The sequence below is a fragment of the Saccoglossus kowalevskii genome, chromosome 18 (assembly GCF_978046115.1).
Source record: "Saccoglossus kowalevskii chromosome 18, keSacKowa6.1, whole genome shotgun sequence".
NCBI classification, from domain to species: domain Eukaryota; kingdom Metazoa; phylum Hemichordata; class Enteropneusta; family Harrimaniidae; genus Saccoglossus; species Saccoglossus kowalevskii.
This window is the reverse complement of record NC_140658.1, coordinates 31,923,181-31,975,625: the sequence shown is the minus strand read 5'-3', so window position 1 is coordinate 31,975,625 and position 52,445 is coordinate 31,923,181. Positions and strand designations below refer to the sequence as shown.

The window sequence follows — 52,445 nt, the reverse complement described above, 5'->3', positions numbered from 1 at the left end:
ATTACTGTCATCGTGTATGACATCACCATTTACTAAATTACTGTCATCGTGTATGACATCACCATTTACTAAATTACTGTCATCGTGTATGACATCACCATTTACTAAATTACTGTCATCGTGTATGACATCACCATTTACTAAATTACTGTCATCGTGTATGACATCACCATTTACTAAATTACTGTCATCGTGTATGACATCACCATTTACTAAATTACTGTCATCATGTATGACATCACCATTTACTAAATTACTGTCATCGTGTATGACATCACCATTTACTAAATTACTGTCATCGTGTATGACATCACCATTTACTAAATTACTGTCATCGTGTATAAAATCGCCATTTACTAAATTACTGTCATCATGTATGACATCACCTTTTACTAAATTACTGTCATCGTGTATGACATCACCATTTACTAAATTACTGTCATCGTGTATGACATCACCATTTACTAAATTACTGTCATCGCGTATGACATCACCATTTACTAAATTACTGTCATTGTATATTACATCACCATTCACTAAATTACGGTTATCGTGTATGACATCACCATTTACTAAATTACTGTCATCGTGTATGACATCACCATTTACTAAATTACTGTCATCATGTATGACATCACCATTTACTAAATTACTGTCATCGTGTATGACATCACCATTTACTAAATTACTATCATCATGTATGACATCACCATTTACTAAATTACTGTCATCGTGTATGACATCACCATTTACTAAATTACTGTCATCGTGTATGACATCACCATTTACTAAATTACTGTCATCGTGTATGACATCACCATTTACTAAATTACTGTCATCGTGTATGACATCACCATTTACTAAATTACTGTCATCGTGTATGACATCACCATTTACTAAATTACTGTCATCGTGTATGACATCACCATTTACTAAATTACTGTCATCCTGTATGACATCACCATTTACTAAATTACTGTCATCGTGTATGACATCACCATTTATTAAATTACTGTCATCGTGTATAAAATCGCCATTTACTAAATTACTGTCATCGTGTATGTCATCACCATTTACTGAATTATTGTCATCGTGTATGACATCACCATTTACTAAATTACTGGTATCGTGTATGACATCACCATTTACTAAATTACTGTCATCATGTATGACATCACCATTTACTAAATTACTGTCATCGTGTATGACATCACCATTTACTAAATTACTGTCATCGTGTATGACATCACCATTTACTAAATTACTGTCATCATGTATGACATCACCATTTACTAAATTACTGTCATCGTGTATGACATCACCATTTACTAAATTACTGTCATCGTGTATGACATCACCATTTACTAAATTACTGTCATTGTGTATAAAATCGCCATTTACTAAATTACTGTCATCATGTATGACATCACCATTTACTAAATTACTGTCATCGTGTATGACATCACCATTTACTAAATTACTGTCATCGTGTATGACATCACCATTTACTAAATTACTGTCATCGCGTATGACATCACCATTTACTAAATTACTGTCATTTTATATTACATCACCATTCACTAAATTACGGTTATCGTGTATGACATCACCATTTACTAAATTACTGTCATCGTGTATGACATCACCATTTACTAAATTACTGTCATCATGTATGACATCACCATTTACTAAATTACTGTCATCGTGTATGACATCACCATTTACTAAATTACTGTCATCGTGTATGACATCACCATTTACTAAATTACTGTCATTGTGTATAAAATCGCCATTTACTAAATTACTGTCATCATGTATGACATCACCATTTACTAAATTACTGTCATCGTGTATGACATCACCATTTACTAAATTACTGTCATCGTGTATGACATCACCATTTACTAAATTACTGTCATCGCGTATGACATCACCATTTACTAAATTACTGTCATTTTATATTACATCACCATTCACTAAATTACGGTTATCGTGTATGACATCACCATTTACTAAATTACTGTCATCGTGTATGACATCACCATTTACTAAATTACTGTCATCATGCATGACATCACCATTTACTAAATTACTGTCATCGTGTATGACATCACCATTTACTAAATTACTGTCATCATGTATGACATCACCATTTACTAAATTACTGTCATCGTGTATGACATCACCATTTACTAAATTACTGTCATCGTGTATGACATCACCATTTACTAAATAACTGTCATCGTGTATGACATCACCATTTACTAAATTACTGTCATCATGTATGACATCACCATTTACTAAATTATTGTCATCGTGTATGACATCACCATTTACTAAATTACTGTCATCGTGTATGACATCACCATTTACTAAATTACTGTCATCGTGTATGTCATCACCATTTACTGAATTATTGTCATCGTGTATGACATCACCATTTACTAAATTACTGGTATCGTGTATTACATCACCATTTACTAAATTACTGTCATCATGTATGACATCACCATTTACTAAATTACTGTCATCGTGTATGACATCACCATTTACTAAATTACTGTCATCGTGTATGACATCACCATTTACTAAATTACTGTCATCATGTATGACATCACCATTTACTAAATTACTGTCATCGTGTATGACATCACCATTTACTAAATTACTGTCATCGTGTATGACATCACCATTTACTAAATTACTGTCATTGTGTATAAAATCGCCATTTACTAAATTACTGTCATCATGTATGACATCACCATTTACTAAATTACTGTCATCGTGTATGACATCACCATTTACTAAATTACTGTCATCGTGTATGACATCACCATTTACTAAATTACTGTCATCGCGTATGACATCACCATTTACTAAATTACTGTCATTTTATATTACATCACCATTCACTAAATTACGGTTATCGTGTATGACATCACCATTTACTAAATTACTGTCATCGTGTATGACATCACCATTTACTAAATTACTGTCATCATGCATGACATCACCATTTACTAAATTACTGTCATCGTGTATGACATCACCATTTACTAAATTACTGTCATCATGTATGACATCACCATTTACTAAATTACTGTCATCGTGTATGACATCACCATTTACTAAATTACTGTCATCGTGTATGACATCACCATTTACTAAATAACTGTCATCGTGTATGACATCACCATTTACTAAATTACTGTCATCATGTATGACATCACCATTTACTAAATTATTGTCATCGTGTATGACATCACCATTTACTAAATTACTGTCATCGTGTATGACATCACCATTTACTAAATTATTGTCATCGTGTATGACATCACCATTTACTAAATTATTGTCATCGTGTATGACATCACCATTTACTAAATTACTGTCATCGTGTATGACATCACCATTTACTAAATTATTGTCATCGTGTATGACATCACCATTTACTAAATTATTGTCATCGTGTATGACATCACCATTTACTAAATTATTGTCATCGTGTATGACATCACCATTTACTAAATTACTGGCATCGGGCATGACATCACCATTTACTAAATTACTGGCATCGGGCATGACATCACCATTTACTAAATTACTGTCATTATGTATGACATCATCATTTACTAAATTACGGTCATCATGTATGACATCACTATTTACTAAATAACTGACATTGTGTATGACATCACCATTTACTAAATTACTGTCATTGTGTATGACATCATCATTTACTAAATTACTGTCATCGTGTATGAAATCACCATTTACTAAATCACTGTCATCGTGTATGAAATCACCATTTACTAAATAACTGTCATTGTGTATGAAATCATCATTTACTAAATTACGGTTATTGTGTATGACATCACCATTTACTAAATTACTGTCATTGTGTATGACATCACCATTTACTAAATTACTGTCATCGTGTATGACATCATCATTTACTAAATTACGGTTATCGTGTATAAAATCACCATTTACTAAATAACTGTCATTGTGTATTACATCACCATTTACTAAATTACTGTCATCGTGTATGACATTATCATTTACTAAATTACTGTCCTTGTGTATGACATCACTATTTACTAAATTACTGTTATTGTGTATGACATCACCATTTACTAAATTACTGTCATTGTGTATGACATCATCATTTACTAAATTACTGTCATCGTGTATGACATCATCATTTACTAAATTACGGTTATCGTGTATGAAATCACCATTTACTAAATAACTGTCATTGTGTATTACATCACCATTTACTAAATTACTGTCATCGTGTATGACATTATCATTTACTAAATTACTGTCATTGTGTATGACATCACTATTTACTAAATTACTGTTATTGTGTATGACATCACCATTTACTAAATCACTGTCATCGTGTATGTCATCACCATTTACTAAATAACTGTCATCGTGTATGACATCACCATTTACTAAATTACTGTCATCGTGTATGACGTCACCATTTACTAAATTACTGTCATCGTGTATGACATCACCATTTACTAAATTACAGTCATTGTGTATGACATCACTATTTACTAAATTACTGTCATCGTGTATGACATCACCATTTACTAAATTACTGTCATCGTGTATGAAATCACCATTTACTAAATTACTGTCATCGTGTATGACATCACAATTTACTAAATTACTGTCATTGTGTATGACATCACCATTTACTAAATTACTGTCATCGTGTATGACATCACCATTTACTAAATTACTATCATCGTGTGTGACATCACCATTTACTAAATTACTGTCATCGTGTATGACATCACCATTTACTAAATCACTGTCATCGTGTATGACATCACCATTTACTAAATAACTGTCATTGTATATGACATCACCATTTACTAAATCACTGTCATCGTGTATGACATCACCATTTACTAAATTACTGTCATCGTGTATGACATCACCATTTACTAAATCACTGTCATCGTGTATGACATCACCATTTACTAAATCACTGTCATCGTGTATGACATCACCATTTACTAAATTACTGTCATCGTGCATGAAATCACCATTTAATAATTTACTGTCATTGTGTATGACATCACCATTTACTAAATTACTGTCATTGGGTATGACATCACCATTTACTAAATTACTGTCATTGTATATTACATCACCATTTACTAAATTACTGTCATCGTGTATGACATCACCATTTACTAAATTACTGTCATCATGTATGACATCACCATTTACTAAATTACTGTCATCGTGTATGACATCACCATTTACTAAATTACTGTCATCGTGTATGACATCACCATTTACTAAATTACTGTCATCGTGTATGACATCACCATTTACTAAATTACTGTCATTGTGTATGACATCACCATTTACTAAATTACTGTCATCGTGTATGACATCACCATTTACTAAATTACTGTCATCGTGTATGACATCACCATTTACTAAATTACTGTCATCGTGTATGACATCACCATTTACTAAATTACTGTCATTGTGTATGACATCACCATTTACTAAATAACTGTCATTGTGTATGAAATCATCATTTACTAAATTACGGTTATTGTGTATGACATCACCATTTACTAAATTACTGTCATTGTGTATGACATCACCATTTACTAAATTACTGTCATCGTGTATGACATCATCATTTACTAAATTACGGTTATCGTGTATAAAATCACCATTTACTAAATAACTGTCATTGTGTATTACATCACCATTTACTAAATTACTGTCATCGTGTATGACATTATCATTTACTAAATTACTGTCCTTGTGTATGACATCACTATTTACTAAATTACTGTTATTGTGTATGACATCACCATTTACTAAATTACTGTCATTGTGTATGACATCATCATTTACTAAATTACTGTCATCGTGTATGACATCATCATTTACTAAATTACGGTTATCGTGTATGAAATCACCATTTACTAAATAACTGTCATTGTGTATTACATCACCATTTACTAAATTACTGTCATCGTGTATGACATTATCATTTACTAAATTACTGTCATTGTGTATGACATCACTATTTACTAAATTACTGTTATTGTGTATGACATCACCATTTACTAAATCACTGTCATCGTGTATGTCATCACCATTTACTAAATAACTGTCATCGTGTATGACATCACCATTTACTAAATTACTGTCATCGTGTATGACGTCACCATTTACTAAATTACTGTCATCGTGTATGACATCACCATTTACTAAATTACAGTCATTGTGTATGACATCACTATTTACTAAATTACTGTCATCGTGTATGACATCACCATTTACTAAATTACTGTCATCGTGTATGAAATCACCATTTACTAAATTACTGTCATCGTGTATGACATCACAATTTACTAAATTACTGTCATTGTGTATGACATCACCATTTACTAAATTACTGTCATCGTGTATGACATCACCATTTACTAAATTACTATCATCGTGTGTGACATCACCATTTACTAAATTACTGTCATCGTGTATGACATCACCATTTACTAAATCACTGTCATCGTGTATGACATCACCATTTACTAAATAACTGTCATTGTATATGACATCACCATTTACTAAATCACTGTCATCGTGTATGACATCACCATTTACTAAATTACTGTCATCGTGTATGACATCACCATTTACTAAATCACTGTCATCGTGTATGACATCACCATTTACTAAATCACTGTCATCGTGTATGACATCACCATTTACTAAATTACTGTCATCGTGCATGAAATCACCATTTAATAATTTACTGTCATTGTGTATGACATCACCATTTACTAAATTACTGTCATTGGGTATGACATCACCATTTACTAAATTACTGTCATTGTATATTACATCACCATTTACTAAATTACTGTCATCGTGTATGACATCACCATTTACTAAATTACTGTCATCATGTATGACATCACCATTTACTAAATTACTGTCATCGTGTATGACATCACCATTTACTAAATTACTGTCATCGTGTATGACATCACCATTTACTAAATTACTGTCATCGTGTATAAAATCGCCATTTACTAAATTACTGTCATCATGTATGACATCACCTTTTACTAAATTACTGTCATCGTGTATGACATCACCATTTACTAAATTACTGTCATCGTGTATGACATCACCATTTACTAAATTACTGTCATCGCGTATGACATCACCATTTACTAAATTACTGTCATTGTATATTACATCACCATTCACTAAATTACGGTTATCGTGTATGACATCACCATTTACTAAATTACTGTCATCGTGTATGACATCACCATTTACTAAATTACTGTCATCATGTATGACATCACCATTTACTAAATTACTGTCATCGTGTATGACATCACCATTTACTAAATTACTATCATCATGTATGACATCACCATTTACTAAATTACTGTCATCGTGTATGACATCACCATTTACTAAATTACTGTCATCGTGTATGACATCACCATTTACTAAATTACTGTCATCGTGTATGACATCACCATTTACTAAATTACTGTCATCGTGTATGACATCACCATTTACTAAATTACTGTCATCGTGTATAAAATCGCCATTTACTAAATTACTGTCATCGTGTATGACATCACCATTTACTAAATTACTGTCATCGTGTATAAAATCGCCATTTAGTAAATTACTGTCATCGTGTATGACATCACCATTTACTAAATTACTGTCATCGTGTATAAAATCGCCATTTACTAAATTACTGTCATCGTGTATGACATCACCATTTACTTAATTACTGTCATCGTGTATGACATCACCATTTACTAAATTACTGTCATCGTGTATGACATCACCATTTACTAAATTACTGTCATCGTGTATGACATCACCATTTACTAAATTACTGTCATCGCGTATGACATCACCATTTACTAAATTACTGTCATTGTATATTACATCACCATTCACTAAATTACGGTTATCGTGTATGACATCACCATTTACTAAATTACTGTCATCGTGTATGACATCACCATTTACTAAATTACTGTCATCATGTATGACATCACCATTTACTAAATTACTGTCATCGTGTATGACATCACCATTTACTAAATTACTGTCATCATGTATGACATCACCATTTACTAAATTACTGTCATCGTGTATAAAATCGCCATTTACTAAATTACTGTCATCATGTATGACATCACCATTTACTAAATTACTGTCATCGTGTATGACATCACCATTTACTAAATTACTATCATCGTGTATGACATCACCATTTACTAAATTACTGTTATCGCGTATGACATCACCATTTACTAAATTACTGTCATTGTATATTACATCACCATTCACTAAATTACGGTTATCGTGTATGACATCACCATTTACTAAATTACTATCATCGTGTATGACATCACCGTTTACTAAATTACTGTCATCGTGTATAAAATCGCCATTTACTAAATTACTGTCATCGTGTATGACATCACCATTTACTAAATCACTGTCATTGTGTATGACATCATCATTTACTAAATTACTGTCATTGTGTATGACATCACCATTTACTAAATTACTGTCATCGTGTATGACATCACCATTTACTAAATCACTGTCATTGTGTATGACATCATCATTTACTAAATTACTGTCATTGTATATGGCATCACCATTTACTAAATTACTGTCATCGTGTATGACATCACCATTTACTAAATTACTGTCATTGTATATGGCATCACCATTTACTAAATTACTGTCATCGTGTATGACATCACCATTTACTAAATTACTGTCATTGTATATGGCATCACCATTTACTAAATTACTGTCATCGTGTATGACATCATCATTTACTAAATTACTGTCATTGTATATGGCATCACCATTTACTAAATTACTGTCATCGTGTATGACATCACCATTTACTAAATTACTGTCATTGTATATGGCATCACCATTTATTAAATTACTGTCATCGTGTATGACATCATCATTTACTAAATTACTGTCATTGTATATGGCATCACCATATACTAAATTACTGTCATCGTGTATGACATCACCATTTACTAAATTACTGTCATTGTATATGGCATCACCATTTACTAAATTACTGTCATCGTGTATGACATCATCATTTACTAAATTACTGTCATTGTATATGGCATCACCATTTACTAAATTACTGTCATCGTGTATGACATCACCATTTACTAAATTACTGTCATTGTGTATGACATCACCATTTACTAAATTACTGTCATCGTGTATGACATCACCATTTACAAAATTACTGTCACCATTTACTAAATTACTGTCATTGTATATGGCATCACTATTTATTAAATTACTCATTCGTATTGGTTACACAGAGCTTTATTAGTATAGGGCAATACATTGGTCATACATTTTATTTGCGCAATATTGAATGTAGAAAAGTCAAATCAGCTTACACATATCCACTGCTTGTTTGAATAGAATTATAATGATCAAATAATAATGTAGTCACTACATAGATCATAATGATTGTATAATTCGAAGAAGACACTACATAGATCATAATGATTGTATAATTCGAAGAAGACACTACATAGATCATAATGATTGTATAATTCGAAGAAGACACTACATAGATCATAATGATTGTATAATTCGAAGAAGACACTACATAGATCATAATGATTGTATAATTCGAAGAAGACATATCAATATATCCGGTAATATTGATTACGATGTAAATATATAGATTAATAATGCAACATGTTTGCAAATTTATATTGTGAAATCAATATATTTCTACTCAATACAATAGGTAAAAATGTAGTTTTAAAAATTTACAGACTGTAGGAATAATGCAGAATTTACGTAATTCTGGACAAGTAGTTTAAAATGCATTCTTCCTGATAACCCGCTTAAGAAAATAACAAGCAGCCTATCGGATATCATTAGAAAATGAATTATATGTATAGTATCAATACGATTTGACTTGCTGCTTTCAACAAGCAGTCGGAAATATAACTTTTTACCAAAAATTACGAAAATATTCACCAAAATTGAAGATATCATCACGAAGTGAACAAATCAGAGAGAGGTCCACAGGTAGTACCTATATATGTAATATCAAAGCAATCGGACTTGCGGTTTTTAACAAGAAGTCAAAAATATCACTTTTTACCAATAATTACAAAAATATTCACCAAAATTAGAGAATTGAAGATATCATCATGAAGTGAACAAATCTGAGAGAATTCCACATGTAGTACCTATATATGTAATATCAAAGCAAACAGGACTTGTAGTTTTTAACAAGAAATCAAAAATAAAACTGTTTATCAAAAATATTCACCAAAATTAAAGAATTGAAGATATCATCATGAAATAAACGAACAAATCTAAAAGAGGTCTACAATCGGACGGACAATCACTAATATGGTAAGCTCTGCTCGACAAAGTCGACAGCGGAGCTAAAAAGGGGTTCTTCCCTTGAGAATACGGTGTGTTAGAGTTGTCACTAAAAAGGACAGATACACTTCTGTGTAGGAATTAGTTTGGGCTTTTGAGATTCTCACTAGCCTTGAAAGCTTCACGGTTGAATGTGCGATATGTGTAAATCGACATAGATAACGATCAAGATATTAATCATTAAAGCGAAATCACAGAAAACACAAGAGAAATACAATGAAATTACAATAACACGTCACCAATACTATGCAATGTAATCTCCTCATTTTATTACACACATATTGATTTGTACAGCACACCTACAAGTTCTGTAGTCTGACTATAACAAAGACAAATATATCTTACTGTAAAGACGTGTAAATAGTATGATCCATGGGAGTTATTTGCAAATTTGTGTATGCATCACTGGCGTTCACGTCTTCAATAGTGTTCATAATCTCATTTCGATCAGGGGACCCGGTCAATATACGGTCTGGTTCCCTGGATATGTAGATGCTGTTTTCAACAATACCTTCTTGACATTGATCAGTTGTCGTTCCAGATTCATATATTCTGTTTTCAACGAACCCTTCAATTGTGTTTTCCGCAGACAGTTCTTGGGCTTGTCTTTCATTATCTGGGTCAGTCTCCGATGTGGCTCCACAAACTACCCCTTCCAAACCATGCCTGCTCTGAGATGGAATGTTGGCGATTCCTTTTACTGGCAATTCAGCACTCGTGTTGGATGTTTCATAAGCAACGTTATCAACAAACCCTTCCCCGGCATCTACGTTCGTCTTCTCTCTTTTAATATTCTCATGGTGTATAATATTCTTTCTAGAGCTGTATACTTCGTTGTGTGCATTTTCTGTGTTAGTTATATTGTCAGAGATGGTGGAATAACATACTTCTTCAGTGGAATGGTTAGTTTTTCCCCTGTCAACATCATCTGCACCAAACGTCAAGTTGCCAAGAGGAATATTCGGTTCTCTATTTTGTTGGACTTTCTTCCTAAATCGGGAAAAGTAACTGTAATTCTTGTTTGATTTGATGTACATAATTATTTATGTGGATTCTCCTAGTCGTTTAACTAATTCATAAACTCATACATGTGTTATATTACAAATATTAAAACTAATTAATTAATGAAAATGCATAATATCACTTACCGTCGCTTGTATAATATCACAAATGTAGCAACGAGTGCAATCACAACAACCAGACCACCTACAACCCCACCAGATATGCCGCCTATAATACAAAGACGAACTGCGATTATATAAAAGTATTATATTATATTATATTATATTATATACGCGTTGTATACGTCGCTATGAGTCCCATATCGAACAGGACGCGATAAGACTGTCACGCTATAAACAATCCCTAATAATCATTTCAGACATTATATTTGGTAACACGAATACACTGACACGTTAATTAACATGCACATAGATGAACAAGAAAATTTGAACTCTCTACAGTGTATTCACCTTGTCACTGTAAGTAGGCGTGCTCCCTGTTACATCACAAAATACAGCTTAAAATCGCGTGTAGTAAACGCGTACATACAGTGATTAATGACATGCGCCATTCGAACCTCTGATGCCCAAACATTTCTGGACACAAAACCTAGTAGTTGGTTAAACCTCCTCAGTTACGATTACCCCTGAGATATTACATCATTCACAGCAATATTTGTAAATTATGATATAGTAGTGGAACCCAAACTCTAACCCGAACATATTCAAAGTAAATAACCAACCTGCAGATTGAGAGCCAACGTTTCTCGGTTGACTACTGTGCACGTTCATATCTTGAGAGCTGCTCTGCATTGTTGTATATACAGTATTGTACATATTTCTTGGTAAAGCTGAATTATGTGCATTTGTCTTGGTACTCATGCGTCCTACTGTAGTATACGTAGTTGGTAGTTGAGTAATTTGTGGAGTGGTATTTGCTTCAACTGGTAAGCCTATTTCAGAAAAAAAATACGACATACATTATTTTATATATGTGATAATACAATTGACACAATACACCTTCACCCAAGCAGTTAGTTATTTCCCAGTAAACGGGAGGCAGTCAATCCTTAATTGAACTGATGATATCACAACTGTCAATAAAATTATTATTGTAATTCTTATGTTGTGAATAAAGCATTTGTGTTGAGGGAACGTCGACGTAGAGATAGCAGGTTCGACCCAAAGGAGTGCATTAGTTCATTACAGATAGCCCTTTATTCACCCAAACAGTCAGCTGAGGTCATGCTGCGCTGTACACTTCCCCTTTTTCCCTTACAAACTTTACAATAAAACTCTAATGCGTGGCAGCCAATCGCTGCAGCCGTTGGCAAGATCACGTGATTAACAAGACATTGCAAAGTTGCTACTACTGAATACAATTAATAAACAATCTATTTATAAAATTCTTGTAATATATCTTTATAATGTCTACTTTAAACATGCAAGCTGTTGGTCCTAAATTATACTGCAACGTCGTTGTATATTTATATTTAAATCACGCATTTTCTAAAGTTTCTTTTGTTTCTTATTTCCACGGGTATCATACTTTTTTTCTAATTGTTATTTAATAAAGTTAAAAATAACAGGCAAAAAAATATAATTACAGGCTTGCACAATAAAATATTTTACAAATAAAACAATTATCAAATATTAAAAATCACAAAACTATTAAAATTGATAAAAATATCAATTGTTGACATTGTATTAAAAAGGTAAAATTCACGTAGAAGTGTGAACATTTACTCGACATCTTGGGACATAAAAAAGCGAGCACAACCTCGTAAAACGAGATGCAACATTTAAAAGGATTTCCGATAAAATGTAAGAGCAATCGCAATAAAAATGAAGAAAATTGTGTAGAAAATTCAAGTCAAGAAATGTTTGACGTATTTCTCAAGGGGGTACGTTGAAATGGTTGCAGAGTGACACATATCATCTTTTGCAGAATATATTTATTGATCTTGTACATACAAATTTGATAAATTTCTTTAGAACTTGTATACGGTATTATGTTAAATAAGACTGGTATATATGACAAATCTTCCGAGTGTGATATTAAACATATAGACATTAGCTTAGCTGTAATCATAGCTAACAGTTGTACTTACGTTGCTAAAATTGTGCAAGCAGTTTTAATGATATCGATTATAGTTATTACCACAGAGAAATCGCTGTTAGTGAACATTTATCACTAAGATCTACCTACGTTGACACATAATAATAATAACATCGGAAATGCGACTACTAAGTTATTTTATAAACCTCTGAGAAGCAGTGAGAATAATTTACACCACCATTGGAACTTCTTGTTGTCATCATCGGAGAAGGCAACGTGTAGTTGTATTCACCGGATACCGTGCAAAGCTCACGCGTGCGTTCCTACTATTATCGGGACTCGCAGGTGTAGCTATCGTGTACATACGCGCAAAGACTGCAGTCTTGTTTTATTTTACAATGTCATGCATCTACTGATCTAGGCATTACAAAAGTCGTGCTTTAGAACTTCTTTCTGTGTCGGGAAAAAGGTTTTATATGAAAATCCTTTCAGGATCGCCATGATTTAATAAAGAACCCATAGCGAAGCCATGAATCCATGATTTAATAAAGAACCCATAGCGAAGCCATGAATCCATGATTTAATAAAGAACCCATAGCGAAGCCATGAATCCATGATTTAACCCATAGCGAAGCCATGAATCCATGATTTAACCCATAGCGAAGCCATGAATCCATGATTTAACCCATAGCGAAGCCATGAACCCATGATTTAACCCATAGCGAAGCCATGAATCCATGATTTAACCCATAGCGAAGCCATGAATCCATGATTTAACCCATAGCGAAGCCATGAATTCATGATTTAACCCATAGCGAAGCCATGAATCCATGATTTAACCCATAGCGAAGCCATGAATCCATGATTTAACCCATAGCGAAGCCATGAATCCATGATTTAACCCATAGCGAAGCCATGAACCCATGATTTAACCCATAGCGAAGCCATGAATCCATGATTTAACCCATAGCGAAGCCATGAACCCATGATTTAACCCATAGCGAAGCCATGAATCCATGATTTAACCCATAGCGAAGCCATGAATCCATGATTTAACCCATAGCGAAGCCATGAATTCATGATTTAACCCATAGAGAACCGTTTGAAAATGGCTTACGGTATATGGTAGTTCTCTATGCGTTCTTTATTAAAACATCGTGCTTTTTACGCTGTTCGCAGTATTTGTTGTAAGTTGTACAAGTTATTATACTGTGCAAGCCGTTCAGTTACACTCACAGTGGTGTAACGACAAAAGGTTGGAACAGAGTCTACACTCTCTGTTGTAAACATACTCTGATAAAAGTATAGGTAAAATGGGTAAATATGATAATTAATTTGCTGATTGATGTATAAGTTATCGGAGATAAAAACGTAGTTTGCTTACTTTCAAAATATACTACAAATCCACGTCCGTGATCACTGGAACTAGAGGTAAATTCGATAGTTAACACATTATATAATGTAGTTCCCACGTGGTATGATAACACCTTGTTATTTAAATCATTGTTAATCGTGAATGTTATTGTTTCATATCCATTTATATCATCAATATTCTAAAACGTGAGTCTGTCATCTATTGTAGTATCTCCTCTTTCAAGATACAGCATTTTCAGTGTTATTTCAATTACGGTGTTAGAGGGCGCCATCACTGTCCATTCACAGTCAGCATCAGCCGGATAATTACCAGGAAAACGGGAAGAGAATATCCAGCCTTTCATCGTAGAAATGTGTCCACCACATTTACCAAAATTAGCTAATGAATTAAGAAGAGAGATTGCTATCACTATATAGACAGTCTACCATGTAATGAAATTTTCTAGATACGGAGATACGTGTACCGCCAATTATGATGCTCTTTGACCACATCCGTTTTGTTATCTGAATTTTAGTGGGATTTTGAAGATGACATAATCGTAAGTCAGTGGTAATGAATATCTTCATGTGCAAATTGTGTATGCTCCTTTTGTATAAAACGTATAAATTAGCATTGCGTAAAAGATAACCCATGATTTGTCGTGTCCAAATTTCATGAATATTTTGGAAATATTTGAATTAAATTAGAATATAAACACAACCGTACATATTAATTACACAGAATCTGTGAATAAACTGCAGTCACGTGATGAGATACATTAACACGAAGTCCTGTGTGTTTGATGTAAATTATATAAATACATTTCAATGAAAAGATACTACAAAACAAATGTTTGTTGTTCTATCAAAACCACTTACTTGTATAAATAGAACTCGCATGTCTTCCACCACATACTTGATCTTGTCTGCCTTTACATGTCATTCTACAATCATTGTTAGGGCGTATAGTGTAGTCATCAGACGGTGGATTGTTACCACAACGACATTCTTTTGTATTCCTAATTGATGCGTAATTGTAATCTTTACAGTAATGTACACAGTATTCTATCGTCATTGCATTATTTCGTAAAACCATTGCACTATTGTATAGTGGGTCATCAAGGTAGTCATGGTAACATCCAAGATATCCAGGATCTAAATTAGAGTACATGTTTAGTCAGAAATTGTGAATAGTTGTCTTAAATAAGGCCTTCAGGTGGAAATAGAGTTAATTCATTTGTGATTCACATATTTTTTAAGTCACTAAGGCGTTACTAATTACTAAAAGCTGGTGGCCAATTTTCGTACTATGCTGTTTTGAATATTCCGAATATTTAAAAAAATGCCAGTCACACAAATGGCCTGTAAATTGCACTTGACTTCCGTAACACTGTAGCCTAGCTGAGCGTGTTTTGGGAGACTTCTCTGTAGGTATTTCCCCCCAAATATCTTTACAGTTAATGCTATTGGTTATAGAAGTGTACAGTAATATTAGGCTTGACCGGGCAACAAAATGTCGAATAACGCCAATTTTAGGGTCAATATATTTTAGATTTGGTCAATATGGGACCTACAATTAATAATGTGATATATAGTCACTACTAGGTACTTTTTTAAAACGAACTGTACTGGAGAACCATAAACATTAAAGCTATCACGTGACCGTGCTGCTCGATATTGACTGTACGTGTATTTGCATTGTGTCACTTGTATAATTTCTGGATTTTTTGGCTCATAATGTTTGGATCAGTTGTATTATGTTTCATAAATTTGAAGAGGTTTAAGTCATCAACAAAAAGACAGAAATCAGAAGCATTCGTTGAGTTAACAATGTCATTGAAGTGACAAGAGTTATACTTGATTTTGTGGAACGTCTCGTGATATATTATGAATGTCATGAGTGGACATACTCAAATCTATTTTGACAAATTACATGCGATTAGCGTGTGGTGTGTAAACCACTGTAGTGGAAATTCTCTGAATCTGTAATTTGTCGATTAGGGTGTGCTGATCAAATGTGTCGAATGATTTCAATAGATCAATAAATAAATAATACAACTGGTATTCATATTGTCAGCTACATATTTTATATGTTAGTACGCTGCATTGTTGACTTCTATATCAAAATCATTGTGTGTGAATGAATTCTATAAAATTGCAATGTCAAATATCACAGTAGTGGATGTAGTAGGATTATGTTACACAATCAATTTAAGCGTAGGCTTGAGCTCAATACTTAGCCATCTCAAAATTATCGATGTTGCTACTATTATACGTCACTTAGGGACGACGTCAAAAGATCGATGTCGGATAAAAAACTTATTTGCTTTAGTTTGGGGGTGGGGGGTTTTGACCTCAACAAGTTTCCATTCTACAAAAACGATTTTATTTTTTAATGAAGTCAAACAAATCTTGGAGTATTTGTAGTTCGTTTTTTTTTTCTATCCAATCATGGACAAAAATAACAGAAAATGAAAAAAAAAACATAAAAGACGGGAAAATGGTTTGGTGTGTAAATATGTGCGTCAAATGAGGTCTTTTTACACCCACCCGACAACCAACTGTTATGCCGTACTACTGTCCGATTATCAATTTGTATTTAATGGTGAATGTAGTCTGACGCCATGATCAATATTTATCAATTAAGTTTCAATGGGGGTGGGGGTGGGAATTAAGTTTTTTATCCTACATTGAACTTTTGATGTTTTCCCTTAGGCGTATTACGTCCAAGTTCACAGTTAATGACTGCTGACTCATTTCAATAGAAATATAACAATTAAAACAATATATTTGTAAAATTAATTTTCAACTCACAATGACAGCGGACACCGACATCCTCATTGTGGAAGCATGGATGTGATAGTGGATAATCTTCGTTATAATTATGTGGGCCAAGTATGTAATCACAGTGGAATATGCTCTTATCTTCATCTTCACAGTTTACGTAAGCAAACCAAATATACCCACTTCCAGCCCCGAATGGACCTGGTGTAATACCACCAGATTCACTGAACATGGCCCCTGGAAACCCTGTGAGAAGTTATTTCTAGATAATGTTTCACGAAAAGTAAATAAATTCAGATAAAATATATTCCACTGTCTTGCTGCTACGAGCTTGTAATGTACGCGTATGTTTCCATTAACGTTTTATTATTTCAAGTTATTGTAACTCGGCTTGTACAGATCGCTTTATTCAGTGGACATAAAGATAATATTGCGATCCTAAGTTGAACTTTACACAACTATATCAACAAAGTAAATCGTAATTTGTGAAATTGTTCAATACATCAACGATAATAATTACCTAACTCTTTGCAGACAACCTCCGCCTCTCCGATACCCCAGCCATCATCACAAACTGTTCCCCATTCACCATTAAAGTAAACCTCCACACGACCTTCAAATGGCGTATCACCGCCAGCGAGTCGAACACCAATCTCTACAAATATTCACCATGGCAAATGTCAGTGTTTGTTCGATAGTCTTTTTTATAAGATGATAAAACTGTGTTTGGTCGCCCACATAATAACATTTGTCTGAGTAAATAAGGAAGTATACATGCACGCATGCGCACTGAGTTGTTGGTAAGTACGATAAACGTAAATGTGTGTTGTGCAAAAATTCATTATAATTTCATAAATAACAAACCATAAATTGTATGCTGCTGAAAATCATAACCATTAGGGTATAGCAAAAACATGAAATACCGAAATTAAATCATATCGACAAAGTGTAATACTCAAAACCAATTGTACACGAACAAATCACTGTAACTTAAACAAGGACACTGGCGAATAGAAATTCTGAAAAGTGTGATTTGTAAATAAGTGATAAATTGAGAAATTAGAAGTAATGCTATATCTAATCGACATTCAATCAATATAGTCATATAGTCTCCATATCACACAAGTGAGTTTCATGTAGTCTAATTATTAGTTGTCTGAGTTTCAACACATCTGTTATTATTCTTGTTGTTCTGTCTCGAACTGATATTGTTTATGACAACGTCTACGTACAATTTACTCCATGTCTTGTAATCCCGTGAAACACTCATATAGAAATACAGAGAAGTATTACTTATAACACGTGGTGCAATTCAGATCGACACACAAGCAATTCTATTCGTAATATCTCACGTAACTTCAGTGTTTTTTGTATGTGTTTTTTGTGGTTAAGCCCCTAGAGATGAAATACGTTCATTTAATACATTACTTGACGGTTTCATATCATGTAACAAGGTAGGAAATGACCGTTGTGAAGACGTGTAACTTAAATAGTAATCAATTTGTCGATACTTTGATCTCGCTTACCATGTCGTAACCAGATTATGTAATGTTATATATAGTTACTAATATTATAGAGCAAACTTTGGTCGATTCACGAGAGCAGTAGTACCAGATTAAAACACAACTACGTGACAGTCTATATTCGACACGACGTACTGTGACGACTACACATTATAGTAATATTATAATAAACTCACCGTTACAGATCACAGCAGCGTCTCTGTTATGGGTGCACGTAAACTCATAATCGCTAGAGATATCCGCGTTATATTCACTTTCAGTATGCGATAGATCTGTGTAACTGTACTCATCATAGCCGAAAATTTCATGTGAACAATTAAATATACTAAGCTCCATTCCACCGCAGTCAACATTGGTGAACCATATTATTCCGTCGCCACTCTCGAATCGTTCGTCTCCGCCTCGAATAGCAATACTTGTTCTAGAAAAACCTGGCGTAGATTAAGAAAGGGTCGACCGGATCATGACTCTCACAGATTTTGATCAATAACTCATTTGCTTTGGTTTGTGGGTTTTGTTGAGCAAATGAACGTGTTACTATCACTTGAAATGGTACATCGAAAACTATGTTCGAGGTGATTGTCGTCACCAATATTCAAATCCATATCTCGTTTCAAAAATATAGTATTCTACACAAGTTATATTCAAGACCATAATATTGGTGAAGCCAGAGCCGAAGGCAAGCAGCAAATTGTCGTATTGCCCTCACGAACACGTGTTATTATATAAATATGTAATTTGTTGACACTAAATTCGTAGTTTCAAATACATTGTTTTTGCTCAATATCAAAAAGCATATCCTTGATTTGTTTGAAATTAAAAATATTTCTATTTTAGCAAACACGGGTAGGACAACTCTAATCTTATCACAAATGTAAATGCAAAATATGTTTAATTATCCCTCTCGTTAGCAGCGGGGGCATCTCTTATCTGATTGTTACAACCGTTAAATAAAAACATTCACATCCACACATGACATTAATTCCGGCTTTAATTTGGATTTATGGACATTTAAATAAACTTTATAGTATAACATAATAATATATGTAATAATTTGTTTACAGATATGAACAATACACCTCGTGTGGGATTCGGGAAGACTATATCGATGGTACTTTATTGTGAGATAAACTGATATAGTAACTAGTAGCAACATATGTACACTAGCATTTATACCCATGGAACGAACGTGGGAGAAAGCACAATTGTATAAAGGAGAAATCATGGTATGGCAACATAGTAGTTCTGGAACAAGAGTGGCAACATAAATGCTCCGTGTTGGTTAAAATAATCACGTCTGTAATAGGTAAAAATAATCACGTCTGTAATAGGTTAAAATAATCACGTCTGTAATAGGTTAAAATAATCACGTCTGTAATAGGTTAAAATAATCACGTCTGTAATAGGTTAAAATAATCACGTCTGTAATAGGTTAAAATAATCACGTCTGTAATAGGTTAAAATAATCACGTCTGTAATAGGTTAAAATAATCACGTCTGTAATAGGTTAAAATAATCACGTCTGTAATAGGTTAAAATAATCACGTCTGTAATAGGTTAAAATAATCACGTCTGTAATAGGTAAAAATAATCACGTCTGTAATAGGTTAAAATAATCACGTCTGTAATAGGTTAAAATAATCACGTCTGTAATAGGTTAAAATAATCACGTCTGTAATAGGTTAAAATAATCACGTCTGTAATAGGTTAAAATAATCACGTCTGTAATAGGTTAAAATAATCACGTCTGTAATAGGTTAAAATAATCACGTCTGTAATAGGTTAAAATAATCACGTCTGTAATAGGTTAAAATAATCACGTCTGTAATAGGTTAAAATAATCACGTCTGTAATAGGTTAAAATAATCACGTCTGTAATAGGTTAAAATAATCACGTCTGTAATAGGTTAAAATAATCACGTCTGTAATAGGTAAAAATAATCACGTCTGTAATAGGTTAAAATAATCACGTCTGTAATAGGTTAAAATAATCACGTCTGTAATAGGTTAAAATAATCACGTCTGTAATAGGTTAAAATAATCACGTCTGTAATAGGTTAAAATAATCACGTCTGTAATAGGTTAAAATAATCACGTCTGTAATAGGTTAAAATAATCACGTCTGTAATAGGTTAAAATAATCACGTCTGTAATAGGTTAAAATAATCACGTCTGTAATAGGTAAAAATAATCACGTCTGTAATAAGTTAAAATAATCACGTCTGTAATAGGTTAAAATAATCACGTCTGTAATAGGTTAAAATAATCACGTCTGTAATAGGTTAAAATAATCACGTCTGTAATAGGTAAAAATAATCACGTCTGTAATAGGTTAAAATAATCACGTCTGTAATAAGTTAAAATAATCACGTCTGTAATAGGTAAAAATAATCACGTCTGTAATAGGTTAAAATAATCACGTCTGTAATAGGTAAAAATAATCACGTCTGTAATAGGTTAAAATAATCACGTCTGTAATAAGTTAAAATAATCACGTCTGTAATAGGTTAAAATAATCACGTCTGTAATAAGTTAAAATAATCACGTCTGTAATAGGTTAAAATAATCACGTCTGTAATAGGTTAAAATAATCACGTCTGTAATAGGTAAAAATAATCACGTCTGTAATAGGTTAAAATAATCACGTCTGTAATAGGTAAAAATAATCACGTCTGTAATAGATTAAAATAATCACGTCTGTAATAGGTAAAAATAATCACGTCTGTAATAGGTTAAAATAATCACGTCTGTAATAGGTTAAAATAATCACGTCTGTAATAGGTAAAAATAATCACGTCTGTAATAGGTAAAAATAATCACGTCTGTAATAAGTTAAAATAATCACGTCTGTAATAGGTTAAAATAATCACGTCTGTAATAGGTTAAAATAATCACGTCTGTAATAGGTTAAAATAATCACGTCTGTAATAGGTTAAAATAATCACGTCTGTAATAGGTTAAAATAATCACGTCTGTAATAGGTTAAAATAATCACGTCTGTAATAGGTTAAAATAATCACGTCTGTAATAGGTTAAAATAATCACGTCTGTAATAGGTAAAAATAATCACGTCTGTAATAAGTTAAAATAATCACGTCTGTAATAGGTTAAAATAATCACGTCTGTAATAGGTTAAAATAATCACGTCTGTAATAGGTTAAAATAATCACGTCTGTAATAGGTTAAAATACTCACGTCTGTAATAGGTTAAAATAATCACGTCTGTAATAGGTTAAAATAATCACGTCTGTAATAGGTTAAAATAATCACGTCTGTAATAGGTTAAAATAATCACGTCTGTAATAGGTTAAAATAATCACGTCTGTAATAGGTTAAAATAATCACGTCTGTAATAGGTTAAAATACTCACGTCTGTAATAGGTTAAAATAATCACGTCTGTAATAGGTTAAAATAATCACGTCTGTAATAGGTTAAAATAATCACGTCTGTAATAGGTTAAAATAATCACGTCTGTAATAGGTTAAAATAATCACGTCTGTAATAGGTAAAAATAATCACGTCTGTAATAGGTTAAAATAATCACGTCTGTAATAAGTTAAAATAATCACGTCTGTAATAGGTTAAAATAATCACGTCTGTAATAAGTTAAAATAATCACGTCTGTAATAGGTTAAAATAATCACGTCTGTAATAGGTTAAAATAATCACGTCTGTAATAGGTTAAAATAATCACGTCTGTAATAGGTAAAAATAATCACGTCTGTAATAGGTTAAAATAATCACGTCTGTAATAAGTTAAAATAATCACGTCTGTAATAGGTTAAAATAATCACGTCTGTAATAGGTTAAAATAATCACGTCTGTAATAGGTTAAAATAATCACGTCTGTAATAGGTTAAAATAATCACGTCTGTAATAGGTTAAAATAATCACGTCTGTAATAGGTTAAAATAATCACGTCTGTAATAGGTTAAAATAATCACGTCTGTAATAGGTTAAAATAATCACGTCTGTAATAGGTTAAAATAATCACGTCTGTAATAGGTAAAAAATAATCACGTCTGTAATAGGTTAAAATAATCACGTCTGTAATAGGTTAAAATAATCACGTCTGTAATAGGTTAAAATAATCACGTCTGTAATAGGTAAAAATAATCACGTCTGTAATAAGTTAAAATAATCACGTCTGTAATAGGTTAAAATAATCACGTCTGTAATAGGTTAAAATAATCACGTCTGTAATAGGTTAAAATAATCACGTCTGTAATAGGTTAAAATAATCACGTCTGTAATAGGTAAAAATAATCACGTCTGTAATAGGTTAAAATAATCACGTCTGTAATAGGTTAAAATAATCACGTCTGTAATAGGTTAAAATAATCACGTCTGTAATAGGTTAAAATAATCACGTCTGTAATAGGTTAAAATAATCACGTCTGTAATAGGTTAAAATAATCACGTCTGTAATTAATAAGTTAAAATAATCACGTCTGTAATAGGTTAAAATACTCACGTCTGTAATAGGTTAAAATAATCACGTCTGTAATAGGTTAAAATAATCACGTCTGTAATAGGTTAAAATAATCACGTCTGTAATAGGTAAAAAATAATCACGTCTGTAATAGGTTAAAATAATCACGTCTGTAATATGTTAAAATAATCACGTCTGTAATAGGTTAAAATAATCACGTCTGTAATAGGTTAAAATAATCACGTCTGTAATAGGTTAAAATAATCACGTCTGTAATAGGTTAAAATAATCACGTCTGTAATAGGTTAAAATAATCACGTCTGTAATAGGTTAAAATAATCACGTCTGTAATAGGTAAAAATAATCACGTCTGTAATAGGTTAAAATAATCACGTCTGTAATAGGTTAAAATAATCACGTCTGTAATAGGTTAAAATAATCACGTCTGTAATAGGTTAAAATAATCACGTCTGTAATAGGTTAAAATAATCACGTCTGTAATAGGTTAAAATAATCACGTCTGTAATTAATAAGTTAAAATAATCACGTCTGTAATAGGTTAAAATACTCACGTCTGTAATAGGTTAAAATAATCACGTCTGTAATAGGTTAAAATAATCACGTCTGTAATAGGTAAAAAATAATCACGTCTGTAATAGGTAAAAATAATCACGTCTGTAATAGGTTAAAATAATCACGTCTGTAATAGGTTAAAATAATCACGTCTGTAATAAGTTAAAATAATCACGTCTGTAATAGGTTAAAATAATCACGTCTGTAATAGGTTAAAATAATCACGTCTGTAATAGATTAAAATAATCACGTCTGTAATAGGTTAAAATAATCACGTCTGTAATAGGTAAAAATAATCACGTCTGTAATAAGTTAAAATAATCACGTCTGTAATAGGTAAAAATAATCACGTCTGTAATAGGTTAAAATAATCACGTCTGTAATAGGTTAAAAATAATCACGTCTGTAATAGGTTAAAATGATCACGTCTGTAATAGGTAAAAATAATCACGTCTGTAATAGGTTAAAATAATCACGTCTGTAATAGGTTAAAATAATCACGTCTGCAATAGGTTAAAATAATCACGTCTGTAATAGGTTAAAATTATCACGTCTGTAATAGGTTAAAATTATCACGTCTGTAATAGGTTAAAATAATCACGTCTGTAATAGGTTAAAATAATCACGTCTGTAATAGGTTAAAATAATCACGTCTGTAATAGGTTAAAATAATCACGTCTGTAATAGGTTAAAATAATCACGTCTGTAATAGGTTAAAATAATCACGTCTGTAATAGGTTAAAATAATCACGTCTGTAATAGGTAAAAATAATCACGTCTGTAATAGGTTAAAATAATCACGTCTGTAATAGGTTAAAATAATCACGTCTGTAATAGGTTAAAATAATCACGTCTGTAATAGGTTAAAATAATCACGTCTGTAATAGGTTAAAATAATCACGTCTGTAATAGGTAAAAAATAATCACGTCTGTAATAGGTTAAAATAATCACGTCTGTAATATGTTAAAATAATCACGTCTGTAATAGGTTAAAATAATCACGTCTGTAATAGGTTAAAATAATCACGTCTGTAATAGGTTAAAATAATCACGTCTGTAATAGGTTAAAATAATCACGTCTGTAATAGGTTAAAATAATCACGTCTGTAATAGGTTAAAATAATCACGTCTGTAATAGGTAAAAATAATCACGTCTGTAATAGGTTAAAATAATCACGTCTGTAATAGGTTAAAATAATCACGTCTGTAATAGGTTAAAATAATCACGTCTGTAATAGGTTAAAATAATCACGTCTGTAATAGGTTAAAATAATCACGTCTGTAATAGGTTAAAATAATCACGTCTGTAATTAATAAGTTAAAATAATCACGTCTGTAATAGGTTAAAATACTCACGTCTGTAATAGGTTAAAATAATCACGTCTGTAATAGGTTAAAATAATCACGTCTGTAATAGGTTAAAATAATCACGTCTGTAATAGGTAAAAAATAATCACGTCTGTAATAGGTAAAAATAATCACGTCTGTAATAGGTTAAAATAATCACGTCTGTAATAAGTTAAAATAATCACGTCTGTAATAGGTTAAAATAATCACGTCTGTAATAGGTTAAAATAATCACGTCTGTAATAGATTAAAATAATCACGTCTGTAATAGGTTAAAATAATCACGTCTGTAATAGGTAAAAATAATCACGTCTGTAATAAGTTAAAATAATCACGTCTGTAATAGGTAAAAATAATCACGTCTGTAATAGGTTAAAATAATCACGTCTGTAATAGGTTAAAAATAATCACGTCTGTAATAGGTTAAAATGATCACGTCTGTAATAGGTAAAAATAATCACGTCTGTAATAGGTTAAAATAATCACGTCTGTAATAGGTTAAAATAATCACGTCTGCAATAGGTTAAAATAATCACGTCTGTAATAGGTTAAAATTATCACGTCTGTAATAGGTTAAAATTATCACGTCTGTAATAGGTTAAAATAATCACGTCTGTAATAGGTTAAAATAATCACGTCTGTAATAGGTTAAAATAATCACGTCTGTAATAGGTTAAAATAATCACGTCTGTAATAGGTTAAAATAATCACGTCTGTAATAGGTTAAAATAATCACGTCTGTAATAGGTTAAAATAATCACGTCTGTAATAGGTAAAAATAATCACGTCTGTAATAGGTTAAAATAATCACGTCTGTAATAGGTTAAAATAATCACGTCTGTAATAGGTTAAAATAATCACGTCTGTAATAGGTTAAAATAATCACGTCTGTAATAGGTTAAAATAATCACGTCTGTAATAGGTTAAAATAATCACGTCTGTAATAGGTTAAAATAATCACGTCTGTAATAGGTTAAAATAATCACGTCTGTAATAGGTTAAAATAATCACGTCTGTAATAGGTTAAAATAATCACGTCTGTAATAGGTTAAAATAATCACGTCTGTAATAGGTTAAAATAATCACGTCTGTAATAAGTTAAAATAATCACGTCTCTAATAGGTTAAAATAATCACGTCTGTAATAGGTTAAAATAATCACGTCTGTAATAGGTTAAAATAATCACGTCTGTAATAGGTTAAAATAATCACGTCTGTAATAGGTTAAAATAATCACGTCTGTAATAGGTTAAAAATAATCACGTCTGTAATAGGTTAAAATAATCACGTCTGTAATAGGTAAAAATAATCACGTCTGTAATAGGTTAAAATAATCACGTCTGTAATAGGTTAAAATAATCACGTCTGTAATAGGTTAAAATAATCACGTCTGTAATAGGTTAAAATAATCACGTCTGTAATAGGTTAAAATAATCACGTCTGTAATAGGTTAAAATAATCACGTCTGTAATAGGTTAAAATAATCACGTCTGTAATAGGTTAAAATAATCACGTCTGTAATAGGTAAAAATAATCACGTCTGTAATAGGTTAAAATAATCACGTCTGTAATAGGTTAAAATAATCACGTCTGTAATAGGTTAAAATAATCACGTCTGTAATAGGTTAAAATAATCACGTCTGTAATAGGTTAAAATAATCACGTCTGTAATAGGTTAAAATAATCACGTCTGTAATAGGTTAAAATAATCACGTCTGTAATAGGTTAAAATAATCACGTCTGTAATAGGTTAAAATAATCACGTCTGTAATAGGTTAAAATAATCACGTCTGTAATAGGTAAAAATAATCACGTCTGTAATAAGTTAAAATAATCACGTCTGTAATAGGTTAAAATAATCACGTCTGTAATAGGTTAAAATAATCACGTCTGTAATAGGTAAAAATAATCACGTCTGTAATAAGTTAAAATAATCACGTCTGTAATAGGTTAAAATAATCACGTCTGTAATAGGTAAAAATAATCACGTCTGTAATAGGTTAAAATAATCACGTCTGTAATAGGTAAAAATAATCACGTCTGTAATAGATTAAAATAATCACGTCTGTAATAGGTAAAAATAATCACGTCTGTAATAGGTTAAAATAATCACGTCTGTAATAGGTTAAAATAATCACGTCTGTAATAGGTAAAAATAATCACGTCTGTAATAGGTAAAAATAATCACGTCTGTAATAAGTTAAAATAATCACGTCTGTAATAGGTTAAAATAATCACGTCTGTAATAGGTTAAAATAATCACGTCTGTAATAGGTTAAAATAATCACGTCTGTAATAGGTTAAAATAATCACGTCTGTAATAGGTTAAAATAATCACGTCTGTAATAGGTTAAAATAATCACGTCTGTAATAGGTTAAAATAATCACGTCTGTAATAGGTAAAAATAATCACGTCTGTAATAGGTAAAAATAATCACGTCTGTAATAGGTAAAAATAATCACGTCTGTAATAAGTTAAAATAATCACGTCTGTAATAGGTTAAAATACTCACGTCTGTAATAGGTTAAAATAATCACGTCTGTAATAGGTTAAAATAATCACGTCTGTAATAGGTTAAAATAATCACGTCTGTAATAGGTTAAAATAATCACGTCTGTAATAGGTTAAAATAATCACGTCTGTAATAGGTTAAAATAATCACGTCTGTAATAGGTTAAAATAATCACGTCTGTAATAGGTTAAAATAATCACGTCTGTAATAGGTTAAAATAATCACGTCTGTAATAGGTTAAAATAATCACGTCTGTAATAGGTTAAAATAATCAGGTCTGTAATAGGTTAAAATAATCACGTCTGTAATAGGTTAAAATAATCACGTCTGTAATAGGTTAAAATAATCACGTCTGTAATAGGTTAAAATAATCACGTCTGTAATAGGTTAAAATAATCACGTCTGTAATAGGTTAAAATAATCACGTCTGTAATAGGTTAAAATAATCACGTCTGTAATAGGTTAAAATAATCACGTCTGTAATAGGTTAAAATAATCACGTCTGTAATTAATAAGTTAAAATAATCACGTCTGTAATAGGTTAAAATACTCACGTCTGTAATAGGTTAAAATAATCACGTCTGTAATAGGTTAAAATAATCACGTCTGTAATAGGTTAAAATAATCACGTCTGTAATAGGTAAAAAATAATCACGTCTGTAATAGGTTAAAATAATCACGTCTGTAATATGTTAAAATAATCACGTCTGTAATAGGTTAAAATAATCACGTCTGTAATAGGTTAAAATAATCACGTCTGTAATAGGTTAAAATAATCACGTCTGTAATAGGTTAAAATAATCACGTCTGTAATAGGTTAAAATAATCACGTCTGTAATAGGTTAAAATAATCACGTCTGTAATAGGTTAAAATAATGACGTCTGTAATAGGTTAAAATTATCACGTCTGTAATAGGTTAAAATAATCACGTCTGTAATAGGTTAAAATAATCACGTCTGTAATAGGTAAAAATAATCACGTCTGTAATAGGTAAAAATAATCACGTCTGTAATAGGTTAAAATAATCACGTCTGTAATAAGTTAAAATAATCACGTCTGTAATAGGTTAAAATAATCACGTCTGTAATAGGTTAAAATAATCACGTCTGTAATAGGTTAAAATAATCACGTCTGTAATAGGTTAAAATAATCACGTCTGTAATAGGTTAAAATAATCACGTCTGTAATAGGTTAAAATAATCACGTCTGTAATAGGTTAAAATAATCACGTCTGTAATAGGTTAAAATAATCACGTCTGTAATAGGTTAAAATAATCACGTCTGTAATAGGTAAAAATAATCACGTCTGTAATAAGTTAAAATAATCACGTCTGTAATAGGTTAAAATAATCACGTCTGTAATAGGTTAAAATAATCACGTCTGTAATAGGTTAAAATAATCACGTCTGTAATAGGTTAAAATAATCACGTCTGTAATAGGTTAAAAATAATCACGTCTGTAATAGGTTAAAATAATCACGTCTGTAATAGGTAAAAATAATCACGTCTGTAATAGGTTAAAATAATCACGTCTGTAATAGGTTAAAATAATCACGTCTGTAATAGGTTAAAATAATCACGTCTGTAATAGGTTAAAATAATCACGTCTGTAATAGGTTAAAATAATCACGTCTGTAATAGGTTAAAATAATCACGTCTGTAATAGGTAAAAATAATCACGTCTGTAATAGGTTAAAATAATCACGTCTGTAATAGGTTAAAATAATCACGTCTGTAATAGGTTAAAATAATCACGTCTGTAATAGGTTAAAATAATCACGTCTGTAATAGGTTAAAATAATCACGTCTGTAATTAATAAGTTAAAATAATCACGTCTGTAATAGGTTAAAATACTCACGTCTGTAATAGGTTAAAATAATCACGTCTGTAATAGGTTAAAATAATCACGTCTGTAATAGGTTAAAATAATCACGTCTGTAATAGGTAAAAAATAATCACGTCTGTAATAGGTTAAAATAATCACGTCTGTAATATGTTAAAATAATCACGTCTGTAATAGGTTAAAATAATCACGTCTGTAATAGGTTAAAATAATCACGTCTGTAATAGGTTAAAATAATCACGTCTGTAATAGGTTAAAATAATCACGTCTGTAATAGGTAAAAATAATCACGTCTGTAATAGGTTAAAATAATCACGTCTGTAATAGGTAAAAATAATCACGTCTGTAATAAGTTAAAATAATCACGTCTGTAATAGGTTAAAATAATCACGTCTGTAATAGGTTAAAATAATCACGTCTGTAATAGGTAAAAATAATCACGTCTGTAATAGGTTAAAATAATCACGTCTGTAATAGGTAAAAATAATCACGTCTGTAATAAGTTAAAATAATCACGTCTGTAATAGGTTAAAATAATCACGTCTGTAATAGGTTAAAATAATCAGGTCTGTAATAGGTTAAAATAATCACGTCTGTAATAGGTTAAAATAATCACGTCTGTAATAGGTTAAAATAATCACGTCTGTAATAGGTAAAAAATAATCACGTCTGTAATAGGTTAAAATAATCACGTCTGTAATAGGTTAAAATAATCACGTCTGTAATAGGTAAAAATAATCACGTCTGTAATAGGTTAAAATAATCACGTCTGTAATAGGTTAAAATAATCACGTCTGTAATTAATAAGTTAAAATAATCACGTCTGTAATAGGTTAAAATACTCACGTCTGTAATAGGTTAAAATAATCACGTCTGTAATAGGTTAAAATAATCACGTCTGTAATAGGTTAAAATAATCACGTCTGTAATAGGTAAAAAATAATCACGTCTGTAATAGGTTAAAATAATCACGTCTGTAATATGTTAAAATAATCACGTCTGTAATAGGTTAAAATAATCACGTCTGTAATAGGTTAAAATAATCACGTCTGTAATAGGTTAAAATAATCACGTCTGTAATAGGTTAAAATAATCACGTCTGTAATAGGTTAAAATAATCACGTCTGTAATAGGTTAAAATAATCACGTCTGTAATAAGTTAAAATAATCACGTCTGTAATAGGTTAAAATAATCACGTCTGTAATAGGTTAAAATAATCACGTCTGTAATAGGTAAAAAATAATCACGTCTGTAATAGGTTAAAATAATCACGTCTGTAATAGGTTAAAATAATCACGTCTGTAATAGGTAAAAATAATCACGTCTGTAATAGGTTAAAATAATCACGTCTGTAATAGGTTAAAATACTCACGTCTGTAATTAATAAGTTAAAATAATCACGTCTGTAATAGGTTAAAATACTCACGTCTGTAATAGGTTAAAATAATCACGTCTGTAATAGGTTAAAATAATCACGTCTGTAATAGGTTAAAATAATCACGTCTGTAATAGGTAAAAAATAATCACGTCTGTAATAGGTTAAAATAATCACGTCTGTAATATGTTAAAATAATCACGTCTGTAATAGGTTAAAATAATCACGTCTGTAATAGGTTAAAATAATCTCGTCTGTAATAGGTTAAAATAATCACGTCTGTAATAGGTTAAAATAATCACGTCTGTAATAGGTTAAAATAATCACGTCTGTAATAGGTTAAAATAATCACGTCTGTAATAAGTTAAAATAATCACGTCTGTAATAGGTTAAAATAATCACGTCTGTAATAGGTTAAAATAATCACGTCTGTAATAGGTTAAAATAATCAGGTCTGTAATAGGTTAAAATAATCACGTCTGTAATAGGTTAAAATAATCACGTCTGTAATAGGTTAAAATAATCACGTCTGTAATAGGTAAAAAATAATCACGTCTGTAATAGGTTAAAATAATCACGTCTGTAATAGGTTAAAATAATCACGTCTGTAATAGGTAAAAATAATCACGTCTGTAAATAGGTTAAAATAATCACGTCTGTAATAGGTTAAAATAATCACGTCTGTAATTAATAAGTTAAAATAATCACGTCTGTAATAGGTTAAAATACTCACGTCTGTAATAGGTTAAAATAATCACGTCTGTAATAGGTTAAAATAATCACGTCTGTAATAGGTTAAAATAATCACGTCTGTAATAGGTAAAAAATAATCACGTCTGTAATAGGTTAAAATAATCACGTCTGTAATATGTTAAAATAATCACGTCTGTAATAGGTTAAAATAATCACGTCTGTAATAGGTTAAAATAATCACGTCTGTAATAGGTTAAAATAATCACGTCTGTAATAGGTTAAAATAATCACGTCTGTAATAGGTTAAAATAATCACGTCTGTAATAGGTTAAAATAATCACGTCTGTAATAAGTTAAAATAATCACGTCTGTAATAGGTTAAAATAATCACGTCTGTAATAGGTTAAAATAATCACGTCTGTAATAGGTAAAAAATAATCACGTCTATAATAGGTTAAAATAATCACGTCTGTAATAGGTTAAAATAATCACGTCTGTAATAGGTAAAAATAATCACGTCTGTAATAGGTTAAAATAATCACGTCTGTAATAGGTTAAAATAATCACGTCTGTAATTAATAAGTTAAAATAATCACGTCTGTAATAGGTTAAAATACTCACGTCTGTAATAGGTTAAAATAATCACGTCTGTAATAGGTTAAAATAATCACGTCTGTAATAGGTTAAAATAATCACGTCTGTAATAGGTAAAAAATAATCACGTCTGTAATAGGTTAAAATAATCACGTCTGTAATATGTTAAAATAATCACGTCTGTAATAGGTTAAAATAATCACGTCTGTAATAGGTTAAAATAATCACGTCTGTAATAGGTTAAAATAATCACGTCTGTAATAGGTTAAAATAATCACGTCTGTAATAGGTTAAAATAATCACGTCTGTAATAGGTTAAAATAATCACGTCTGTAATAAGTTAAAATAATCACGTCTGTAATAGGTTAAAATAATCACGTCTGTAATAGGTTAAAATAATCACGTCTGTAATAGGTAAAAAATAATCACGTCTGTAATAGGTTAAAATAATCACGTCTGTAATAGGTTAAAATAATCACGTCTGTAATTAATAAGTTAAAATAATCACGTCTGTAATAGGTTAAAATACTCACGTCTGTAATAGGTTAAAATAATCACGTCTGTAATAGGTTAAAATAATCACGTCTGTAATAGGTTAAAATAATCACGTCTGTAATAGGTTAAAATAATCACGTCTGTAATAGGTTAAAATAATCACGTCTGTAATAGGTTAAAATAATCACGTCTGTAATAGGTTAAAATAATCACGTCTGTAATAGGTTAAAATAATCAGGTCTGTAATAGGTTAAAATAATCACGTCTGTAATAGGTTAAAATAATCACGTCTGTAATAGGTTAAAATAATCACGTCTGTAATAGGTTAAAATAATCACGTCTGTAATAGGTTAAAATAATCACGTCTGTAATAGGTTAAAATAATCACGTCTGTAATAGGTTAAAATAATCACGTCTGTAATAGGTTAAAATAATCACGTCTGTAATAGGTTAAAATAATCACGTCTGTAATTAATAAGTTAAAATAATCACGTCTGTAATAGGTTAAAATACTCACGTCTGTAATAGGTTAAAATAATCACGTCTGTAATAGGTTAAAATAATCACGTCTGTAATAGGTTAAAATAATCACGTCTGTAATAGGTAAAAAATAATCACGTCTGTAATAGGTTAAAATAATCACGTCTGTAATATGTTAAAATAATCACGTCTGTAATAGGTTAAAATAATCACGTCTGTAATAGGTTAAAATAATCACGTCTGTAATAGGTTAAAATAATCACGTCTGTAATAGGTTAAAATAATCACGTCTGTAATAGGTTAAAATAATCACGTCTGTAATAGGTTAAAATAATCACGTCTGTAATAGGTTAAAATAATCACGTCTGTAATAGGTTAAAATTATCACGTCTGTAATAGGTTAAAATAATCACGTCTGTAATAGGTTAAAATAATCACGTCTGTAATAGGTAAAAATAATCACGTCTGTAATAGGTAAAAATAATCACGTCTGTAATAGGTTAAAATAATCACGTCTGTAATAAGTTAAAATAATCACGTCTGTAATAGGTTAAAATAATCACGTCTGTAATAGGTTAAAATAATCACGTCTGTAATAGGTTAAAATAATCACGTCTGTAATAGGTTAAAATAATCACGTCTGTAATAGGTTAAAATAATCACGTCTGTAATAGGTTAAAATAATCACGTCTGTAATAGGTTAAAATAATCACGTCTGTAATAGGTTAAAATAATCACGTCTGTAATAGGTTAAAATAATCACGTCTGTAATAGGTAAAAATAATCACGTCTGTAATAAGTTAAAATAATCACGTCTGTAATAGGTTAAAATAATCACGTCTGTAATAGGTTAAAATAATCACGTCTGTAATAGGTTAAAATAATCACGTCTGTAATAGGTTAAAATAATCACGTCTGTAATAGGTTAAAAATAATCACGTCTGTAATAGGTTAAAATAATCACGTCTGTAATAGGTAAAAATAATCACGTCTGTAATAGGTTAAAATAATCACGTCTGTAATAGGTTAAAATAATCACGTCTGTAATAGGTTAAAATAATCACGTCTGTAATAGGTTAAAATAATCACGTCTGTAATAGGTTAAAATAATCACGTCTGTAATAGGTTAAAATAATCACGTCTGTAATAGGTAAAAATAATCACGTCTGTAATAGGTTAAAATAATCACGTCTGTAATAGGTTAAAATAATCACGTCTGTAATAGGTTAAAATAATCACGTCTGTAATAGGTTAAAATAATCACGTCTGTAATAGGTTAAAATAATCACGTCTGTAATTAATAAGTTAAAATAATCACGTCTGTAATAGGTTAAAATACTCACGTCTGTAATAGTTTAAAATAATCACGTCTGTAATAGGTTAAAATAATCACGTCTGTAATAGGTTAAAATAATCACGTCTGTAATAGGTAAAAAATAATCACGTCTGTAATAGGTTAAAATAATCACGTCTGTAATATGTTAAAATAATCACGTCTGTAATAGGTTAAAATAATCACGTCTGTAATAGGTTAAAATAATCACGTCTGTAATAGGTTAAAATAATCACGTCTGTAATAGGTTAAAATAATCACGTCTGTAATAGGTAAAAATAATCACGTCTGTAATAGGTTAAAATAATCACGTCTGTAATAGGTAAAAATAATCACGTCTGTAATAAGTTAAAATAATCACGTCTGTAATAGGTTAAAATAATCACGTCTGTAATAGGTTAAAATAATCACGTCTGTAATAGGTAAAAATAATCACGTCTGTAATAGGTTAAAATAATCACGTCTGTAATAGGTAAAAATAATCACGTCTGTAATAAGTTAAAATAATCACGTCTGTAATAGGTTAAAATAATCACGTCTGTAATAGGTTAAAATAATCAGGTCTGTAATAGGTTAAAATAATCACGTCTGTAATAGGTTAAAATAATCACGTCTGTAATAGGTTAAAATAATCACGTCTGTAATAGGTAAAAAATAATCACGTCTGTAATAGGTTAAAATAATCACGTCTGTAATAGGTTAAAATAATCACGTCTGTAATAGGTAAAAATAATCACGTCTGTAATAGGTTAAAATAATCACGTCTGTAATAGGTTAAAATAATCACGTCTGTAATTAATAAGTTAAAATAATCACGTCTGTAATAGGTTAAAATACTCACGTCTGTAATAGGTTAAAATAATCACGTCTGTAATAGGTTAAAATAATCACGTCTGTAATAGGTTAAAATAATCACGTCTGTAATAGGTAAAAAATAATCACGTCTGTAATAGGTTAAAATAATCACGTCTGTAATATGTTAAAATAATCACGTCTGTAATAGGTTAAAATAATCACGTCTGTAATAGGTTAAAATAATCACGTCTGTAATAGGTTAAAATAATCACGTCTGTAATAGGTTAAAATAATCACGTCTGTAATAGGTTAAAATAATCACGTCTGTAATAGGTTAAAATAATCACGTCTGTAATAAGTTAAAATAATCACGTCTGTAATAGGTTAAAATAATCACGTCTGTAATAGGTTAAAATAATCACGTCTGTAATAGGTAAAAAATAATCACGTCTGTAATAGGTTAAAATAATCACGTCTGTAATAGGTTAAAATAATCACGTCTGTAATAGGTAAAAATAATCACGTCTGTAATAGGTTAAAATAATCACGTCTGTAATAGGTTAAAATAATCACGTCTGTAATTAATAAGTTAAAATAATCACGTCTGTAATAGGTTAAAATACTCACGTCTGTAATAGGTTAAAATAATCACGTCTGTAATAGGTTAAAATAATCACGTCTGTAATAGGTTAAAATAATCACGTCTGTAATAGGTAAAAAATAATCACGTCTGTAATAGGTTAAAATAATCACGTCTGTAATATGTTAAAATAATCACGTCTGTAATAGGTTAAAATAATCACGTCTGTAATAGGTTAAAATAATCACGTCTGTAATAGGTTAAAATAATCACGTCTGTAATAAGTTAAAATAATCACGTCTGTAATAGGTTAAAATAATCACGTCTGTAATAGGTTAAAATAATCACGTCTGTAATAGGTAAAAAATAATCACGTCTGTAATAGGTTAAAATAATCACGTCTGTAATAGGTTAAAATAATCACGTCTGTAATAGGTAAAAATAATCACGTCTGTAATAGGTTAAAATAATCACGTCTGTAATAGGTTAAAATAATCACGTCTGTAATTAATAAGTTAAAATAATCACGTCTGTAATAGGTTAAAATACTCACGTCTGTAATAGGTTAAAATAATCACGTCTGTAATAGGTTAAAATAATCACGTCTGTAATAGGTTAAAATAATCACGTCTGTAATAGGTAAAAAATAATCACGTCTGTAATAGGTTAAAATAATCACGTCTGTAATATGTTAAAATAATCACGTCTGTAATAGGTTAAAATAATCACGTCTGTAATAGGTTAAAATAATCACGTCTGTAATAGGTTAAAATAATCACGTCTGTAATAGGTTAAAATAATCACGTCTGTAATAGGTTAAAATAATCACGTCTGTAATAGGTTAAAATAATCACGTCTGTAATAAGTTAAAATAATCACGTCTGTAATAGGTTAAAATAATCACGTCTGTAATAGGTTAAAATAATCACGTCTGTAATAGGTTAAAATAATCAGGTCTGTAATAGGTTAAAATAATCACGTCTGTAATAGGTTAAAATAATCACGTCTGTAATAGGTTAAAATAATCACGTCTGTAATAGGTAAAAAATAATCACGTCTGTAATAGGTTAAAATAATCACGTCTGTAATAGGTTAAAATAATCACGTCTGTAATAGGTAAAAATAATCACGTCTGTAATAGGTTAAAATAATCACGTCTGTAATAGGTTAAAATAATCACGTCTGTAATTAATAAGTTAAAATAATCACGTCTGTAATAGGTTAAAATACTCACGTCTGTAATAGGTTAAAATAATCACGTCTGTAATAGGTTAAAATAATCACGTCTGTAATAGGTTAAAATAATCACGTCTGTAATAGGTAAAAAATAATCACGTCTGTAATAGGTTAAAATAATCACGTCTGTAATATGTTAAAATAATCACGTCTGTAATAGGTTAAAATAATCACGTCTGTAATAGGTTAAAATAATCACGTCTGTAATAGGTTAAAATAATCACGTCTGTAATAGGTTAAAATAATCACGTCTGTAATAGGTTAAAATAATCACGTCTGTAATAGGTTAAAATAATCACGTCTGTAATAAGTTAAAATAATCACGTCTGTAATAGGTTAAAATAATCACGTCTGTAATAGGTTAAAATAATCACGTCTGTAATAGGTAAAAAATAATCACGTCTATAATAGGTTAAAATAATCACGTCTGTAATAGGTTAAAATAATCACGTCTGTAATAGGTAAAAATAATCACGTCTGTAATAGGTTAAAATAATCACGTCTGTAATAGGTTAAAATAATCACGTCTGTAATTAATAAGTTAAAATAATCACGTCTGTAATAGGTTAAAATACTCACGTCTGTAATAGGTTAAAATAATCACGTCTGTAATAGGTTAAAATAATCACGTCTGTAATAGGTAAAAAATAATCACGTCTGTAATAGGTTAAAATAATCACGTCTGTAATATGTTAAAATAATCACGTCTGTAATAGGTTAAAATAATCACGTCTGTAATAGGTTAAAATAATCACGTCTGTAATAGGTTAAAATAATCACGTCTGTAATAGGTTAAAATAATCACGTCTGTAATAGGTTAAAATAATCACGTCTGTAATAGGTTAAAATAATCACGTCTGTAATAAGTTAAAATAATCACGTCTGTAATAGGTTAAAATAATCACGTCTGTAAAAGGTTAAAATAATCACGTCTGTAATAGGTAAAAAATAATCACGTCTGTAATAGGTTAAAATAATCACGTCTGTAATAGGTTAAAATAATCACGTCTGTAATAGGTAAAAATAATCACGTCTGTAATAGGTTAAAATAATCACGTCTGTAATAGGTTAAAATAATCACGTCTGTAATTAATAAGTTAAAATAATCACGTCTGTAATAGGTTAAAATACTCACGTCTGTAATAGGTTAAAATAATCACGTCTGTAATAGGTTAAAATAATCACGTCTGTAATAGGTTAAAATAATCACGTCTGTAATAGGTAAAAAATAATCACGTCTGTAATAGGTTAAAATAATCACGTCTGTAATATGTTAAAATAATCACGTCTGTAATAGGTTAAAATAATCACGTCTGTAATAGGTTAAAATAATCACGTCTGTAATAGGTTAAAATAATCACGTCTGTAATAGGTTAAAATAATCACGTCTGTAATAGGTTAAAATAATCACGTCTGTAATAGGTTAAAATAATCACGTCTGTAATAAGTTAAAATAATCACGTCTGTAATAGGTTAAAATAATCACGTCTGTAATAGGTTAAAATAATCACGTCTGTAATAGGTTAAAATAATCAGGTCTGTAATAGGTAAAAATAATCAGGTCTGTAATAGGTTAAAATAATCACGTCTGTAATAAGTTAAAATAATCACGTCTGTAATAGGTTAAAATAATCACGTCTGTAATAGGTTAAAATAATCACGTCTGTAATAGGTTAAAATAATCACGTCTGTAATAGGTAAAAATAATCACGTCTGTATAGGTTAAAATAATCACGTCTGTAATAGGTTAAAATAATCACGTCTGTAATAGGTTAAAATAATCACGTCTGTAATAGGTTAAAATAATCACGTCTGTAATAGGTTAAAATAATCACGTCTGTAATTAATAAGTTAAAATAATCACGTCTGTAATAGGTTAAAATACTCACGTCTGTAATAGGTTAAAATAATCACGTCTGTAATAGGTTAAAATAATCACGTCTGTAATAGGTTAAAATAATCACGTCTGTAATAGGTAAAAAATAATCACGTCTGTAATAGGTTAAAATAATCACGTCTGTAATATGTTAAAATAATCACGTCTGTAATAGGTTAAAATAATCACGTCTGTAATAGGTTAAAATAATCACGTCTGTAATAGGTTAAAATAATCACGTCTGTAATAGGTTAAAATAATCACGTCTGTAATAGGTTAAAATAATCACGTCTGTAATAGGTTAAAATAATCACGTCTGTAATAAGTTAAAATAATCACGTCTGTAATAGGTTAAAATAATCACGTCTGTAATAGGTTAAAATAATCACGTCTGTAATAGGTAAAAAATAATCACGTCTGTAATAGGTTAAAATAATCACGTCTGTAATAGGTTAAAATAATCACGTCTGTAATAGGTAAAAATAATCACGTCTGTAATAGGTTAAAATAATCACGTCTGTAATAGGTTAAAATAATCACGTCTGTAATTAATAAGTTAAAATAATCACGTCTGTAATAGGTTAAAATACTCACGTCTGTAATAGGTTAAAATAATCACGTCTGTAATAGGTTAAAATAATCACGTCTGTAATAGGTTAAAATAATCACGTCTGTAATAGGTAAAAAATAATCACGTCTGTAATAGGTTAAAATAATCACGTCTGTAATATGTTAAAATAATCACGTCTGTAATAGGTTAAAATAATCACGTCTGTAATAGGTTAAAATAATCACGTCTGTAATAGGTTAAAATAATCACGTCTGTAATAGGTTAAAATAATCACGTCTGTAATAGGTTAAAATAATCACGTCTGTAATAGGTTAAAATAATCACGTCTGTAATAGGTTAAAATAATCACGTCTGTAATAGGTTAAAATAATCACGTCTGTAATAGGTTAAAATAATCAGGTCTGTAATAGGTAAAAATAATCAGGTCTGTAATAGGTTAAAATAATCACGTCTGTAATAAGTTAAAATAATCACGTCTGTAATAGGTTAAAATAATCACGTCTGTAATAGGTTAAAATAATCACGTCTGTAATAGGTTAAAATAATCACGTCTGTAATAGGTAAAAATAATCACGTCTGTATAGGTTAAAATAATCACGTCTGTAATAGGTTAAAATAATCACGTCTGTAATAGGTTAAAATAATCACGTCTGTAATAGGTAAAAATAATCACGTCTGTAATAGGTTAAAATAATCACGTCTGTAATAGGTTAAAATAATCACGTCTGTAATAGGTTAAAATAATCACGTCTGTAATAGGTAAAAATAATCACGTCTGTAATAGGTTAAAATAATCACGTCTGTAATAGGTTAAAATAATCACGTCTGTAATAGGTTAAAATAATCACGTCTGTAATAGGTTAAAATTATCACGTCTGTAATAGGTTAAAATAATCACGTCTGTAATAGGTTAAAATAATCACGTCTGTAATAGGTTAAAATAATCACGTCTGTAATAGGTTAAAATTATCACGTCTGTAATAGGTTAAAATAATCACGTCTGTAATAGGTTAAAATAATCACGTCTGTAATAGGTTAAAATAATCACGTCTGTAATAGGTTAAAATAATCACGTCTGTAATAAGTTAAAATAATCACGTCTGTAATAGGTTAAAATAATCACGTCTGTAATAGGTTAAAATAATCACGTCTGTAATAGGTTAAAATAATCACGTCTGTAATAGGTAAAAATAATCACGTCTGTAATAGGTTAAAATAATCACGTCTGTAATAAGTTAAAATAATCACGTCTGTAATAGGTTAAAATAATCACGTCTGTAATAGGTTAAAATAATCACGTCTGTAATAGGTAAAAATAATCACGTCTGTAATAGGTTAAAAATAATCACGTCTGTAATAGGTAAAAATAATCACGTCTGTAATAAGTTAAAATAATCACGTCTGTAATAGGTTAAAATAATCACGTCTGTAATAAGTTAAAATAATCACGTCTGTAATAGGTAAAAATAATCACGTCTGTAATAGGTAAAAATAATCACGTCTGTAATAAGTTAAAATAATCACGTCTGTAATAGGTTAAAATAATCACGTCTGTAATAGGTTAAAATAATCACGTCTGTAATAGGTTAAAATAATCACGTCTGTAATAGGTTAAAATAATCACGTCTGTAATAGGTTAAAATAATCACGTCTGTAATAGGTTAAAATAATCACGTCTGTAATAGGTTAAAATAATCACGTCTGTAATAGGTTAAAATAATCACGTCTGTAATAGGTTAAAATAATCACGTCTGTAATAGGTTAAAATAATCACGTCTGTAATAGGTTAAAATAATCACGTCTGTAATAGGTAAAAATAATCACGTCTGTAATAAGTTAAAATAATCACGTCTGTAATAGGTAAAAATAATCACGTCTGTAATAAGTTAAAATAATCACGTCTGTAATAGGTTAAAATAATCACGTCTGTAATAGGTTAAAATAATCACGTCTGTAATAGGTAAAAATAATCACGTCTGTAATAGGTTAAAATAATCACGTCTGTAATAGGTAAAAATAATCACGTCTGTAATAGGTAAAAATAATCACGTCTGTAATAGGTTAAAATAATCACGTCTGTAATAGGTTAAAATAATCACGTCTGTAATAGGTTAAAATAATCACGTCTGTAATAAGTTAAAATAATCACGTCTGTAATAGGTTAAAATAATCACGTCTGTAATAGGTTAAAATAATCACGTCTGTAATAGGTAAAAAATAATCACGTCTGTAATAGGTTAAAATAATTACGTCTGTAATAGGTTAAAATAATCACGTCTGTAATAGGTAAAAATAATCACGTCTGTAATAGGTTAAAATAATCACGTCTGTAATAGGTTAAAATAATCACGTCTGTAATTAATAAGTTAAAATAATCACGTCTGTAATAGGTTAAAATACTCACGTCTGTAATAGGTTAAAATAATCACGTCTGTAATAGGTTAAAATAATCACGTCTGTAATAGGTTAAAATAATCACGTCTGTAATAGGTAAAAAATAATCACGTCTGTAATAGGTTAAAATAATCACGTCTGTAATATGTTAAAATAATCACGTCTGTAATAGGTTAAAATAATCACGTCTGTAATAGGTTAAAATAATCACGTCTGTAATAGGTTAAAATAATCACGTCTGTAATAGGTTAAAATAATCACGTCTGTAATAGGTTAAAATAATCACGTCTGTAATAGGTTAAAATAATCACGTCTGTAATAAGTTAAAATAATCACGTCTGTAATAGGTTAAAATAATCACGTCTGTAATAAGTTAAAATAATCACGTCTGTAATAGGTTAAAATAATCACGTCTGTAATAGGTTAAAATAATCACGTCTGTAATAAGTTAAAATAATCACGTCTGTAATAGGTTAAAATAATCACGTCTGTAATAGGTTAAAATAATCACGTCTGTAATAGGTAAAAATAATCACGTCTGTAATAGGTTAAAATAATCACGTCTGTAATAAGTTAAAATAATCACGTCTGTAATAGGTTAAAATAATCACGTCTGTAATAGGTTAAAATAATCACGTCTGTAATAGGTAAAAATAATCACGTCTGTAATAGGTTAAAATAATCACGTCTGTAATAGGTAAAAATAATCACGTCTGTAATAAGTTAAAATAATCACGTCTGTAATAGGTTAAAATAATCACGTCTGTAATAAGTTAAAATAATCACGTCTGTAATAGGTAAAAATAATCACGTCTGTAATAGGTAAAAATAATCACGTCTGTAATAAGTTAAAATAATCACGTCTGTAATAGGTTAAAATAATCACGTCTGTAATAGGTTAAAATAATCACGTCTGTAATAGGTTAAAATAATCACGTCTGTAATAGGTTAAAATAATCACGTCTGTAATAGGTTAAAATAATCACGTCTGTAATAGGTTAAAATAATCACGTCTGTAATAGGTTAAAATAATCACGTCTGTAATAGGTTAAAATAATCACGTCTGTAATAGGTTAAAATAATCACGTCTGTAATAGGTTAAAATAATCACGTCTGTAATAGGTTAAAATAATCACGTCTGTAATAGGTAAAAATAATCACGTCTGTAATAAGTTAAAATAATCACGTCTGTAATAGGTAAAAATAATCACGTCTGTAATAAGTTAAAATAATCACGTCTGTAATAGGTTAAAATAATCACGTCTGTAATAGGTTAAAATAATCACGTCTGTAATAGGTAAAAATAATCACGTCTGTAATAGGTTAAAATAATCACGTCTGTAATAGGTAAAAATAATCACGTCTGTAATAGGTAAAAATAATCACGTCTGTAATAGGTTAAAATAATCACGTCTGTAATAGGTTAAAATAATCACGTCTGTAATAGGTTAAAATAATCACGTCTGTAATAAGTTAAAATAATCACGTCTGTAATAGGTTAAAATAATCACGTCTGTAATAGGTTAAAATAATCACGTCTGTAATAGGTAAAAAATAATCACGTCTGTAATAGGTTAAAATAATTACGTCTGTAATAGGTTAAAATAATCACGTCTGTAATAGGTAAAAATAATCACGTCTGTAATAGGTTAAAATAATCACGTCTGTAATAGGTTAAAATAATCACGTCTGTAATTAATAAGTTAAAATAATCACGTCTGTAATAGGTTAAAATACTCACGTCTGTAATAGGTTAAAATAATCACGTCTGTAATAGGTTAAAATAATCACGTCTGTAATAGGTTAAAATAATCACGTCTGTAATAGGTAAAAAATAATCACGTCTGTAATAGGTTAAAATAATCACGTCTGTAATATGTTAAAATAATCACGTCTGTAATAGGTTAAAATAATCACGTCTGTAATAGGTTAAAATAATCACGTCTGTAATAGGTTAAAATAATCACGTCTGTAATAGGTTAAAATAATCACGTCTGTAATAGGTTAAAATAATCACGTCTGTAATAGGTTAAAATAATCACGTCTGTAATAGGTTAAAATAATCACGTCTGTAATAGGTTAAAATAATCAGGTCTGTAATAGGTAAAAATAATCAGGTCTGTAATAGGTTAAAATAATCACGTCTGTAATAAGTTAAAATAATCACGTCTGTAATAGGTTAAAATAATCACGTCTGTAATAGGTTAAAATAATCACGTCTGTAATAGGTTAAAATAATCACGTCTGTAATAGGTAAAAATAATCACGTCTGTATAGGTTAAAATAATCACGTCTGTAATAGGTTAAAATAATCACGTCTGTAATAGGTTAAAATAATCACGTCTGTAATAGGTTAAAATAATCACGTCTGTAATAGGTTAAAATAATCACGTCTGTAATAGGTAAAAATAATCACGTCTGTAATAGGTTAAAATAATCACGTCTGTAATAGGTTAAAATAATCACGTCTGTAATAGGTTAAAATAATCACGTCTGTAATAGGTTAAAATTATCACGTCTGTAATAGGTTAAAATAATCACGTCTGTAATAGGTTAAAATAATCACGTCTGTAATAGGTTAAAATAATCACGTCTGTAATAGGTTAAAATAATCACGTCTGTAATAAGTTAAAATAATCACGTCTGTAATAGGTTAAAATAATCACGTCTGTAATAGGTTAAAATAATCACGTCTGTAATAGGTTAAAATAATCACGTCTGTAATAGGTAAAAATAATCACGTCTGTAATAGGTTAAAATAATCACGTCTGTAATAAGTTAAAATAATCACGTCTGTAATAGGTTAAAATAATCACGTCTGTAATAGGTAAAAATAATCACGTCTGTAATAGGTAAAAAATAATCACGTCTGTAATAGGTTAAAATAATCACGTCTGTAATAGGTTAAAATAATCACGTCTGTAATAGGTTAAAATAATCACGTCTGTAATAGGTTAAAATAATCACGTCTGTAATAGGTTAAAATAATCACGTCTGTAATAGGTTAAAATAATCACGTCTGTAATAGGTTAAAATAATCACGTCTGTAATAGGTTAAAATAATCACGTCTGTAATAGGTTAAAATAATCACGTCTGTAATAGGTAAAAATAATCACGTCTGTAATAGGTTAAAATAATCACGTCTGTAATAGGTAAAAATAATCACGTCTGTAATAAGTTAAAATAATCACGTCTGTAATAGGTTAAAATAATCAGGTCTGTAATAGGTTAAAATAATCAGGTCTGTAATAGGATAAAATAATCACGTCTGTAATAGGTTAAAATAATCACGTCTGTAATAGGTTAAAATAATCACGTCTGTAATAGGTAAAAAATAATCACGTCTGTAATAGGTTAAAATAATCACGTCTGTAATAGGTTAAAATAATCACGTCTGTAATAGGTAAAAATAATCACGTCTGTAATAGGTTAAAATAATCACGTCTGTAATAGGTAAAAATAATCACGTCTGTAATAAGTTAAAATAATCACGTCTGTAATAGGTTAAAATAATCACGTCTGTAATAGGTTAAAATAATCACGTCTGTAATAGGTTAAAATAATCACGTCTGTAATAGGTAAAAATAATCACGTCTGTAATAGGTTAAAATAATCACGTCTGTAATAGGTTAAAATAATCACGTCTGTAATAGGTTAAAATAATCACGTCTGTAATAGGTTAAAATAATCACGTCTGTAATAGGTTAAAATAATCACGTCTGTAATAGGTAAAAAATAATCACGTCTGTAATAGGTTAAAATAATCACGTCTGTAATATGTTAAAATAATCACGTCTGTAATAGGTTAAAATAATCACGTCTGTAATAGGTTAAAATAATCACGTCTGTAATAGGTTAAAATAATCACGTCTGTAATAGGTTAAAATAATCACGTCTGTAATAGGTTAAAATAATCACGTCTGTAATAGGTTAAAATAATCACGTCTGTAATAAGTTAAAATAACCACGTCTGTAATAGGTTAAAATAATCACGTCTGTAATAGGTTAAAATAATCACGTCTGTAATAGGTTAAAATAATCACGTCTGTAATAGGTTAAAATAATCACGTCTGTAATAGGTTAAAATAATCACGTCTGTAATAGGTTAAAATAATCACGTCTGTAATAGGTTAAAATAATCACGTCTGTAATAGGTTAAAATAATCACGTCTGTAATAGGTTAAAATAATCACGTCTGTAATAGGTTAAAATAATCACGTCTGTAATAGGTAAAAATAATCACGTCTGTAATAGATTAAAATAATCACGTCTGTAATAGGTTAAAATAATCACGTCTGTAATAGGTTAAAATAATCACGTCTGTAATAGATTAAAATAATCACGTCTGTAATAGGTTAAAATAATCACGTCTGTAATAGGTTAAAATAATCACGTCTGTAATAGGTTAAAATAATCACGTCTGTAATAGGTTAAAATAATCACGTCTGTAATAGGTTAAAATAATCACGTCTGTAATAGGTTAAAATAATCACGTCTGTAATAGGTAAAAATAATCACGTCTGTAATAGGTAAAAATAATCACGTCTGTAATAGGTTAAAATAATCACGTCTGTAATAGGTTAAAATAATCACGTCTGTAATAGGTTAAAATAATCACGTCTGTAATAGGTTAAAATAATCACGTCTGTAATAGGTTAAAATAATCACGTCTGTAATAGGTTAAAATAATCACGTCTGTAATAGGTTAAAATAATCACGTCTGTAATAGGTTAAAATAATCACGTCTGTAATAGGTTAAAATAATCACGTCTGTAATGGGTTAAAATAATCACGTCTGTAATAGGTTAAAATAATCACGTCTGTAATAGGTAAAAATAATCACGTCTGTAATAGGTTAAAATAATCACGTCTGTAATAGGTTAAAATAATCACGTCTGTAATAAGTTAAAATAATCACGTCTGTAATAGGTTAAAATAATCAGGTCTGTAATAGGTTAAAATAATCACGTCTGTAATAGGTAAAAATAATCACGTCTGTAATAGGTTAAAATAATCACGTCTGTAATAGATTAAAATAATCACGTCTGTAATAGGTTAAAATAATCACGTCTGTAATAGGTTAAAATAAAAACAATCTCATAAGCTGAGAGATTTATCTCAGAATCCGAGAAATAACGTCACAAGAACTGATTCTCTAAAAATACAAATGATTTTAAAAGATAGCAGAATGTATTGCGAAAAAAACCAAACCCGACAGAAGATTAATGTTTGTTTTCATGGTTCAAGGTCACGGTGTTCATCAATAACGAATCGTTTGCTCAATTGAAAATTGAATTATAGAAATAACGACCAAAAACGGCTCATCCGTGGTTATTTTTCTGGTTCTTTATATATTTGCCAGATTTCCAACCAGTTTGAGTATTGATTTGGGACAAAAATAATTTGTTTTGTTTTGTTTTGTTTTTAAATTCAAAATTCTGACCCCTCTTTTCAGAAATCCTACATCCACCCAGAGCTACCGTTTACAAAATATAATATATATTAATATATATCATAGAACTATTTATATGTTGCGTTATGGGAATGGACGGAGTCAAAATTAGAACATAATTGCGAGCAAATCTTTGAGTTACTACCGTGAGTATTTGCGTGAGTAGAGTTTATACACTTGATACGCATGCGCAAACCTAGACAGAATGCGTTGACCAATGTGTATATTTGATGTAACTACAATGTACATGTGAGGGTATACATTTAAAACTACAACACATGAACACAGACAGATTGTCTCATGTGATTATGTGACAGTGATATAGAAGTTTATTACCATACAAAGGTGTGTGTAGTTATTCAATATACCACAGCGCACATCTTACCCAGTTCTCTACAGACAACTTTAGCGTCATTGAAATCCCATCCATTATCACACACAGTACCCCATCTGTTATCGTGGAACACTTCAACACGACCTTCATGTAGGTTTCCACCGCCCACAAGTCGAATATATGCTGCAATGTAGAAACAATCGAATTAATGACTTCGGTTGTGTTGTTACTCCATCTGAAGCGATGATATGATGCTCTAGGGATGTATTCTACGGAATGTATTATTGAAAGCTCACAAGAACACGCCTACTACTTGAGATTGTTTTAGTCACGGTTACTAAAAAAGTAACCGTGTTTCAGTGTTACATTCCGGTTGATGTAGGCGAAACAATTGAAAAAGTTAAAACGACATTCTGAATCAAATATATGCAGCGTGTTATAAGATACAGTTATTAGTGTAGCTGATAAACTAACAGGAACGAACAATACTGGTCATGGTACTTTATGTATCTAAATCGAGGTGTGCTGGACAGTGTCATGACGTCATTACTCAAATGGTAATTATTTATAAGATCGGTAAACTATGTATGTTTTGGCAGTTGAACGTGCTTAACATTTACACCTGTTATTATGTTGAAAGGGGCGACACAATGATTGCATAGGAAATGAAATCACAGTAGTAATATTGATTCGTACATGTGTAATTTTACTTGTACATACAAACATACAGTGCGAATAAGAAAAATAATATGTCGTTACGAGTGAGATATTTGCATATATCTTTAGGATATAAATTCGTATACTAGTTCTGTTCCTGAAATAGTATTCGAATTTTATTTAAAACGTGTCACTAACACACAGTTCTTATAATTTTAGTCTGAATTCCACAAATACCCAAGTAATTAATCTTCGTACAAAATCAATCAAACCTAACTACCATCAACCCATGCAACGACTTTCCGTGCGTCAGATTACGTGTAACGTTGAGTTTATACTCTTTATAGATTTTATGTATTATGTAGTGAAAGCTGTAGCTGGTAAGAATAAATATTATTGCCTGAGTTACACGGAATACAGCACATATTGTGACGTGTACTGTTATTTGTGATTTGAAACATCTACGTATGTGAAAGTGACGCACAAAGTGTATGGCGTCTGGCATTATGCTTTACTACGTCTGTTGTATTATATAATGAACGAGAGATATTTAGAACACACCTTCCGTTCAGGGATAGGTCACTGAGTGGCCTGTGTCACTATATTGAAAGAAACAAGTCTTTTTTATTTGCCGTCACTTTATAAAAGCTCGTGTTTATTGGTGCATATGTCTTGAGGTTTATTCAACAATTACGTTACCACGTTTACACATAAATAAATACCCGTACTTGTACGTTTTATCGTGCATGAGCTGTCCGTGCTGATTAGACCATGACACGGAGCAAGAACTATTCTAACATCGTTGGTGTATTTTACTGTCCTACTAGTAGGCGATCGGCTCCTAAAACACAGCGAAAAGTGTCTTTGAAACCCACTTTCACGAACCACGATGTCCGACAAGTGTTGGATAGCCCCCCCCCCCCCCACTTCATTGGTGACGAAAATACAGCATATTGTTTATTTCATGGACGGCATTAGTTTATATACTTCAACGTACAGTAACAATAACTCACCTCCTTGTATGTATGTTTCCAAAGTCACAACGACGAAGACTAAAATCATATCATTGTATCTCATTGCTGTATTGACGTTTCGTTAACTCTCGTTTATCAACTGGTCACGGTTACATAAACTTCCATTACTTGATGCAAACAACGTGATATCGTGCCACTATCGTGCTACGGTTCAGTATTATAAACTTAAACTATTCAGCTAGTTACATAGTCAACTCTAATCGTAATATCTCAGATATTACTTCCGTGTTTCGTGTTCAACTTGAAGATACAGCGAATGTCTTATGAAGAACGCCCTCTAGAGGGGAAATGAACTATTATTATACTGGTATACATTGCCAGTGTCGTTTTTAGTATTGTAACATCTACTAGTATGTGCAATAGACAAAGTACCTAAATCCAGCACGTTACGTAAATCGTGACGTCAACATTATGAACAAATAAAGCAATACTAATTTGTTCAATGTGTCACCCATTTTTTAACATTCCAACTAAATTTATTTTTTAATTAGCTATAATGATTCGTCCAAACGTTTTTATGTGTGAAATAATATTCACTCAATATGGTGGCGTGTTTATCAAGCACGTTGATATTTTAGATACCTTCAGAATGAAGGCAGAAGACATGTCAGGTGGATTGTCGAAAAAACAAATAGAGGATTCAGGACTGCAGAGTTTTAATTGTTCCTGAGAATTATAAATATAAAGTCTTTTACCTCCATGATCAAAGCAACTACATGAAATGTTTGTTAATATCACTCAACGTGACCAAGATTCCAAGCATTAAACTATGTACATATCGGCGACGGTCTCATATGTTAAGGTATTCAATGAACGCGTTCAATTGCAAACATATATGTATATATGTGTATTAATATATCATGTATTGTAAAATACTTTATTTTATACACAAAGAGGTGTAATATTAGGTTCTATTTTAGGCTTAGAAATATTTTCTTTCACTCAGCCCATGCATGTAACTGCCATTTAGCTTTACGGTCCTTCCGCATCGGGGGAAAACAACAATAATTATACAAAACACATTGCGAAGACTCAACAATCAGGAAAGAAACCACAGACAACCATGTCGTACTTGTGTTGAAATACATTTTGTATTTCACGTCAGAATATTGTTTAAAATAAAATATTCAGTCCAAGCCGAATCGAGGTCAAAGGGTCAGATTGCGTGCATATAATTATCTATAGTTAAAACAAAAAGTATCTGAACTTTTGTCAGCTGTTCAACATCTATAAAAACCAGAAAGACAATTATAAGACAATGTGAACCTCGGAAATTATTCTGTTAGTCCGAATTTTAAATGCGCGCGAGCGAGCAGGTGGGCGGTGATATTTCGGGGTTTGCGCGGTCGAAAATAAAGCGGAAATTGTCCGGTCGAATTCAACAAGCGGTCGCAAAAGCGAGAGAAAAAGGTGATTGGAAAGCGGAAGCGGGTGGGAGGTTGTGCGAAAGGAGTACTGTAACTTTGCACAACTTTCTTTTAAATCGTTTTATTTTTCAAGTCAATATTCTATTTTACTAATACATGTTTTTTCTAACGCAATGGTGAAGAAAAGAAAGAAAGCGTTGACAGACGAGGCAAAGAAAAATCTGCCACTCAGTGTCGCACTCTGACATAGCAATTTTTTTTTCAAACATCGGCCATTTTGTTTCACCATGAAAACCGTTTTATTAGATGTCTTATCAGAGACACTTGAAGGGTTAGCTTGTTTGTACACTGTCAGCGTGTACAGTGGAACAGTAATGTTTGTCAGAGGATTATCCTTCGTTGTTCGTTTGCTTAAAGCAATGGAAAACCCGAACGTTCCTGGAGTACGGACTCAAATGCCAGCAGTTTTCTTCATTTTTCACGCTCGAGCTTGAAATTATTCATTATCTGACACTCTTTATGAGTTCTATGATATCAGTGGTTAATATGTTTGGCCATTTTTAGTGTATATTTATAATAATGCAGCAAATCTACAGTGTTTTATTAACCAAAACTGTTTTTCGCGTTTTTCTCGAGTTGAAGTTTTGATCGAGTACGACTCATTGGGACCGCCGCCAAATCAAGTGCGTTCGGACTAGGACATTCAAACTCGCAGTTATCGTTCAAAAGATAATGATGGTGCGAAATATGTCTGGTTTTTTAAAGAAAATGCTTTGTCACAGAATAATAGTCTGTTAAAGGTGCCAAGTATGAAATAATTTGGGGACAAAAAAACAAACCTCCATAGAAATCGGAATAATAGGTCTTTTGATTATCGGAGACGCATTTCAATGGACTTGATTACGGACAATGCATGACGTAAATTTCACCAGGAAATTCCGCAGTGTGCTCTCGCAATCGCGGACTTAGTCATTTTTACAAGGTTCGCCATTTTTGATATCACGTGATAATTATGTAAACAATGTCTGTCCAGTTTGTGCGAACTTGCACCTCTATACTTAGTCTTTTGATATATATAACCTAAATTACTGTTCTGAACGAGACAACAGACAGAGAATGTTTTATTTAAAAACGTCACAAAACCTTCTCGCTACCTTAACCGGTAACCAAGACTCGGTCAATCCATGACCAGCAAGCAACATCACACACGAAGTTGTAGCGTGCGTGCAGCTCAGCGACGACTGCTGTCG

The 52,445-nt window shown here is 30.6% G+C and overlaps 2 protein-coding genes across 3 annotated transcripts; both read right to left on the bottom strand.

Annotated features, from left to right (window-relative positions):
* Window positions 1-9,395: 9,395 nt before the first annotated feature.
* Window positions 9,396-15,074, bottom strand: LOC146732304 (uncharacterized). The gene is made up of 4 exons (XM_085492887.1): window positions 14,942-15,074; window positions 12,242-12,451; window positions 11,646-11,727; window positions 9,396-11,487 (listed from the first exon to the last, which is right to left on the bottom strand). The coding sequence occupies exons 2-4, from the start codon at window positions 12,378-12,380 to the stop codon at window positions 10,839-10,841; spliced, it is 870 nt and encodes a 289-aa protein (XP_085349013.1). The 5' UTR covers window positions 12,381-12,451; window positions 14,942-15,074; the 3' UTR covers window positions 9,396-10,838.
* A 36-nt stretch (window positions 15,075-15,110) lies between these two features.
* LOC144347804 (scavenger receptor cysteine-rich domain-containing protein DMBT1-like) lies at window positions 15,111-49,994 on the bottom strand. Of its 2 annotated transcripts, XM_085492885.1 has the most exons (7): window positions 49,808-49,994; window positions 48,189-48,320; window positions 19,394-19,648; window positions 18,215-18,349; window positions 17,725-17,940; window positions 15,790-16,065; window positions 15,111-15,310 (listed from the first exon to the last, which is right to left on the bottom strand). In XM_085492885.1, exons 1-7 carry the CDS (start codon window positions 49,869-49,871, stop codon window positions 15,111-15,113), a joined length of 1,278 nt encoding a protein of 425 aa, XP_085349011.1. In that variant the 5' UTR covers window positions 49,872-49,994. The 2 variants fall into 2 exon arrangements, with proteins under 2 accessions (XP_085349011.1, XP_085349012.1); XM_085492886.1 differs by lacking the exon at window positions 19,394-19,648.
* Window positions 49,995-52,445: the final 2,451 nt, after the last annotated feature.

Coding starts and splice junctions, on each gene's coding strand:
- LOC146732304 (XM_085492887.1), bottom strand. CDS start 12,380: ATGAGTACCAAGACAAATGCACATAATTCAGCTTTACCAAGAAATATG. Junction 11,728..12,241: donor CGTTGGCTCTCAATCTGCAG/GTTGGTTATTTA, acceptor TTTGTATTATAG/GCGGCATATCTGGTGGGGTT. Junction 11,488..11,645: donor GTGATATTATACAAGCGACG/GTAAGTGATATT, acceptor TTCCCGATTTAG/GAAGAAAGTCCAACAAAATA.
- LOC144347804 (XM_085492885.1), bottom strand. CDS start 49,871: ATGAGATACAATGATATGATTTTAGTCTTCGTCGTTGTGACTTTGGAA. Junction 19,649..48,188: donor AGTTGTCTGTAGAGAACTGG/GTAAGATGTGCG, acceptor AATCTACGCCAG/GTTTTTCTAGAACAAGTATT. Junction 18,350..19,393: donor CGCTGCTGTGATCTGTAACG/GTGAGTTTATTA, acceptor GAATATTTGTAG/AGATTGGTGTTCGACTCGCT.